We start from the raw sequence: 72,089 nt of genomic DNA, 5'->3' as shown, positions 1-72,089 counted from the left end.
ACCACACCTGGAGTATTGTGTCCAGTTCTGGGCTCCCCAGTACAAGAGAGATATGGACATACATACTGAAGACAGTCCAGAAAAGGGCCACAAAGATGATGAAGGGACTGGAGCACTGCTCCTATGAAGAAAGGCCAAGACAGCTGGCACAGTTCAGCTGGGAGAAAAGGCTCAGAGGAGGAGACTGACTTGCTCAGTACCACGCAGTCAGCCCAGTAAAGCCTAGCGTGACTAAGAGCATTTGACAGCTCAAATGCAGGTGATGCCTTACCAAGGCAGACAGTCATTCCCAGAGAATACAGAGAACTTCTACGAGCTGCTCATTCGATTTATGGACACATTAAAAGTATTTCAAAGTCTTTCTCCACAGCACCCAAGAGTTTCTATTCTGGCCACAAAGTCAGTTTCATATTTATAGAACTGCTCAATACTGTGCTTTTAATCTACTTCAAATACATTTTGGAGAGGTGTGTGGAGAACTCTGCTAGCTGTGGCAAGGGTCATCTGGAAGGACAATACACTGTAGAAAGAGTCATATGGGCTAATCCACAGGAGGCTGAGAGTCCCCTGCCCCTTCTACCCTGAAGAAAAAGGTAGAGATGTGAGATACCTCAGAGCCACTGTGTGAACTATTATCTGAGAACCTGCAAGACAGTAGGTGAAAGTGAGGATTGTATAATCCAGCCCACAGAGTATAAAAAGTCACAGCAGGGCTATTTTAGTGGGTTTTTTGTACTACTACTGTGTTTTAACTGACATAAAGAGTTTCAAGATGAATGTGGAGAGAATGTGGCTTTTAAATAATGACCTGTAATGGCATGTACTACATAAGTATATTATAACAATAATATTTTAATACCTATATAAGGGTTCCATTCCCATTAAACAACCAAATGAACCAGAAGAGAGGACTGTGGATAACTGATGGATCAGTTCATGTAAATTGTTTCTCCCAAACTTGGAATCCAGCCATTTTGACATAAAAACACAGCAGCTTTCTGTCAGCTCCCTGGAGCGCCACACAAAAATTCAGGGAAAAGAAAAAAAAAAAAAATTTAAAAAAAAAAAAATCCCATCACTCTCACCAGATGCACAGGTGATATAAAAGACAGGCTTTTGGCAACCACAGTAAGAATTTACCCTGGCACATGAGGTCAAATGATCTTACAAAATCAGAGCCAAAACTAGTTTTACATATCATCTAAAAGGTAATGATTTAAATTCATCCATTCCTGGAGAAGAGCCTGGCATTTTGACTGAGGATTGACTGTTGTAGGCTTTCTGGAGGGATAACACAGCCTCTAGCTCCTCTTACAGCTGCCTGATTATATTTTTGATCTAACGGTTACATTATTGTACACACTGCAGGAACCAAGCAGCAAGCAGAGGGGCAGAGAGGCCTTGTGTGGTCCATTACATTTCCTGAAATCCTTTCCGTCTCACCTACAGCTGCTTGAACTATACAGAAGATTTTGTGATTACATTACATTGATTCTGCTGACTAACTGGCTGCATTACACTTTGAATTCTTCTGAATACCCTCACAAATGAGTGGTATGTGAAGTCTAGAGGCTTGTAATTCCTGTTTTTTGATAGCCATCAAATAGCTTTACATTTAGAATACGCAAAATATTATCTCTGCTCTGTATGTCCCATGTGTCTGCCACATCATGAAATGTATAAATTATCTTTCTTTCACCAAGTGTTTTTATCATGGTAGCTTGGTGCTGACCATTTTTCTAGATTACCATAAATCAGAAAAGAAAGATGTGGTTGCTACCAACCCACATCATATCAGCAGCCCCATTTCAGCAAAGCACTGAGACATAGTATTACACTAGGTATAAAAGTAATGATTTATAATGAGAATGAAATTCAGCAAAAGAGATGTTTAAGAAGTGAAATTAAGCTGTCATAAAGAACACAAGTGTTCAGTGAAAAATGAAATGGTAGCATTATATCCTCATGACCTGTCTTTTGAGGGTGAAGAAAGAATTGGTGTTGAGATCAGCATGTCTTAGCTGAGATCCTGAGTCAAATGAAAAATATATGACAAATTCATTTGAAATTACAACAGAAATAAAAGTTAAATGCACTCTTGGCCTTGTGGAATCTGAACATTTTAGTTTGTAACCCATCTTGGCTTTGTCTCATTTAGGAAATAAGTTTTTGTACCAAGGATCCCTTTCTTGCTACCTACATGCCTTTCCCATTAATCAGATCTTAAAAATCAAAATTTTCTTAGATTAAATTTCTGCAAAAATCTCATCATAAACAGAGACATATGTGAAAAACACACACAGTGATAAAGAGACAGAGGAGCCTGAATTTGCTTTACTAGTCTAGATTTTCAATGAAAAATCAATAGAGTACCAGGAGAGAGGCGGTAGATAGGATCATTTAAATTATCAGAAGTTCATATCACCTTTTTTTGTTTTTTCTTTAAAGGTCTGAAAAGCAAAATAATAAGATCACTCACTGCAGCAAAACCAAGATCACAGTTCAGCCAGCACATACTGTTATCTAGTTTAACCCATGGTTAAACATGAGATTGCTCCTATCTTTAGCACTACGACGTAACAGCTCCTCATTTGACCCTGAAAATATACATCCGCAGTCTGAGTCAAAGTAGATCACAGTTCATAAAGGATTTTTGCAGCCATGTCACTCACTGAAATGGGAAGAATGACCACTCCTAACTCCTGTTCTTAACAACAGATCTTCATCAGGGAAAAAAATAAATAAAATCTGAACCCTTTAAAGTTGTGACAGGGAGGAGAGCAGGAGAGAGCATCCTCAGGCTGAACTAATGGCATGCAATGGTGTTCTGAACCCCTGAGAGACTGCAGCTGGGTTGCAATAGTCTTTGCTAGACTGCCCAGAGACAACTTTGAATCCCCAACTGAATCAGGACTATGCATGTGCTGACCCCTGGTACTCTCCTTTCTGCTTCTGGCAAGACTCCTGTGCGAGGCTGGTGCTGAAATGATAAGAGCTGGCAACTCTGTGAGTCCCTAGTCAGGGGAAGCAGTAATAAACAGTTATCCTTTGTCCTTTTCACACAAGGCAGATGCAGCAGATATAGACACATTGAGTGAATAACACCATCTCCCTTGTTGTTCTCTTGTTCCCTGTTTTTCCAGGGCTGACCTTTCCAACTCTATCAGCATGCAAGTTGTGTGAGTTCTACACAGAAATTGGTGGAAGTTGCCATGTTGTCCTGTTTACACCAGTTTATGACAGCTTACAACCTATGCAAACTTGCATCTAACAAAGGGAAAATATGGGTGATGAAGAAGAAATGTCGGGCCCTGCTAGAATGTATCTTTTTTGTTTTTCAAGATTTATTTATTTAGATAAACATATAAAGATACAAGATAAAAGAAGACATCTTAAAGCAAAGGGCAGACTTTCCTACTCATACTGATAGGACTACTTTCTAAACAAACAATTTCTCTCACATTTGAAAACACCTGAAAACATCTGCGCCTGAAGCTGATGAGACCTGGGGTCTTGAGAGTGGAGTGGGGGCATGAACTGCAAAGACAGGTAGAAGGTCACCGTCTTCTGAAAATGATCTGGTTACAGTGCTGCTTCCTGCTACAGTAGGATATGGACCCAGTGAACTACATCACTCAGGAACATCAGTGGGAAAATGGCTTAATGCATGCTTAGTGCACTCACATGTAGCTAAGTTATATGGGGTTCAATGATGTTTCAAAAAGTAGGAAGACTCCAGAACATTTGCGGTAGCTGATGTTGTTGCATACTGGCACTGTCCAGCTCCACATTTAACCCATTAGAATATTTAACCACTTAAGGAAAAGAATGCTCAGAAACCAGACATTTGCCTAGACGAAGAACAAAAAGAATTCAAAAGATAATATGGACACTCAGCTGAACAGAGGGAGGTTCCATTCAGCATTTGGAATATTTTTCTGGAGCTAGACAGACAAGCTTAAGCATGTGAACACATAATATAAGTAAAATCTGTAGGAAAACCAGAGTAAGTCACCAAAATTGTCAGGATACCAGTGCTTAAAGTGTTTCTCTCATGCCTGGGTTCCAATCGAAGCAACTCCAGAACCCTAAGAGAGTACACTGAAAACCAAGATTTGGGGGCATCAAGCTATTGGGTAAATCTCTAGTATTTAGGTATCCGTGCTCCCACAGTGTTAGACACACTGGCTACATGTAAAGCATCTGGGAACATTCCCAGGCACTGGAACTCAACCATCCATACTAGAAAACTATTAAAACATTGCCTGCTACAATTTTGGCAGGTCATAACTGACTCCCTCCAAAGGACAGCTCATTCCAGGGAAGTTTCCCAATAGGCAGTCTGCATGCAGCCTGCCTGTTGTGGAGTTTATGAGAGTTTGTTAGCTTGGTCAATGGGCCATTGTATGCCAGTTGGCCTAATTGTCTGGGAATGTTCCTGGGAATGTTTAATATAATAGTTTATTTGTGCCCATTATTTTTGAGCCAATGAAGCAGCTCACCACTGTCAAAAGAGGAGGACTTGTTCCTTCTCTTGACTATATGATCCTGTCTCCTCCTTTATACCAGCTCTGGTGCTTGTCAAGCCCTTTTCTGAGCCAATTCAACTCTGTAACCTGCAGAAATCCATTTACTTTCTTGTGCTAGTGCAGTTGACTGCTGGTTTAGGAATTTGAATCAGCCCACTGCTGAGTCTGGCAAGCACCAAAGCCAACTCAAGAAAGGCATGGCTGTGTCTGGAAAGAGGAGGAGGGTGAAATAGCAAGGTGGAGTAGGATCTCTCCCCAATAATGCTAATGATGCATTAGGCTGTGCCTTATAACTACACTTTGTTTGACTTGCTGAAATGAATTTAGACTGCAGTTCCAAGAGCAGCTTGAGCTGATATAAGCCATTACTGCTGCTGCAAGTGAAGGGTCTTCTTGGCTGCCTTTTTCCAACTGCTCGTTTCCCATATCTCCTCCCTTGTGCTAGCGCAGCAGTGTATACGGCAGTGAGCGAGCTGGACCAGGGAAATGGTCTCCAGAAAAAAAAAAAGCCTATCATAACCTGATCCAGTTCCCTACATGGCCACAAACGCTAATGCTTGAATGGGATCCCAAGTGAGTGGGGGGAATGGTGCAGAAGGCTAAGTATCAGATTCAAGTAAAATCAAGCAATACCAGGGTTTATCAGCTTAACCTGCTTATGGAACTGCAGTACTGGGTAGCTCAAAAAGCATGTGCGTACCTAAAAACCTCAAGAAGATATTTAGATTAAACAATAGCAAGCTTAGAGGGGAAAAGGTCTGGTAGGCATCCTAAACATAGATAAGGGTTCAAATACCATTGCAAAACCAAAGACAGATTGTACAGATTTTCTTTCTGGTTCTTTTTTTTCTGTTATAAAAATTTTGTTTTCCTAGCAGCATCAGCTGTCAGCTCCTATTTAGAAACAAAATATCCGTAATTGAGTTAAACTCAACAGGATATGGTGCTCAAAAAAAAAATCTTGAAAGTTTTGTTCATTATGACAATCCAGAAACATTGAATACAAACAGCTTTGTGGTGCAATAACCAAATTCATCCAAGAGTACTGTTATAACCTTATTGCACGTATGCCTTCTTTCAAAGTCTATTCTAAAAACACAAGTGGGAAGAGGCAGTGGAGGAGAAGCATTAACTTTCTGTTGCTGTCAGACTGATCTAATTTGTAGTATCCCTTACCACTAATTGCTTAAATAAATTGCATTTTGCAGCACAGACAGGAGCCATATTAGATTTTTGGAATTCTGATCCAACTCCAGAATATCTCATGGAACAGTTTTCATTACACTCTTGTGTAGGCTTTTTAATGGCTCTAAACAGTTAATTAAGTTATTCTAACAGGCATAACATCTTTTACAGAAAAAGCTTTCTAGTGCTTTTGTTTGGTCTTAAGTCTCCCATATAGCTTTTCCGCTGAGAGCTTTAAGACTTGGGAAAATGATGATGCTACTATTTCGTAACTTAACTTTTTAATTTTTTTCCCAATCCCTTTCCTCTCAAAGAACTTCACGGTTGTTAAGAGGCTTCTTAAAATAGTAGCCAGTGCAAATCAATACAGTTCTCCTGTACTGTGTAAACTTGTACTGTGCCAATTTACACCAGTTGGGAAACTATCAAGGACAATCTTCCAGTCCTTGTCACCCAATGTGCTATCCATCTTGTCATTCAGCATAACTGCAACTGCAATGGTGATGCAACTGCTTTGGAAATGGAGCAGAGCTTAGGGCTTTCACAGCACTGATCAACATGCACATTAATTACCTTGGCCAGTTATGAGTGATTAGAACAAGGCAAAATCTGTAGGCACAGCCAATACCTCTTGTTAAGCCATCCAATAAAACTGGGGAGAAGGTGGAAAAAGGGAGCAGGAAACTTTTCAGGAACAAAAGTCTTCTTCAAGCCAACCATTTACATGGTTTAGATATGTGATTGGAGTTGGATGAGATTCCTCCATACAAAGCCTTTCATATCAGGGTACCAACCATTTGAGATAATTTCCCATGGCACACCTAATAAAATTTTTGGGTTTGAAACTGCGTTCCCACATGAAGATTAATCCTACAATAAACAACCTGATTAAAAGAATCAGTATTAGCATTTCTATTTTTGAGATCAGAAACCAACACAATTCCTTTCCTATTTTTATTCTTATCTCTTCTTTTCTGTTTCTTTTCTTGTCCAGTTTCTGAAATTCCCTACTTCTGGTTTTTCCTCCATTTCTGAGATGATTTCTCAATATATATCTTCCTCTTTGGGCAGTCACATTCACTAGTCCAGCTAAGGGGTGCACCCAGAATTGAAAGTAAATCAACTTGCAGGATATTTTGTAAAAATGAGAGAGTGGTCCTAGAAACAGATCTTAAGATGGGCTCAGCAGCCATGCTTATTGTATTTGGTTTTGTGCATGCATTGTTTTCCTGCTGGGATAATTTCTCTTCATTATTTATGCATATAAAAATAATTTATGCAAGTAACTCTAACAGTTCCACCAGAAAGCACCACTTGGAAGCCTGTCTCAACTCAGCTTACCAGATGTTCTGTAGCAGCACCTGCTGAGCCCTTCAATCACAGCCTGTGTTCCCACTGCCGTGAAGGTTCAGACAAGGGTGAAGGATAACAGCACCTCATATTTATTTACTTGCTTCGGTCCAGGAGAATGCCAAGATAAGCACAATCAGATTTACAGACTTTAGCTGAGAGTTGCTTTGTCTGTTGCTGAACCATAGGCATATCTGAGCTGGAGAGGAGGTGAGTCTTTAACAACAGGCAACGTAATTATGGATTAAGACAGGCAGTTAAATAATAATATGGCCATCTTGAGTGAATGGAAGAATTTTACTGGGTACAGATTCCAAGTTGAAACTGTTCCAGGACATTATGATTTAACACTTCTGCTTTAAGAAAAAAGTCAACAGATCCTCGCTTGCGGTGACTATCCAGCATGTCACCTGTTGTCAGAACATACAAAGATATGCCAGGCATACATAGTTAGAGAGCATATGAAATTCAAATGTAGTGATGATCACACAATTTCTAGGCAATCAAAAATAAAAATAGAATGCAAAAGTATTCTACACTTCCCCATTATTCAGAATGTTGCAGTAAGGAGAAACCTAATTAAAATATCTGATCAAACAAGCGACACAGTTCCAGGTCGATTCAGCTGATCCCAAGGTTGGGGCATGCATTCATCTACACCTTGAAGCAAATTTGAATTTAGAGCCCTGCCGCTGTTCCTGAAGAGGGACAGGCTATACCTTTTTCCCTTCTGAGGCTGATACCTGCTGCCTTGTGAGTCAGCAGCAAAGCAAGATGCCCACAAAACACAAGAAAAAGATGTCTTCCAACTTCCACAGAACCCTGAGTAAACTCAGTTGAGCAGTTGAGAGTGGCAGAGAAAGTTTGCATCTTGTTACAGTTTGCATCTGTTACAGCTGCTGCATTTGGAGGTGTGAGTTACAAAGGAGATTTGCCAGACTTCTCGGCCTCTGAGCAAACCAGAAGGGAACAAGATGAACTGACGCCAAAGCATGAGCTGTTTCCAAATGCAGCAACCTGTGCAGAACCAGAAGGTCACAGACTGCAGCTGGCCCAACTGCAAGTGAGACAGAGGGAACAGGCTTAACAAGCACTAAAGTGCCAGACAGGAAAAAAAGGCTTGGGTGCTAATCTGTTCAAAATGAGGAGCTGGACTGGGATAAGCTGAGGGAGAGGGTGAGGAACATGTGGGAACTGTTTGTCCCTCTGCCTGATAGACACCCTTCTTTGGCATTCTGGTAGAATACTTAGACTGCTCTGTACATCTGGGATAGATTCACCTTGTACCTCCTTTGAACAGGGGCAGGATGTGAGATGATAGGTACTTGCATTGTTTTGTTTCCCAGAATCCTCTCTTCTGGTTTTCCAGCATGGCCCCCATCTGCTCCTTGTCTGAGCTTTTGGCCCAAGTTTGATTTTAGCATTGCGTTGACCGTCACTGACATCACTGGATAGCAAACTACGGTCTCCGTGTATTTCCCAAGACGCCGCTTCTATTTGTCTCTATCTCTTGTAAAATGCTTTGTAATGAAACTAAAAATTCAGGAAACTAGAAGGGATCCTCCAATTTCAGAGGTCAGAATAGGAGTCTCTCAACTAAATATTTGCCAGAAGTAGAAGCTATTATTCCTAGTCAATTGGATATTTTACAAATTTCCCTCTACTCATTCACCTTTAGAATTAGACTGTGATTGTTTTTCAAAGATAGCTGAAGTTCGGAAAATAGAATTTATTCTCTCAAAGCCCTTGCTGAAACTTTGGTAAAGAATAATTTAACTCACAGGAAAAAGGATTTAAATAAAGAGGGAGAAGAATCTTTTAACAAAAACTGCTTTCCTTCCTCTTTAGGGAAGTTCTATACTGAATCCCAAGCTGCTTTCACAAAAGACTAGTACCGGTGTTGGGTATTAAAAATCTATCTAATATAGGCCACTGTTGGAGAAGCCTTAGTTATTTCATGTGCCTGTCTTTCCAAAACAGTTCTGTGCCACACTTTTAGATTGATCAGATCTAGATTGTTTGGGTTGATGATCATTCTCTGTTGGTCTGAAAAGTTAAGCTATGTCTTCGGGGTACCATGCTACATCACTAAACTAATGAGAGCTTGGCCAATTACCTCAGTGGAAACAGAACCATATGTTCAAGGAACACCATGGGTCTTTCCACCTAATAGCTGCATAAGTAAATACCATGCAATCCCTGTGGCCATGAGAACATCAGGAATGTAAATTAATCAAGGGGTCAACTCTTTTAAGGAACAAGCAGTTTGGGTTGAGAAAAGATTAAATTACAGCAACAAGTAACGATTAAAGAAGTAAAGGCAGAGGCAGTGGATTTATAACTACAGGCATATTGACTAAATGAGCCATATAATAATGGCTCGATATTGCTCCAAGTAACAATTAGACCTTGCACTTTAATAGGAAAATGTAGTCAAAATTCACAGACACAGACAATCTAGGAGAGACAAAGCTGGATCCTACACAAAGCCTCAGTGAATGGAGTGCAGAGAGTCCTCTGCTGAAGCTCTCCCATGGGACCTTCACTGCAAGAGAAACCTCACATTGAGCAGGCCCTTGTTTTTCCATCTTATTTGGGAAGGTAGAAGTCTAACATCCAACTCTTGCTGACAGTCTTCCCATCTTCCGGACACAGTGTGTTTTCTTGGCCCTAGCAGTGGAAACTATGGAATCAATGAAAGCTATAGAATCAAAGGAGTAGGTTTCACCAATTTTCCCCACTGGGTATCCAATTTTCTGCACTAAGTCTATCTACTTTAAACAATTATTTGGCTAAAGAAACAGTATCCTCTCTCTGCACAAGACTTTCCACAAAAGCTGACAGAGAGACAGATGGCAGAGAGCAATATCATTGTGAGCCTGGAGTGAGATGGAGCTCTTTTGTCTACTGCAGAAAACTGATGTCTGCCAATGGGCACCTTTTCCCTGAGCAATGTATTGATATTCAGTGAAAATATCCAGGGCATTATAATTACATGCAGGGGTTTTAGCTGGTTTCCCTGGCTCAACAGCCAGGCTTTTGGCTATCTCCTTATTTGCTCTTTTAATCCTGCCTTAATTGCAACCAGTGGTTAGTGCATGGCTGCTCTAAATCATAGGCTCATCGCCTGTGTGAGCTGCCGCTGCATGGATATCTCAGTGCTTTTCCCTACAAGAGTGGTAAGGTTGCCCACAAGTCTCACAGACTTGTGAGAATTGCATAGTCTCCAAATAAGTATTATTTTGCAGAAAATACCTCACATCTACATGCTGAGAAAAGAAACTTGGCATTGCAGCACCATGCAAACAGCTCATATAACAAGACAGAGTGTATATAACCTTCATAGTTGCACACAGTCAAGCTCAGTTCTCCTTTTGTTTTACCAGATACGTGCCAGTGCACCTCTATTAACATAATAGAGTCATTTTTGTGATAAAGTGGGTAACTAAAGCCAAACTCCAAGTAAAATGCCTCAAGAATAATTTGAATGACCAGGATATAACCACCTTCCTCTCTCCGAACACTGCTAGAAGTTTAGGTATCATTTTAAAGTGTCTGAACTCAGCAGGATCAGAAGAAGGATGCAGATCTCTTATCTAAAGACTTCTCACCCTCCCATACCTGTCCCAGCAGCAATATGCTTTCACCACAATTCTTTAACACCACTTATGTGTGGGGCTTTTTGCTAAAAAACTTAAACAATTTGTGCATTCTCATTTTCTTACTGAGATCCAAGCTCTACATTTTAATATGTAACGTGTCCCAGGTAATGTCCTTCACTTGCTTGCTGCAGCTCCCTATGAATATGAATCATGGTATGAGATTTACCAAGCCTTTTGTTGGGCTACCTTGCTGGAGCTTCAGCTTCCTAATCAATTCTGTGTCTTTTCTCATTGCTTTTTTTTCCCTGGTCCTCTTTTTCATCCATTGGCCTGTTTGATACACCTACCACATTCTGCCTCATAGCCAGTTGTCTGGAATAGAGAATTTGTTACTTAACAGTACGATTCCCAACACGACAGAGTGCCAATGCTTGACTGATTTCTGAAGTATTACCATATTGTCAATAATACAGCCTATAAATGAATGGCGTCACCTGGAATATAAATAATAACTAGGTAGTGGTTTTTAATGTAATACAGTACTTTAAAAAACACAACATGAAAATATCCTAAATGGAATCTAATATTTTGTTTCCTTTCTGATTAAAAAGAAGTCAGATTGCTCAGTGTTGCTTCTGTTGCTAGCTGATTTGCAAGCATCACCACCTTCCCAAACCCTCACAGCTTCTCAGGGTGATGGACCTCATCAGGAAAGCGCAATCTGATATCGAGCTGCATAAATTGCTTTTTGCTTCCCCTCCCTTGAATGTGTACAAGTTACAGAAGGAAAAAAAATGGGGAGAAAATGCTGAAAACTGTGGCTTTTCCTGGGCACATTCCTTAGCAGATTTCTGCTGTGCACGCTTCTTTCACTCAAACAAACTCTTTTCATTTTCCCCATTTCCTTGGTTTATTATTATTTTTCTCCCTACCCATTTTAATTTCTTTTCTTCCTAAAGAGCTGTTTTTAACAGCTGCATCTCCAGCTGTCAAGTGAATAATTCAGGGGAAATTTCTCACCATTGCAAGAATTGTTCTACAAAGTACTTTAAACAGGCTTCAAGATTGTTAAAAAAAGCTTCACATGGCAGCTGCATGCATGGAGTGTTTTATTAGTGGACAATACAGCTCTTTATGATGTATGCTTAACCTTCGCCTTACTTTCAGCAAGCAGTTCATTGTGGACACATTTACCCCTGCTGAGAAAGGCCCTGTCCTTGAAGACTTTGGTTTTGAAAGCCTTCTTTCCAGAGGATTTTTGACACTTGTCTGACTGTGGGCAAGATTTTCAAAACATACCAGCCAGTGCTGCACACAGAGATGAAATGTAAATAAATCTGAGAGGCCCCTAAATAAGGTATTAGGACTGACCATGGCTGTCTAAGCACAGAGAGTCAGCTGTCAAGAGTTCAGTAGCTAGAAGGCTTCCAGTCCTCTCTGAGCTTGTTTAGAGCTTGCGTGGTTATGCATCAGTACTGGGCACAGTAGACATATATGATAAATGTCTCCTGCACACATCACATGGTTTAGAAAGGAACTTCTTTTAACAGTTGAAATATCTCAGACATATTCAAACCCAAGGCACTCAGCTAGATAGGAATGTATCAAAAAAAAAGAGGCTTTCCTGCCTTAGCAGAGAAGCGTGGTGCACACTATGTAAATGGAGACAGGTACCAGCAAGAACATTTTTCAATGCTTGGAACTTGGTGTGAGAGTCAAATGTGACATCTTTCACCTTTCTTTTTACCAACTGACCCAAAGATGATCCTCAGACTTGGCACTCACCAAGTTGTAGAGGTTTTACTGTGTTTGGGAATTTGGGAGAAACTTAGTATCTCCCTTTTAAGAGAAATTTTTTGTCTTTTACCTAGCCACAACAAATGCTAGCTGTGTATGAAATAGGCCAAAATTCAGGATCTGTAATGACTGGTGCCTTTTCCCTAAAATCAAATGCAAATGAAACTTAGTAAGAGCCCAAATCAAACTGTGCTCAGATCACCTCCCTTAGCCATTAAATATGATAGGTTTCCCAGGACATAAAAGGATCAATTTAGTGATCCAAAAGGTCCTTTCCAGTCTTCATTTTCTGAGACAGTCATGTCTTAGACATTGGCCTGAACTTCACATACATTGTTATTTTACTACATCTGTTTCTTCTATCCCCGTACTTAGCATGATAATTCTGGGCTTTATGTTTGAAGCTCAGGGTAGATGTTCCAGGAGGTCTGTGCTGTCATGGACAATGTAGACTCCAATTTCAGGAGTTACTGTAAAGCTATACTGGTATTCTGCAAAGGCTCCTGAAGAAACGGAGCCTTATAGTCCTTGTTTGTGCTTAAACATCTTCTGTACATATCACAAAACTCCCTCTCAAGGGTGATAGTGATATATCATCTTACTGCAGGTGATACAGTATGCCTTGGATGATGGACTTTCAGCTACATTTAAAAAATCAATGAATCATTGGTACTGTGAGTAAGATACTCCACAGCATCCAAAGCCAACATTAACAATTCTCAGTTATCACATGGATGGTGACCAAAAGGAAAAGTTATAAATATCTTCTTCTCTGCCCCTCTTCTCCAACCCCATACTGAGGCAAAAGCTGATCATTATCATATTGATTCTGGCCAGAGACGGTGTAGAGTAAATCACAAAATCAGATAACCTTGTTTCCCAGCCTTTGTAAACTAATTATGTCTATTAATCACAGAGACCTCAGAATCTGTCCCTCACACTAAAAGAATTTCTGCAGCAGGAACATCTTCCATTTTCTTTACACTGCACTATTCCCTTCCTAAAGCAAAGATACTTCATTATCTTTTCTCAGCAAGTTAATGAGATCAGCAAATCTGTTGCTAAGATTAATTAAGAAACTCATGAAAAAGTTTTGAAAGAATCAAAAATCAAAACTGAATCACCCTTTTTTAGCAACAACTCAGGAAAATCAACTGAAAAACAGCAGCACAGGTAACACATAGAAGGAAAAATTATTACAGTCTCAACTCTTTCAACTTCACACTAAATGGAGGATTGAGTCATAGGGATGCTTCATGTTTTTCTCAACTTTTATAAAAATAAACCCTGTTTCCTACACGACAAATTCCACTTCAGAAAAGATTTTGTTTCAAAGGAAGTCGAGGCACCTTTATTGTGTATACAGAGTTTGCCTGAATATCAAAGCATAAGATGCTAACCTGGAAGATCAGATGTTTTGGTGAGTAAAACACTCATCTTACACTCATCTTCACCGAACCGACTCAAACAGATTAAATATCAGACAGACAGCTGGTAAGGACACAGTATTCACCTGGTAAAGGATGCTACATATGGACCAGGTCTTGCAATGGAATGAGCATATGAAGTTCTTAATGGCTGTCTAAAGCAACGCTCAGTGATGTCAGACACCAGCCGGACGTGAAAGGCACAGAGCCATGACATGTGGACCCAGCCGTGGAATGAAGGTTTATGAGGAGACAGAAGAATAAAGGATACAGAACAAAGAGAAGAACGTGAGCAATGTGAACTCATTCTAAAAGACAAAATAGCAGAATTAACTGGGGATTTTCTGAGGAGAGGAGAGGAGAGGAGAGGAGAGGAGAGGAGAGGAGAGGAGAGGAGAGGAGAGGAGAGGAGAGGAGAGGAGAGGAGAGGAGAGGAGAGGAGAGGAGAGGAGAGGAGAGGAGAGGAGAGGAGAGGAGAGGAGAGGAGAGGAGAAGGGTACGAAGGCAAGGGAAAGATGTTTAGAGAAGGATTTCTCTGTACCTGTGTCCCAAAGTTTATCTGTTTTATGTGGGAATCTGTACTTTCCACCTCTTAGCTTTCTCAGGCTCCATCCTTTCTCCTGTACCAAAGTGCTGCCCAGAAGGCAATAAGCCAGCCTGACCATCTGTTCCAGTCAGGCTGCTGAGGTACAATTTGAGCCTGAAAGGTATAAGGGGGTATAAGGGGTTGATACAGGGAATGACTCTCTAGAAACTTTTCCAGCATTTCTTTCTATGGTTTCTAGATTTCAGGATTCTTAGTTTCATTTTAAAAGTTTCTTTATATAAGATGAAATGGCAAACACCTATTAATATAGCACAAACATTTCTGTCTTTCTCAATTTGGCCCCAAATGTAGATAAGATTATAGCACACTATCAGAAGTATTGGAGATTGCTCGTATTTAGACCGTGCTTGTCCTTATCATGTGCTTCAATCAGTCTATGATATCTATCGTCAGTGTGTCTAAGAAGAACAAAGCAGCCTTATTACTTGGCTTCCTTATACTAAAAGCCTTTTTTCCCTTTTAAATATCAATGAAGTATATCTCAGTTCTTGTGTTCTACATCCAGAAATATTTCGACTCAAGTGAAACATGATAATATTTTTCCAGAAGTCGTTAAAGCTATTACCAAAGTAAAACAGGGCATCCTGTGATATAAATCCAGTTATTTTACAACCATGAAGCCAGTGAAGGTTATTGTGGTTTTTCTAATATGTTCAGAACAATAATAATTCAAAAAACCCAAGCCAGGGCTTTTAAAACAGCAATGCAAGCTTTTGCCTAGCAGTATCATTTGCAGGAGCATAAACATAAGCTTGGAAATAAGTTAGTGCACCATATGTTGTACAAAAGCATACAATTAAAATTTGGGTTGTGTATTTCATATACACTTTTATTTTAACAAAAATTGCAGTAGAGTGATAAAAGAAACAGACTAGTAACATCTTTCTATCTAGTGATTAATTGCAAGTTCAAATAAACAAGAAAAATTGATAATATTTAGAATTTGTTAGGCCTTTCATGTTCTTGTATGTTAAAGATTTTCAGTAACTATGAGCCTCATATTAAACTGTTATCATTTCTTTAAATCACATATATATTATATTTCTGCAAAACTAGTATCAAGGAACTCCATAGTCTGTGCTTGTGCTGTGCTTAGTTCATTGAGGACCTGATCCACAATGCTGTCAGGCCTCATAGAATTATAAAGAAATAATATTAACACTTCAAGAATTATAAAGAAATAATACTTCACATCAGATCCCATACACAACATCTTTGAAGGACAATCACTCTTAGGCTACTAGAGGCTCTTGTAGTCTTCTGTTAACACAAACCTCAATTTAAAATAAAATAAAATAAAATAATAAAAAAAATAAAATAAAATAAAATAAGAAAGGAACAATGATATATATTTCTCTCCTGTTTTAGAACAAGACTGGGATCTTTCAAATATTTTTATGACAAGGAAAAAGAACAAGGATAGAAAGAGAAAAATTGCCACATGAAAGGTTGGAAAACACCAAATATAACCTGCCTTGCCTATCCTGGTGACAAAACTAAGCAACAAGTGACCAAAAAATTCAAATATGTTAAAAAAGAACTGGTTGTCAGAGAAGGAATGAGAAGCTGCCTGTGGCAGCTTGAGGAGCCTGTGATCAACAGGTTGTAATTAATTCCCAAGAGAAGAAAGCTACCTTAGAGAAATCATATCAAACTCAAGCCTTGAGGTGAACACCAGGTGTACCTGTAGGTCTCTCTGGTATTTCACTGCAGGGCTGTAGCGTATCAGTAGTCATACTACCTTTAAAGCAGCTTTAAAATCTGTTTTTTCCAAAGGAGAGGAACTCTTCAGATAAATTCTTTTAAAAACCATTTCCTCTCTCAAGGCCATTGAACAAAAACCGCCGAAAAGTACAAAGCTTACTGGGCTTGCCTGTTTGCTCGTATTAGCAGCCAATACCTACTACACCATTAATGTCTATAACCCAATTACAGGATTCCAAAATATCTATGTCTCCGCTCAGATCTAAGCATAAAGTTGTACTTTTAAGGGCCCTTATTATAGTAAAATAACGCATCAGGCTGGAGCTTTCTTGTACGCACGGATCTTGTACTGTGTGTGCAAAATTATGCTTCTGCATAAGACAAAAGGTTCAGTGAGTAACTAGTCATAGATGGGAGAGGAAAATCTATAGGAAAATATATTGCTTCTTATTCAAACAAATGCAGTTTTTCAAAAAGCCTGGAATCCTGAAATGAACTAATAATGTTATTTTTGAACAGTTGACTAATAGGGTTTGGGTTTGTTGGATAGTGGGGAGGTTGATTTACCGTGGAGCAGCAGGAATCACACCCTTCAACAGTTTGTTCTCTTAGATATAAGAAAAGGTCAGATTTACAAGATTCAGCAGCAGGAAAAATATGGTTAGCCTTTTCTAACCCTTTATTTCATAGCTCCATTAATACTTTGTCCTGGTTGACATCTCACAAACATGTCTGATGTTCTTCCTGGTTGCTAAAATATTTCACGTATGCGAAGGAAAGGCATTGAGGGACAGGTGGGCAAAGCAGAGCCATGTGTGCAAAGAACAATTTAGACATAATCTCTTCTGTAAATAGACAGTCCTCCCTCATTACACTGAAAATGTATGCCTTGGAAGAACTTGACTGCACTTGGAACTACTGTGCAGACCAGGCATAGAGCTATTTCCCCTCCTGCACCCACACATAATGTGCAAGAAATCTGTATCATTCCCAGCTCACGGTATGGTAAAAGGAAGGGGTTTGTGAGAAAAGGGACCAAGCTCGGGGTGGGGAGGGAGAGGGAGGGCAGAAAAGAAAGACAGAAAGACAGATAAGAAGCAGGAGTAACAGTCTGGCAGCAAAAGGCTGGGAACTGGCAGTAACGAAAAGGGCACAGCAGAGAACAGTCAAAAGGCACGGGATGCAAAATAAGGAGCTGGGCAGAACAGGACACACCAGCCAGAAGCATAGAGTAAGGCAAAGAATAGTATCTGGAATTTACTAAAGATGCTCATTACCTAAACCTGTAGTGGAAAATTTTCTTGCTGAGTATTAAAAGCCTAGTGCCAGTGTAACAAAAGTCTATAAAGAAGTATTGGTAGCAGAGCAATTGTCAGTTATGCTGGCTACAAAGCCCATGGGACTTACATTTACCCAGATTCCTGAATCTGAAATCTCATAAATTCACAAAGGTAATATAGGAAAAGAAAATATCAATTGTACCAAAAAAAAAAAAGACTGGTCATAGTGATGATGGCTGTTTCAAAGGAGTATTCTTCCCTCCAGCACAGTAGCACCTCCATATACTGTGCTCCTGGAAAGTATTATTCAAATAGGTTTTAGTGGCTCAAATAACTACTGGTCAACCAAATGTCGATAGCACTTTTGAGAACAAGGATATTAATTCAGCCCCTCGGTAAATGCGCAGCCAGGGTAGTTATAATGTCCTCTTGTCCCAGATTGCTCATATGGTTTAAATTGCTATTTTTCATTCTGCCATAAACTGTTGTGCAGTTATGCCGTTATAAATTGCTGTAGACGTAGCTAAGTTTCAATAATGTAAAAGAAGCATGCAAACTCTGTACAGCTACCACCAGAACACACACATGCTTCGGAACGGCCGGTCTACGTTGTCCCCTCAGAACCAGCTACGGCATGCTAGGCACATACCTGTAATAAGTGTACCAGACCCCATCTCTGCTCCTACTGCAAGCAAGTTGTATTAATTTCCCTTTGAAACATGCAAAATACCAATTTTTGATCAAGAGTCAGGATTACTAAATGTTAGATTAGAGAGGTTTGGAAGACACGGGTTTTTTTCAGCTGCTGATTCTTCCCATTTTATAAAACCACAGCACAAGATGTTCAAGGAAAGCTACTGAAATTACCTTGCATTTACTGTACACAGAAGCTTGTTATTCTTACTGCTGAAGTGCACCCTCTTATCTTGCTGTAATGCAAGGTGATTTATGGAGTCTTGCCCCTCAGTGAAAGGCCATTTCCCTGCTGATGACAGCACGCCTCTGCCCCACAGTAATTCTGAGATAATTTCAAGTTGTTTACTCCTGGGTGAGAACCTGAGATTCTAACTCTATTAAGGATGGGAGGGGGGATGGGAAATAATTATTTTAGATGACAGAAAATTTGATGTAGGTCAGCTAACAGTCTTGCAGTGAATTCTGCGAGTAACAGAAGTGAATAACAGAAGGTATAGGTTTGTTCATTTATGACTGACATAGCCACCTAGAGAAAACACAGAGCCCTGCAAAGAGAGGAAACCTTAAAGATTAAAATAATATCTGATAATTTAATTTTAGCCTAGCATCATATCACTTTGGTTACAGACTTAGACAGATTGGTATGTCAGCAGTGAATCCCAGACAGCCTAACCTCAGGGGAAACCTCTGGACTCATACTAGTTCTGGATACTCCACAGTCTCTGTGGCGGATCCCAGAAGGATTTCTAAAACATCCACAGCACAAGTGAAAAATGAAGCTATAGCAAACTATAATGACGCAAGAACTCAAATTCAGTAATTCATTTGTTGAATTCAGCTTCTTTTATATTGTGCAAATTCTCATATTTGTTCATTCTTTAGAAATTATGGTGAACAATTTCCCTTATGATCTACTTTTCATGTGTGTGAATATTAGCAAAGTTCAGTGTTTGCATTCTGCTGCATTTCAGTAGCCTTTGCTTTCGCTCCCAGAATATGAACAACACGCCTTCTTTCCTCTTGTATCAAAAGGCAGGCAGGATGTACTAGCATCAGGTACACAGCTGAACAGTGGTTTCACCAAAAGGATAACTTTCTTCTAAAATACTAATTTTTTTTTTCTTTTTATTTCATTTATTCATTTTGTTATCATTAACAGGTGAATTTATCTATTAGAAACTCCTCAGAACCCTTTGGGGTTTTATTCTTTCCTGGAAAATGACAGTTATCTTTTTAATTAAGTTACATTCACTATATCAAAATAAAGTTTGGTTGGTTGCTTGGTTGTTTTTTTTCTTTTGCCCTTACTCCACGCCCAGCCATGGCTAGTGGTTTAATATGTCCCAAAATGTCCAGAAAGAGACGTGTACCTGGAGGTCAGCTGGGCTGACAGTCACAACAGGAGACAAGGTACATTTGAGATTGACCATCAGCTGCAGTTACACCACAGTCATTGGTGTCCAGATCAGAGCCAGCTCCAGCACAGGAAGGTGAAACTGTATGGGCCTACATATGATTACTGGTAGATGTTTCCACGCCTTTCAGGTGGTATCTCAAGGAGCTTCAGTATAATTCACATAGTCACGCATTTCCTTATGTTCTCACTTGTCAGGTTTCAGATGGTATTTCTGACAAAGCGATGCCAGCAGTTTGACTACTGAGCACATGCTGAATTCTGCACACCATGTCTCCAGCTGGAATCAAGGGTCGTTGGCAGATGAAATGTGGTTCTCTATACCTAGTCTTGCAGCTGATGAGAGCTTTCATGTCAACACTAATCTCACTTCACTAAATGTGTTTATTTTGTAACGTCAGTTTCTTTTCACAAATTTCCTTAACTATTTATTGTGGCCCCTTTATGTCTGTGATGCACACTGTGATGAAGGATGGAATGTCACCGCTGCATGGAAAAGGGATCACTATCACTTTACTCTAAAATGAACATATCAGGGTCATGTGGATATTTCAGATTTAGAGATTAAAACCGTCTCATGCTGTGAAATTTAATGTAAAAATAGCTGTCTCTGTCTTCCAGAGCTCATTTCCAGGTGATCTCAAGACACTTGTCTACTACAGGCAAAGGCCATCTTTCCAATTCATAATCATAGTGAGAAGATACTCATGCATGCTGTTTGCACACTGCCAGTTACTGAAAAATGAGTACATAATAGGCCTGTCAAATATATAATCAAATATGTAAATAAATATAGATGTACTAAATATATAGTTGAGGTATATAAATATCTGTGAAAAGTAGCTGAGAATCTTTATTTGGCTTATAATACATGACCACTGAGGAAGTGAGAGAGAGAGAGATGGAAAAATCGACATTAAAAAAAAAAAAAAGAGGGAACTACGAGCTAAGAGAATAGTTAGATGTTTTAGCACTCTGAGATCATTAGAATAACCGCAAAGCAGGAACATCTCAAATAACTTATCATCAGCACCGCCAAAATTTAACTAAATGCAGTCTAAGCCTGAAATCAGTTAATTCATTTTAACAGGCTTTTGATACTTCCAGCCTTCATCTACAAGGAATAGCCAGTGGCTGGTCCTAGCTGCGGTTTAGAAGGAGAGAGCATTCAGCAGACTTTTCTTCTAGTTCTTCTCACCATCATGTCTGAAGGACAGTTACAGTCCCAGGCTTTAAACACTCTGGGCTATGGGAAGATTTTCAGCTGAAGTAAGTTGGTATTGTGCCAGTGACTTTAATGAAACTATTCTGATTTCTACCAGATGACAATTTGGCTCAGAAAAATCAAAGTCAGTGAAAGTCCCAGCACATTCCTGAAGGAGGTGAGAACTCATGACTGGCAGGTTCAAGCTGGCACAGTGAGGACTGCATGCTGTACTCCTTTGATGGATGATTTCAGTGTCACTCTGACTGACACATACCCAAATTATTTGGTGGACAGAGGCAGTTCTGCCTAATACTCAAATGAAAACTCTGACTAGGACTCTAGTCAAACGAAAACTCAGAGTAAGACTCGAGAGGTGATTGTCCCCCCGTACTCGGCACTGGTGAGGCTCCACCTGGAGTACTGTGTCCAGTTTTGGGACCCTTACCACAAAAAAGACATTATGGTGTTGGACCGTGTCCAGAGAAGGGTAAAAAAGCTGGTGAGGGGTCTGGAGCACAAGTCTTATGAGGAGAGGCTAAGAGAGCTGGGGTTGTTCAGCCTGGAGAAGAGGAGGCTGAGGGGGGACCTTATTGCTCTCTACAACTACCTGAAAGGAGGGTGTAGGGAGGCGGGGGTCAGTCTCTTCTCCCATGTCACAGGTGACAGGACAAGAGGAAACAGCCTCAAGTTGCACCAGGGGAGGTTCAGGTTGGATATAAGGAAGAATTTTTACACTGAAAGGGTTATCAAGCATTGGAATGGGCTGCCCAGGGAAGTAGTTGAGGCACCATCTCTGGAGGTGTTCAAAAGACGGGTTGACATAGTGCTTAGTGACATGGTTTAGTGATGGTTTTTTTGTCAGAGTTAGGTTGATGGTTGGACTAGATGATCTTGAAGGTCCCTTCCAACCTAGATGATTCTATGATTCTATGACTTACATCCAGTTCATTGAGAGGAGGTGGGGGATGTCTGTCTAAAAACTGCCTAAACTGCTTTTCTTTGCATCCCCATGCCCTCTGAAAAGCCATCATTGAGCCCCGAAGGAAAGTGTTCTTATCAGGCACTCAGATGTGCTCTTTGTAAGTACAAATTTCTTACACTGTTATTTACTGAGGAGAAGAAAGGTCATTTCCTCTGTCCTTTGCAGTGAATTAGCTGTAGGAAGGCAGTCAAGAAAGCCATTTGCAAAAGACCCTTCTGCCTTTCTCCATGCTTGAAGGACTTGGCTTTTCTTTTTCTAAGTGATGAAGCTCATTGCTACCTGTGGTGAATATAGCAGGGACTCTACTCATTCCAAGTGCATACTGCTTAAGCACATAATCTTCTTATGCACATTAGTTTCACATGTCTTGACTCTGTCCCATTAAATGCATGTGCTGTTACAAGAATAAGCTTTATATCAATTGGTTGCATAATTCAGTGATTAGACCAATCTGAGGTTCAAAGGCAGTTATATTGGATAATCAAAAACAGCAAATGAGGGAGTTTTGCCTGTCTACAAATTCCTTCAAGAACACTAATAAACCACTAATAAATGCAGTAAAACACGAGAACAAAAATCTTGCCTGAAAAAGAGGTTGAGGGTTGGAAACTGTTGTTGTTGGGTGCACTTTGAAAGCTCCCTGAGAAATACACATCCCATTGAAAAATCAAAGCACGTTCACATGAGAGGCTGTGTCCTACAGCCACGGTCAGACAGCCTAGCTCCAGTACCGAGTTACACCAGGAGAGCACAGAGGTGGCTAACTCTGGCACAGTAAAGCAACCCTTCTGTTGACAGGACTCAGCCTTTCTCTGCAGACATGTGCATGTGCCAGCTTACTCAGATCTGGCTCAGGTACTGCAACTAGGGAAATGTAATGGTCTGTAGAGACTTACCAATGAGACTCACATCTGTAGTCACTTAAGGTCAGGGTCTATTTTTCACGTCCCTGAAGTGCATAATCCCAGTTGAAATGAAAGCAAGTTATGTTTTGAATATTTAAAAATATCTATGATTCTTCTGCTATTGAAAAACTCTATTTGTATTTCAATGAATAAAATTTCAAATATTGTGATAGTGCAGCCTAAGAGACAGTATAAATACTAAAGAGGCAGACTCAGGAAAAGACAGAGAGTCACATTTATCAAGTCTTGAGGAAAGTGCTTACAAGTCTTAGAGTTTCAAATAGTGAAATTGAGCATTTCTGTTATACGAACAAGCATTTGGTGTTGAAGTCATCCACATATCAGACGTGTCTGGAGAACACAGTGGCCAGCTGAAGATCAGCAACCCTCTGAAATTAACCCCTCTCAAAGCCTGATGACTGTCAGGCAACTCTTCATTCACAAAAGAAATACAAATTGCCAGTCACTAGAGAATGTGATGAACAGCAAGTATTTTAAGTATGACAGATAGGATGAAACTATTGAAGCCAGCACCATAGCCTAAGAACACACTTCCACCCTTCTGTAACAAAATGTAGAATTATAGTTAAAGTTCAAAAGCTTCAATGCCACGAGGAGAAAATACAAAGATTGCCTGTATTTCTACATGACAACTGTCCTGAGTCAAATTTCCAGATGGCTTTAGGAAATCGACAACACTACAGAGAAAAAAAAAAAAAAAAAAAAAAATTACCTGAATCATGTCCATCAGCCTGACCTTGGAGAAAGTGGTGTGTTAACCCTGACCATGCAAATGAAACACACCACCAGGCAATCAGCAGATAATAATACTGGAAAGACTAACAGTGTTTCTCATTTTAGCTTATCACTAACTGTGTTCAGCTTCTAGTATCTTAAAACAAATCCAGAGCAGAGTTACATATCCTGGGTAGCAAAGGAGTTCCTTCCTTTCCTCTGGCAGGCAATATAAGCCCACAATACCATCTCAGCCTTTTTGCATTCCTTATTTATTCACACCAAAGCCATCACCAGCTGTGGTTCATTTTCCTACTGTAAAGTGGACTTCAGCTGTAATAACTTCAACTGCAGAAAAAGTAATTGAAGACTGCACTTTATGCTCTTTCCTCCAATATTTTTAACTGTAGTGATTTGTCCCAATTTAATTTGTGTTTACTGCAAATTGAACTCCACTCAGGTTAATTTTTATTCTCTGTGGTTTTTTATTACTATGTTTGGTCTAGACACAATATGGATCTTTGGCAATAAACCTTCTAAGCTCTACTTCTTTATGTAGTTGGGAAGTTTACGTCATTTGCAAAGTCTAAATACCACATTCATCACAATTAAGTCAAAGAAAACGTATAACCCTCATGCCACTCTAGCATCAACCTCATAAAAAGATTAACATTAAAGATCATAAAAAGAAAGTAATTTTTTCCTGACCAAAAATTGTCATTTGTTCCTGAGATTTGCTAAATATCAATATCAAGATGAAAGCATGCCTGTTTTTAAAAAGAGTGAATTTTGGAACCTAACCTGAAAAGAAATTGCTAGAAATTGAAGGGTATTATCTGTCTTGCTCTTTTGTTCCAAGTCTACTGTGTGGTTGCAACAAGTTTTTTCTGTGAGGTTGCACAAAGGAGTTTCTCCTGTCTTGGGCTGCTGTACATTCCATAAGGGTTCCCCTGGGATTGCTCCTCCTCTGGGGCCAAGTGACCAGGTGGGGGTGATGGGTGGTGTGGAGTGAAAGAGGCTCAGTGGGACTAGGAGCCTCCTAAGACCAGGAAGCAAATAAATTAACCCGGAAAAGAGTCTCCCTCAGGATCCAGCATCTATCACAACTGGGAAGTTACTGAAAGTACGTGAAGGAAGGTCAAGACCAAAAAAAAAGGTGTCCAAATGGCAATGACACAGACAGGGGGGGAATGACTGATTCTCGGATCCTTTATTTATATTTGTCTCAGCCCTCGGACCTGAGATTTTTTTCTTCTTCTTCTTCCACGTATCACTGTGTTCTAGCTCATTGGTTTCTGTTCTAACAAAGAGTATGTTTAGAGATTGACATTCTGTCTGTTGTTTCTGGTTTTCTCGTATTAAGGAAAACATTCACTTCAGAGCTCTTGCTGACTTGAGGTCCTGTCACACAACTCAAAATTTATTTTGTCAAGGAGGCTGGAAAAAATGAAGTAAAATTTTCAAAGAAGTGACCTCATTAAAGCACTGATCAGTGTGCAAACTCCAAAATAAACTGCTTTACATGCCTACGGTGCTCTTGCTCTAAAAATTTCCCAAAGTACATTGCAAATTTTAACTGTGACAGTCACTTCACCCACTAAATAAAAATGCCAGGTGCATGATGCTCAGAGAAGGAGGAACACAGAGCTAAATAACGTTCACTATAGACACAGTCAGCTGAACCTAGGTGTTACTTATCTTCATCAGTCCAGAAAGCGATAGATAGAAATAAATGGAACATCTTTGCCGCTTTCCTGCTCCCATCACTGTTTCTCCATGCAACCCTGGCTTATATCAACAAAAGGCTCCTACAGAGAGAGATTCCAAAGTTGTGAATTGCATTTTTCTTTCAGGCTTCATGTTTCTCTTCCACAAAAGACTCTATTATTTTAAATATCAATATTTGCATTTTAAAAGGTTTGTTTATTTGCCTGACTGAGAAAGTGGAGAACAAAGATGACAGGAAGAAATGAGATGTAAACATGGGGACTATAGTGTGCTGGAAAAGCTCAAGTAATAATATATTTTCACATGTATCTGGTTAAAAACCCTGGAAGGATGATATAAGGGAGATACTGATTCTAATAAGAATATCAACTTAAAAAAATAATGAAGTACACAATATACAAATAAGCTTCCAAGAAATGCTAAGAAATAATCTTTGAGCAGCTTTTCTCTAACAAACTTGATGAATGTCATACTTGGTATCATGATCTCCCAGGCAGGTTTAACTTATCGATGATCAGAAAGAATCAGTCATGAAAAAGGAAGGTAAAAGAAGCAGAGAAAAGTTATCATACTAATGTCAAGAAAGCTCAAGTGCCATAGGAGAAAGATTCTAAGAGCAGGATTTTTCTATGAGCAGAAAAGCCAAAATAATAAACAATTTGGGATGTCAAAATAAATATTTATGTATATGGAACTAATTAGCCTCTGAAAGGTGGTCTAGCCAACAAACCATAAAAAATCACAAACTCATCAAACTGTATCAAAATCAAAACTGGAGCATAAGCTGTATGTAGAATGAAACCGAACTGGATAAATCACCAGTGAGGTAGGAGCCATTGGTGATATATTTGGGGGCATGAATACGAGTTCTTGCAAAAATCATACAGTTATATCTTGCTTCTAAGAACATTGTTGAGATACAGCTAGATCTTGCAAAGGACAGATGAGTTCACATTATTATTGGTATTACATTCAGATTCTTTGCTAATAATTATTTCTGTAGAGGTGAAAAACAGTGACTTGTTTTGTTTACATAATGGCTCTTCCTCAGTCAGTCACAAAGTTGTTTAATAAGACAGGAAACTGAAGCATTTTCCCTTTTAGGAGGGAGAACTGAACTTTTTTGAATAGCACTGATCCATAAATTGTTAATGGCTTCCTCCTTCACTTGTTTTTGTTCAGTTAATTCAATACTATAACTACTAAATCACAAAAACTAGCCTTCTGAAATGTCCAGGATAGAGATCATCAATTAATTAGAATACATTACGGAGCTCATGAAAAATAAAACAGCTATTATATTTTAGATGGGAAGAATAGTTTAGGGGGTCATATAGACACTGTGCTGCCAGTATTCCTAGATTCTGCTCCAGCCTTAAAGACTGTTAAAGACTAACAGTGTATCTCACATCATCTCATTTTCACTACCAAAAGCACACCTCTCCTCTAAGCTACCTGTCAAACCTCTCGGTACTCAACAGAAAGAAGAAGGTACCCGTAGCAGCTGATTCATCCCTTCCTAAAATAGAACGAACTGCCCTCTGAAGATGACTACTGACTATAGAGGATGTGTAGGTGATTATTGCTAGGAGGTGTGAAGCCCATACTCACATCATAAGTTATTCACCTCCACTGTGCTTTAATTTTCTGTCATTAGAAGGGGTTAACAGCATTCCTTGCTTTACAATAATCTGTTGTCCAGGCAAAAGACAAAATGAAAAAGAACAAACAAACAAAAAGAACTGAAAACATGCAAGGAGATTAGAAGTACTTGTTTTATCATTTTGACACTGAATGCAACTTCAACTTAATTTGCAGGTGAATTCATGTATATAAAATACTATACATATAATAAAATACACTTTTCCACAACTTGTAGTACCCACTTGGAGGCTGGAAGGGAAAAGACTGCAATTGCTCTTCCTCTTTTGATGTCTGAAGGAGGATCTACTATCACTTCCTTTGACTATAGCTAAATTGCAGGTAAGCAGTACTGGGCCAACTGTCAGGAATTAATTACTAGTTTTGGCACTTGAAATAAACTTATCTGAAGTTCTAAAATAGACATTAAGCTAAAAAGGGTGCAAAAGTCAAAGCAGAGTCAGAGAAAAGTTTGTATGGATTTAAAAGATACTCCTACAGAGTTTTTAGAAAGAAAGTGAAAATTTATTTTAGTGTCTTCAGAGAATTATTTTCCCTAAGGATCAGGCCAGTAAAAGGACCCCAACTGCTCTCTCAGTTCTGAAGTCATTAGAGACTTTGAGACAATGATATTCAGATTTGTAGTCTCAAGTTCATCCTAAGTAAAAAAAATTCTTCTCCTGATTTATCAACAGTAATAGAAACCTATCCAAACTCTTTTTAGGTCCAGACTGATTTGGTAATTTAGCATGGAAAGTAAAGAAGTCCAAAAAGAATATTTTAATATCTCCAAAGGTAAATAAGGTGATGATGCCATCCTCACAAGTATTTTCCAGTTTACTAATAGCCTGTGGTCCACCTGAGCCTGTATTCCATAAGCTCTAGAGGATTTCTGGTATGATATTGAGTTCTTATTTACCTCAGCAGTAGAGCAAGATTTCACAATTAAAAAAAAAAAAAAAAAAACAGAGATATTCAGAGATAGAGCTTACTGGTGTGCTGGCCACATGCGATCTAAATCTGTGCCCTTTGATGCACAAAATGTATTTCTCATACCTATATTCCCATCATGTCCTACTGCTAAAGTCTAAGGATTTGTATCATCCCAGCTAACACGATTATACAGCTTTTTCCTTGTACATTCTACACACCGATGTTCTTGCTTCATACTGATTTAATATTACATCAAAAGCATAAGTTTAAACAAAAAAAAAAAAAAAAGAAGGTGGAAGGAATTAATCCAAAGTAACTTTTATTCCTTTTATTCCTACGTTGTACCCAAAAAAATTCTTAATCTGCAGCAGGTAAGTGATCTCATCTTTAGAACATCATAGAAATAAAAAAATGCACTTTCTGCTCTTAACATTCTGACAAATGGGGCTCGGGGTTGCAGATTGAGGGTATGTATTAAGATTCAATTGTGTAAAAGCGCTTAAAGAAAGTAGTACATTGATGCTGGTCAGACCATGAGACATAAAGGCCAGAGGTGAAGCTACAATTCACTCCTGACAACTGAAAACTCATCTCAGCTGCACAGGCTTTGGTTGTGATGATAGTATGACCTGGTTCTAATATGGAAGAACTGTCTGTGTAATGTTTAACAATCAAGTCACTTGCAAAAAGGCAGAGATCTCAAGATCGTGCTGATCGTGCTCTGCTTCTTTCCCAAGCAAACATGTGAATGGTTTCTTACTGCACACAAGGCCAAACTGACAATGAAAAACTAGTAAAGCTACTGTATGCCAAATAATTACATTTCAGTAAACTTTTTTTATTTAAAATGTACAGGCATATATGCACAGCCAAGTATATGGGTGTATATTTGCAGCCTTGCATGCTCAGATCCCTTTGCAACAAACAAACCGTATCAGAGATGACAATAGTGAAGTGCTTTGACAAAAACAGAAATGGGGAAAGGAGAGAATGTGAGACACCTGGGTAAAATAAAGGAAGCTTGGGCTTATGTCACTGAATTACAATGTTGTGCTATTCAGCTTTTTTCTGTGCTAAAAGGCCACCCTAGATGTATAGCATATGAGGGTGTTTATAGCACAGACTATAAACTGCTCTCTGAAACATTTGGCACCAATGCATTTCCAAAGACGAAAAATGGCTTACAACCAAAAAGAAATGTAGGGATTTGAGGTCATTGTTTTCACATACTTCAGAGTATCTTTGGCTTTATCTAAGCATGAGCTTGTGAGTAACATCTGAGAAAAAGCATATCAAATGTTAACTCTAAAAATTGATTTCTGCTAGCTTATTCTTCTCTCTTCTATTCTATTCCATTCTATTTCTATTTGTGTTTTCTAGAAAGTAAAATGGAAACCTTGTACCATTCTGTCTTCTATTTTTAGTTCCTGTAAATCAGAGTGTATAGAGACTCAAAGAACAGAGGAATTTTGCACACTTGTTCTGGGAACAATTAAGAATTGAATATTAGAATACCACTGTCCAATTTAAGCATAGAACTGTTCAACTGAGGAATTTTTCAAAGACTGCTAAATGATGGCTCTGTCAGGGCCATGGCAAACCCAGAGTGAGATGTATTCTGGGCGGGGGCAGAGTTGTGCAGCCTGAAATGAAAAATGTGAGTATATTTGTGCTGGTGTTACATTTGTGAAGAACTGTGCTTTTAGCACCAACTCGTTTTCATGCAGGTTCTGTACTTGGGAAGATTTTTGTAATCACAGAATTGCAAATAATACATGCTAAAATTGGAATAGTAATGAAAAACTTCTTAGACCTTTTCATCCCAGATTTCCTGAAAGTACTTGGTGAGTTTGAAGGCTGATCTAGATTATCAGATTGCTCTCCACAGGCCTCAGAGATATAATGCAGCAAGTACTTAACAGGCCCAGGAGCATACTGGAGTCCAAAACAGAAGATAAGCCACACAAGCTAGAGGGCCAGGCTAGGTAGCTGCTGTCCTGGGACTTTATTCAGAGAGTAGGATTTAACCTCTGGCTGCTGCAGAAATCCCATGGGCTGCCATCATAGGCCCTCAGTGCCTTTCTTCCCGTTGTTAAAAACAGCTTGGGATCAGCCCACTAAGAAGAGCAGATTCTTTCCTGTCTATGCATCAGCCATGTGTTTTATATTTCACTTTGCAGTACTGTGGTTAGGCTGTTTTTCCCATTAACGTAGTCATTAAAAAAAAAAAAAAAAAAGGATAGATAAAATACAAGAGCAAAGGCTTTGTGAGTTCTTTGTGTGAAGTTCAACAACTGCCGTTTTGTCAAGTTCCAGTGGATGCCTGAGTATCCCACAGTACCAATCTGGTGACTCCCTTCACCATTGTAGCACATCAAAGCACGCCCTTGTTAATCAGGCTAATCAAATTAATGCAGCTGTGTTATGAGTGGCCATATCTGGATTTTTTTTTCATATACTATTGTGTTTATTATGATTGAGTCTGCAGAATGCTTTTATTGTCCAAATACACAGAGTATTCATGAAATATGAAGAAAGAGGCTGTATGAATATTAAAGTTTATGACTTTAAGGAGGAGAGGAGAATTAACATAGTAAAATCACTGTAGTAAAAATTTTTATAGACCATTTTAAAATTGCATGTTCTTTCATATTTAGAGCTGCCCAGAAATGTATATGAAATACCAAACCCATAGATATTAATATTGTTTATAACACTCCTTAAGTAGATTATCATTTCTCAAGGCTGCTGTGTTGGTATAAAGAAATCCTTTAGCACTGTCAACATAGTTTGTAGGTAAAGCTATATCTAAATATTTTAAAACATCTGAAGGCTGATCTTGGGACAAACAGATATTGTTCCTGTAAGAATCTTGGGCAGTTTCTGTTCCCTTACATATGATTAATCAAAAGGATCCTCTCTGCAAATTTATCCGATATATTTATTGATCTTGAAGTCTGTGGGTCTGATAGAGGCTCAGATTGTATAACCTATACACCAGAGTGGATCCAATTAATGCCGCCTCTAACGGTGCCTGTTTGCCACTATTGACGGAATGTGATAAGTCTGTGAATGCACCGTAGGTAACCCTAAACACAGACGCCAATATTAGCTGGTGCAGGCCAGAGCTCACTCCATATTATGTGACAAGGTTATATTTCATAAAGAACTACAAGCCAGTTTGGAAAGATAAAATAATGCAATCCTGATTTCTCCAAAGACTTATTTTTCTTCTCTATCAGCATGATGACCTTCAGCTTCAGGATCAGAAGTGCATTGGAGAAGCTGGATTATACTTCTTGATAAATATATGTTGTTGTCACTGAGTTCTGAATACAGAAAATGTTAAATGAAAATGCTATCAAGGAATTTAGGCTCCCAAGCGTAAGGACAAAGATGTACAAAACTCATTCACATGAACATCAGCCGAATCAAAAGATTTTCCAGCACACTGTCTGTTTCAACCTGCATTCACTCACTCTAGGCTTTCTCTTGGCCCATGTTTGTCCATGCTACACATGGTGATACTTTCTCAGCCTATTTTATCCTGTCTCCTGCCTACAGGCACACAAAACTTTTCTAAGCAGTAGCCGGTGAAGAGCTGTCTGTCCCTATCCAGGTGCCACATTTTATTTTCAGCGGGGAGGGCTTTAGCTGAGAAAGATCACATATTTCTTATGAAGCTCTTAAGAGAAGAAGTCAGGTTTACGTTACCCAGTTTACCGACCATTCGGCTTGATTTAGTACAATCCATGCCAATAATAAAATAGTCATTTTCCCAAACACTGATATGATATCTCTTTAGCCGCCTGTCAACATCAATAAGAATGTCAAGGCAGTAGGACTTTTCACCCTGAAAAACATTATAGAAGAGGTATTAACCTCCTGGAAATGCAAATCTGAATTCCAGGATACATTACGCAATAGTGCAGGGGAAAGTATAGTGTCTAACCCCTGGAAAAATAAAAAAGTCATATGATAAAAGATCTACAGGAAAAATCCTTTTATTTTCTAAACATAACAGGGAATTCTCAGTTCATTAATATGTGACTAGACATATTTTGTCTCCATTTCTATTAACTATAGTCTATATGATTTCACAATAACTCCATCACAATTTCCCTGCTATGGATTAATATTTTATTCAATTTATTAAATAGAGTATTAATTTTTGCTCATGTGAAATCTTATGCATAGTCTCTGCTTTCATCTGGAACACTGATGCAAATTGGTGGTGTTGGAATCAACCTTTTGGTTTTCCATATGTCTGTAAAAGTTGAGACTTTAGCATAAACCGAAATGTTAAATGACTGGAACCAGAGGAAGGGAAGAGAAAAGAGGAATTCAAAATCTGAAATTAGATCTAGATGAAATACAAAAACGGCATTTTCATTTCTTTATTACATCCAATTAATAGTCTTGATACTGATCATGCCTGAACTCTGCAGTATGCAAAAAACACAGCCAGACCAGAATTTGATCTGGCACTAGTACAGCACTTAGAAGTAATTGATTAATCAGTGTCATGTAATACACTGTATTATTACCATTAGTTAAAGGTGGATTCCCATTTCAGCTTTTGATGTAGTTAATTCTAGTGTTAGAAAGCACTGCTACATTTTAAAAGCATTTCAGATGTAGTGATTTGTGTACTATTTTTTGTTTCCTTTGGCCTAATTGTATACACCAGAAATACCTTATCCATTTTGACATTTGACAAATGTGCGATTCCCTACAAAGTTTTACTCGGACATAACTAGTCAAAATGCATTTCGGTTTGCAGAAACAATCTGCCGGTGCCTAATTGTAGAGGTAAAATGCTCAAGTTATGGAAACCAGGAAAGGCCAATACGTGGCTTAATGCATTCACACAGGACCCTTTAGAGACTCGGTGTTTGGAAGATTAGCAGAGCAGATGTCAAATGACTATTTTTAAATTGTTCTTCCTAATTTGTAAATATAATTTTCCCCTTGGTCTTCAGTATAATAAACAAAACATTTATGAAGCTGGAATAAGAAAATTTTCTATGTTGCACACTTTCTGCTTTGCTGTTACTCAAGTACCCAGCCTCACCAAGCTTAAAATTGTATGGTTGCTGGATTTTAACCCAGATTATATAAAGATTTTAGATAGATGCATTTTAAGCTTTCAGAAAACTAAGAATACACAGTTTAAATATTATCTTCCAAAGCCCCTAAAGTGAACATGATGATTATCATTGGAAAAAAAGAAACAGGTACCTGATCTAAATCTACCCTTTGTCCCTGCCATCCCAAAAGAATCAGCTCCAGGCTCAGGGCTGCCAGGATACACCTCTGTGTCGTCCAGAATGAAAAATTTACTTTGTAATCAGGCAGCAAGCATTTTCAGATGAGAGGGGAGACTGAGTTGCACAGACCAGTCAATGAGGCCATAATTTCAGTCAGTTGCTGAAAAGCTTTTATTCAGACAAAAAGGCCTCATCATACAAGCCACCCTCCTCCTTGTGCAACATAAGTCAGCTCCTCGTGTGAGTGAAAGGGCACACCAGGTACAAGTGCTCCTAACAGAGGCTAAATCTTTCTGTGGAACTGTGTCACTAGTGGACTAAAATGGAGAAAGAAAAGGTATATGAAATGTTGTGACAGCCACAGAGATTTCCCAGGTCACTTGCTGTTTCTGAGTAATAGCAACAGTTTATGTTTTCAATCAGAGCTGCTCTAGTCAGATGTGGAAACTTATTTCTCTCTTTTCAATCACAAGGGGATTTTTTTTTAAATAATTGAACATATAAAAGCAAAAGATAAGAAGTTGAGATTTATTGTCTTCCAATTTGTTCTCCTGGTGAACTTATAACCCAGGCAATAAAACATCCTGACTTTGTGCAAAAGCAAGAATTTTGAGTAAGTCAAAATATTACCCAGTTATAAGAAAGAGAAACAGTTAAGCAGAATTCAGAAATGTATAGTAAGTTATCAGTTTATGTTTCTCCTGGGTACTCTGTTTTGTTCCTAATGCTTGATGCATACCAAATGGAAATGGGAGGGCTGGTTCAGACCAGATAAGAACAAGTTTCAATCTCCCCTTAGGATGAAGATGAATTAACCAAAGGTTTTTTAAGGTTTAGAAAATGTTGGCATGGTGCTGCAAAATTGGGGACTAAAACTCTATTCCAAATGTGCTCCATTTCGGAAAGTAAGACAATGTTTTTTTCATTACTACTACTGTTATTTTATATGGATGAGAAGGGTTCAAAAACACTGGAATGTGCTCAGCAATATTTTTAAAACAATCCAAAGATGATGTTTGAAGAGTGGGGTGGAACTGCAAATCAAGGGCATAAAATTAGATACAGCTGAAATTAGGCTAAAATGGGGATTGAAAGGATGGGCCATTCCAGCCATTTTTTTTTCTTTTTTTAAATTTTGGAAATTAGAAGAGAGAAGTGTTGGGAATTGAAACAGATTCCTGGAGGATCCTATGATGAAGACTACTCAGATATTCTCTTGCTTCTCTGTGTGAGTCTTTGGACTCACAAACTCTAAGAAATTCAATCCAATCCTTTGTGAGATAATAAGGCTGATTTGTCCTTCTTTCTGTGTCTTTCTTTGTTCCTCCTCATGTATCTTCTTCATGTCCTCTTTATTTTATCAAGTATGATTTTTCATTTTTTCTACTTTTTTTTAACACAATCTTGAGAACTACATGGAATAAGACAAGCCGACAGGAATGAGGAAGCCCACTTCAACCTAAAAATGGTGACTGAAGGACAAGCATCCCAACTAAGTGGGATGTCCTACAATGGGGAAGTTTTGGACCTACTGTGCTTACGCTACTTTGAAGATTTCTGCTTGTCCAGTAAATGTAATGTTTTTAGGACATACTAAAGGTGTTTTCCTTTGTACTCTTGCTTTACACCAATAAGTTAGTAGATGTATGATCTGTGCAGGCATCTGAGGTCTTCAAGTATGGCATCTGGGCTAGAACTACTGTGTGGTGTGTACAGCTATAAATCCTGGACAAACATTTAAAAAAAAAAAAATCCCCAAATTCTTTTAAACAGCATTTCATGTCAGGGAAAGAGAATATGCCCAGAGCTATTGTTCTTGTTTCTCTCCCTGGTTTGTCAGAAGCTGAAAAGCATTCTTACATTTAGATGTCTACAAAAGAAATAATCCTCTGGTGTCTACAGAGAAGAATTCCCAGTCAAAAAAGGGACTATATTTGAATGCCTGTCTCTAGGAAAAAGTCTCTAAGGAGTTTTGATCAAATTTCTCTTACAGAAAGGGTGCCTGTTTGTTTTAGACCCTTAAGACAGAGAATTTATGGCATTACAGTGGTTCCAGGGATAATTGCTTTTTTGTGATATAGATGCACCAATTACTACATAAAAATTGAATTTGCTCTAGCATGTTCCCAACTAATTTTTCTTTTCCTAAGACTCAGAATTAGCTTTGGGTTTGTGACTACAGAAAACAAACTTCAACATCATTTTAGACAGCTCAACAGAAATTTTTCCTTTATCCTTCCTATCTTTCTTCAAAGTTGTCTTTTTTAATGCTAAAATACATATCAGCCAGTGTTGTAAAAACAATATGGTTTCTCCTGCTCTTCATATTATTTTTCACTCTGTTCAGACAAACACGAGAAATTTTCTAACAAAGTTTGCAAATACACTGATTAGCTTTAAGTAACTGTAAATTTCATTCTCTGCATTTACAAAATTCTCTGCATAAAGCATACGAGTCTGTGTTGTGTTTTACTCTCAGTGGTCCCTCCGACTGGAGAAAGCAAGGGATGGAGCTCTGGTTTGGATCTTTCTCTAGTCAGGAAAACTATACTACAGAGAATCAAAAGGACAGTACCATTTTCCTACTTGATTTGAATGAGTTCAGCTTCTTCTTATAAACTTTTGCTTCCTATAAAGGGATTTTATTAATGGTCTCACTTACTAAAACCTGACCAATCCTGTTCCTTTTCAGTGTACTGTATCATTAAGAAACCGTAAAAACAAACAAACTGACAGACACATGAGAAAAAGCACTTTAAAAGAACAGATTCATAATGTTTGAGGTTTGGGGAGTTGTTCTGTTCTGCTTCCAAGACTTTAAATGACATTTTCAGGCCAGAGGGGTTATTAACAACTTAGTTTTAAAGCTCTTAAAAATCCAAACACTGACTGGATTAACTACAAGGGTGCAGAGGACACGTTTCTGTTTCTGACTCCAGCCACTCCCACGTCTGTCAGCATGTCTGAATTAGAGCTGAATCTGATTATTGTGTTAAAATGTAAAGTACCAGTAGAAGAAAATGAACTGCTGGCTCCAGGTAGTCTCTGGGGTTACATATAAGTCTGCACTCCTGCCATTGCTTCTCTGTTGTTACAAAGCTCTGCCAATGTGAAAGAAGTTCTGGACCTGCAACAACAACAGTATCGATATTTTGTTTGTGCTGATGCTCTGCTCTAAGAACTGGAAAAATCATAAACATCCACTACCATTTGTTCAGTGATGAAAAGCAAAAAAGAGAAACGGGACCGTTTCTACCACCAGCCCCTGGTATATCATGTGCAACGTGCCAGAGTTATTAAATTATTAGCCAATATTATGAGTACATTTTTTTTCCTCAGAATCTTTTGCAACTTTGTAAACTACTGTGTCTAAGCATATCAGAGGAGGGCTTTGGTTTTTTGTTTTTTGTTTCTCCAGAATCCCACTGAAAAGAAAAAGCTAGCATGATTTTGACATTTTAGACTCAGCACAGACTGTACTGTGATAAGTAACCCTGTACTTCATTCAGCAGTGGAGAAGTATGTTGTGATGAGAAATTAGCAAGACAGGACAGCTGATTAAAAAAAACCCAAAGCTTTCCGACAAATGTGATACAGCATATCCTAAACATTTTCCTTAAGTATTGGGCTATGCCTATATACATATAACCAAGATGAGGTTTTTTTTAAGGAGAGTTGATATTAAATTGGCACAATGAAGAAAAGACACATTTTCTGTACACAAAACCCCTTTTCAGGTCTGAAACAGTGAAGAGATAAATACAGTGAAGCAAAGTACAGTTGGAAACAACCTCTAATCTGGTTATCTTTCTTGACAAGGGAGGCTGACACAAAAAGTTGTCTGGTACCTAGTGATAAGAGGGATGTCATTTAGGGAAGAGAGGATAAGGCAGGAAGCTACCGTGTGCCTGGAAGAATTAGGCAATATGCAGTTATTAAAAACAAAACCCTAGATACAAAAAACTTCAATTTTAAGTGGTTAGAAATTCAGAATTTGATTCAGTAATTTGTCTGAACCTAGTAATCTAAAATGGACCATAATACAAATCCAAGCACCCTTTAGGATCATTCTAGGTCCCAGACATATATCTATATTTTGTGACTTCCAATGTCTGTATTGAAAATGAAAGAAGGAAGGTAAGTATCTAAATGACCATTAAAATGCATGTTGGTATCTAAATGTCAAGTATGGGATTAAGTGGAAACATTTTAGTTTAGATTTATTTAGACAAGATTAAATCTCTGGATTTGAAACATCACTGAGGTTTCCTCATTGCCATTTTTTTTTGTGTTGTAAGAGAGAGGAGCAAATCTGCATAGGAGACTTCAGGGATAAACCGTACCTGAACTAGACTTTGAAAAATATGCTTGTTTTCCCCCCTGACAATCTTTGACAAGATGATGTAAAGCGGCATTTACCAACAACTTGTAAGAGATTAGGCAGTTGTCAAAAGAGATGTCAATACAGGGTTTAGCGATTGCTTCCTGAAAGATTTCGGAGAGAACCACTAAGCTGCAGCTGGGTTTTGATAGCTCTCTACAGCTGTGCACAGCTGGGCAGATGCTATGTTTACCTGTATCTTTAGTTCTGGCTTGGTATGTGATGGCTGTGGTGACAGTGAGGAATAACAACCATTTTTTACATACATATATTATGAATTCAGTGTCATCCATTATGAACCACTCAATCCCTCTCTCTCATTTTTCTTCATAACTGTATGTCTTGATTCCCACAAATAAAACCATAATTACTGCTGCTTTTGTTTAACATGATTTATAATTGCTATAATGATAAGGTCTCCCTTGGTAACAGTAAGTGCTTACTGCTGACTTGCAGTACAGTTCTTCTGCAGCAAGCTTTTCCCTGCTTGAGACTTACTATCTCTAAAATAAACCTTTTTCTACTCTGTAACAACATCAAGAAAATAGATGACCAATGCAGTCTAATTTTTCCAGATTTTGACAATAGTCTTATAAACGCTTTGGTTTCAGCAGTTAGCCAGACCTTGGGATTGTTTACATTAGAGGAAATGAATGATACAATATACTCTTTGAGAGAAGGACGGTTATTTATGAAGGAAGCACACCAGCTTCTATTTCTACAAACACAGTAGGAAAAAAAAAAAAACAAAACCAAACACATTTTAGGACTTATTTTCTGATTTTCTTTGTCTTGATCATAACTTCCAATTCTGTCTCTCCTGTCATACCCGTGCCTAAGGAAGATACCTGTCCCCTCCATAGGATTACGTTCACATCTGCTTCTTCAACTTCTCTGCTGGCTTTCTTTTCAGTTTCCTAGTTCAGATCACACACACCTTGCCAAGCATTCCCGACTTCTGGTATTCTCACTCTCAAGAAAAAAAATGGTAAAGGTGCAGCTGGACAACACAGCTCAGCCAATGTAATCTACAATTAACTACAATCAAAAGGACGTTCTGTTCACCTCACCTGCTCCCAACTACCTATCCTTACCCCTCCTTTAGACCAACACCATCACTCACCCTGCCTCACAGTGAGATTGTTCATGGAGTCAAACCAGAAGAAAACTCTTTGTGGCAAAATTTTGACCCTGATTTTATTACATGCCCAACCAATATCCTTAAATATCACATTCTGCATGCAGCAGGGATTGAAAGCCAACCAGTGAGCAAAGACCCAGAGACTGTGTTCCAAGGCTTCCTCTTACCCTAAGGGCCACATTCACTAACATTGTAATTAAAGAATTTATGAGGTTGTCCTATACTACAATATAGCAGAAGGGTCTGTTAGTTCCTTTAGCTGATTGTATACTAAAATAATCCAACATTAGATAACAAGAAGTTAAATGTAATTCACTACAGTTTTATTATGAACTTTTTCCCTTTTTTAAGAAAAAGCATTTGCTGCAGTATGTGATATTTTTAGATTTAAAAGTGCACAGCAAAAAGTAACCAATTTTAAATGAAGATTTTTTTTTTTTAACGTAGAGCTGTTATGATTTCAGGACAAAACATGGCACGTGCTTGTCAGAAAGAACTCTGAAAAGGACCCTGCGCAGCTTCCCAATTTCCAGTTCACTCTATTTTTCCTTTCCTTCTCTTTTCCTTTTCCTATTCCTTGCCTAGTAGGTGAGAAACAAAACATCAATTTCCATAAACCTTTGCTGGTTAGCCTGCCCCGTCTGTGCACAACTGGACATCCCGTGAGAGGGAAGAGATCCACTTCCCTCTCTCCTCTGCAGACAAAGACTGAGAAGTGACTTCACAAAACCGCTCCACTTTGATCCGCGATCAGAGAAGTTTTTAAAAGGCAGGGTGGTGGTTGCATGCGTGGAAACAGCGGGGAGGGAACTTCTCCATATGGCCCTGTGTAATGGAAGCCAGCACATGCATTTCTTGCACGAGCAGCAAGACTCACCCCTGAGGAATAATAATTTGGAAGTTCAAAATGACACAGAAAGGAAACATCAATGATTTTTCAAATAAATAATAAAAAAAGGTGGGGGAGATGTTATGATTCTTTGTCACGGCATCATCATACAGTGCAATTCCATACATTTCTTTGAAGGTATGGCTCTGGAAAAGCTAAGTGGAAAAATGAGACATGCTGGGGCCTTTTCATTGCTGTGTACCTCAGGCGTTTATTTTCAGTAACTATTGACTTGGGCAAGATTTCAAAGAATGAATTAGACTCCAGCTTTGCAAAGGATGCACTGGCACTGTTTAAACTGTTGGTAATTAGTACTTTTTACTATACAGTCCTAGTTTTATTTCTTCACATTTTTTCTTTCCTCCTTAATGCAGTGGTATTTTACCACCCTTCTTGGAGGAGATAACAATGAAATTAATCCAGTTATTGAATTGCCACTCTCTGGAAAGATCATTTCACATATGGGAAGGAGTGGGAACAAATCAATCTGCTCATCGACTGATTGAAGGTGGGTTTTCGTATGCAGCATTTTTAGAGGGCAGAGAAGATCAGAAGGACCTTAGGGAAGTCAGCATCTTCATTGCTGTCAAAGCGACTGCTTTGTACCCTGACAGAACTGAATTGTTAAGGAGCCAGAGTTTCTGTTCATTTATACACTTTAAAAATAAAAAAAAAAATAAAAAAAAATAAAACAGCACTTCCTATCCTTTTATAAAAACTGTGAGTTAATACATTGAAATGAAATGCATCTCTTTTTTTTTTTTTTCGTAGAAAAGACATATTTGACTGAACAGACTTAGAAAGTGTTATTGTTCTTAATTTCAGCTGAAATTCATCATTTAAAGAGAAACTGAATTTAAGCACCTAGGCTCTGTCTATAGTCATAGAGTGAGTTAAGCAGTCCGGAAGTTAAGGGAGAACTTCAGTCAGTTTTATTAATCTTTGAAAGAGCAATATGAATGTCTTCTGCTAGAATGTGAAAGAAAGATAACTCAGATTAGCCTGGCTCTCATAAATGCCCCAGTAAAAAAAATATTTCTGACGAATTGGCACTTCATTATTTGGGCTCACCTCTTCCCTTCCACCTCATCAGTAATTTCTTATCTATTTCTAAGAAATGAATGCTACAACACGTCTGAGAATATATTTCATTTTGAAGGACTCCGTAACAGTCATTTTGATGCAATACTGTATCTGAATTGTATCTGAATCTGTTAGTGAACACAATGGTTTGTCTGTGTAGTTTTAATTAACTTCTTGGGAAACTGACCTGTATTTTTAATCTCAAAGAACCACCTTAAAAATATAAAAAAAACTAACCTGTATAACTAAGTTTAACAAATGAGAAAACTTTATTTTTTGAACTGTTCTATAATTATTCTTGACTGGTACCATGATGACACTGGCATTTTTGTTTCAGCCTGTCCTGGTCTGAGGTAAAACAGAACCAATTTTATTTTCAGTAATTTTACTTTTCAGTTGTCTCTTCTAACTAACTGCACTCTTTGTAATTAACAGCAAATTCTTCAGACAGTGTTGGCTTCCAGAGTGGTAAGGCCTGATGTTTATAGTTAATACCAAGGAATGGTACGCAGAGAGGCTCCTGCTTATACTTAATGCTATAACAACCATGGTCAGATATTTTTGTTATTTGCCCTGTTGGAGAGTCCAAAGTGGAAAAACTGACCAGTGGGGTATTCCATCCCATCTGCATCATGCTCAGTCTAAAAGCTGAGGGGTCAAAGGGGTCATCCTCTTTCTTCAATGGCTGGCGTCTGAGCAGGACTCTGCCTGTTCATCCACCTTTGATCCTGATCCATGCGCTCCTGAATCCAGACCATTAATTAAACTAATATTCTTAATATACTGTAAGGTAGTTCATGTTTAAAAAGAAGTTCCTTCTACTTTGTGATGTGAAACTGAGAAATGAAGACACAAAATTAAAATTCAGGTGTTCAGGTACCCAAGAATATATGTCAATGTAAAAATATATTATTAAGCAGCCTTTAAGTTAATACATTATCTTAGGTTTTGTTTGCCTTTTTTAAAATTTTGCTTTGGAAAACTTCTGCTTGCAAGAACTTTGTGATAATAGAAAATATATTCATTGACTTTTAAAAAAAAGAATATGTAATGAAATTGAAAATGGAGTCACCAACTAACGCTCAAAAGGCCTTTAAATAAATATTCATCATTTCCCAAAGAAGTGGCTTTCAATAACATTCCACAGATAATTGCCATTTATTTAACCATCTAAGGGCAATCTTCTGAAGAGGAAATTGTCTTCAGTAGACAGCCTATCCATGTTCTCAGCAGACCTTAAGCATGTGCTTCAAATTTAGTCATATTTACAAGCACTGTCTTGAGAGTGAATGTTTTCCTTAACTGTCAGCTGTAAGAAGAGAAGAGACTGAAGGGTTTTCCTATCATTTTTGTAGAATGCCTATAGAGGCAACTATTAGCTCGATTCAGACTTTAGACATTAATGCATTGCAGATTAAAATATAAGTAACAATAGCACTTAGGACAAGCAACAATAATAAACTTAAAAATCCATGTAAGTAACAGTACAGTCTAAAATAAAGTATCATAATCCTTAGAACTGTCTTTACCCCTAATTGATAGTTAAAATGCACAACAAATACCCTCTGTCAAGAAAAAAAAATTATACTGAAGAGATAAAGGGAATACGCAGAGTAAGAATTGACAAATACTGATCAAAGCAAAAGGCTTTACCTGGAACCAATGACTGGTTGGGAAATCTGAACGCTGGAAGCTTTGCCCCAGGCCAGTAACCTCCTCCAATCATTATTTCCCTCAGGAAATGTCTTGTTCCAGAGGATGCCAATCCTGGAGCCCGCTTGGGTTTGCTTTTTTGATCTAGGATAAAAATTTTATATGAATGTCTTTGCATTGGTAATGGCAGTGACAAAAGGTCACCCACTCAAGACATGAAGTTTCCGGGAAAAAATATTATCTGAGAACACGCCACTTTTCCTTATTTATCAAAAAATAAGCAAAATTGCTTGTTTCAAATAGAATCAAGTAAAGGAAAACTTGGCATTTATCAATGTTTAAGAAGTTCCAAAATCATTCTGGTGAGATGAGACAGGGGGATGTGTTGTTGATTTTACCTTGAAGGAAATGTGATCAGAATTTGAACCACTGACTCAAGAAGTATGGAATCCTGCTTCCACAAACGGAGCCTCTGAAAGCAAATATATTTGTGTATGTATCTACATATATATATGAAAGGCTCCATTTTGCAGAATAAAGGGCACAGTTCTGAACTAATTCCATTATTCACCTTGAGGTCAAACATTTCTTCATAATGTCAATAAATGATCAGTTGGGTACATCGGCTTATTCTCCTTTTACCTTTCAGTTCGTGGAAGTGTGCTGAAATATGACTGGTGACAGTAAACTTAGATTACTCCTGACAGAAATATTCTGCTTGGGAACAGAATTGAATTATGAATTTTGATTGTGATCCAAATTTGACAGCAGAAATAATTTCATCTAAAAGCACCACCTTCTGACACACTGTTTTCACATCTCTTTATTTAAAAATAAAACAAAACTGCATTTAAAGACATTACTTTGAAATTAATGGCCAAAAGTTTTTCCTTCGAAAATGCAAATACACTATCCAGTCTCTTTTGCAGCTATATTTCAGTAACTGATTCAATGATCTCCTTAAATCTGTAAGTTCCACACATTAACTAAAAAAATCACAAAACAAAAAGTCAAACAGTATTTTGAACCTGAATTTCAAACACGTTTATGGCATTTAAACAACTAAAACCTTCATATTCTATTAAGAAGGGGAAAAGGAGGGGAGGGGAGATGGACAAAGATCTTTTCACCTTTTTTTTCAGATTTCTCTCATTTTTTTAGTTATTTAGAATATGTTACTCTCCCTTTTCCCATTAGAATAAATAAAGTAGAATTCACCACCTAACTGAAGTGAACTGACAAGCCCACAAATTTTTGAAAACACTGAAAAAGTTCCTGAGGAAAAAAAAATCAAAACGGATATAAGAGCTGTTAGTACCTCATTTAAGTACTGATAGCAAGTATTATTAGCAAAGGAAATGTTAGCAAAAACAGTAAAATTGCTACAACTTTTTTAATAAGGATATATAATGTATGTTAAAATGACTGTATAAATTTGTAATGCATTATGAAGCATTATATAAATGTTAATTATTATGTCTGCTGTAGCAACACAGTCTCTTCTAAAGCTCACTCTTTCAAATATCTTCTCCTTTAAATAGAAAAATCATGCCAGAAGGTATTTATTGGTTAATATTAAGAAATGGAAAATCAGCCGTCCTCACTAGCTATTATGTATAATTAACTTTGGAGATTATTCTGTTTAAATAGCTTTGTCCTAGGATTTTATGTTTCTTTTGCCCTACTAAACCTGGATCATACACTGAATGTAATTAAAATATAATCTACTTCAAACTGAGACCTAACAACAGGAATTTAGTCACTGACAATGCGGTATGGTGTTATTCCTAACTGATGCGGCACTTTGTTTTAATTTCAAGCCACCAGTTTCCAGGTGAAGCATGCTTTATGGGCAGTCCTGGAGAGGGAAAGCTTCTCTCTTTTCCCAGAACAGACATAACGGACATAAATGCCGTATAAACATTTTCCAGATCATCGTGTTTCCCAACAGGAGCACTTCTGAGTTAGAAGTTTTGTCTTTTAGTCTTGTTCAATTTGTATGCTGAAATTTCCTGTAGAAGAGGGTTGCCTGCTCTATGCTGTGTAGAGGTGAGGTCTCTTTTTTACGGTTCAGATCAAGTGCACCAGTTCCTAGGTCTTTTCACATTATCATGCCTCAGGCGCCCTCTTCTTACAAATCCTTCTTGAAGAGAGTACTGTAAAGAAAAATAATTTTTCTCTTTCTAAGATATCAAGCCTGTTTTGGTCCTGCTTCATTTTGAAATTTTAATTTAAGTAAATTAATTTTATTTAAGTAAAAGTTTTTTCCTTAAATTAAATTAAATGGGATTATCTTGTGTAAGAGTAAACAAGACTTAGTGTCTTGTTTACTATTTAACATGTTAGCAGAGATTAACACCAGGTATTTGTCTCATAGTGATTACCTACCAGGTGATCACGAACATGGAAGATTGGATTTGATTAACTCTCCTGTCCAGAACAAAACACCAAGCTTTAACGATGCTGTGTTAGGACTCTGCTGTCCTCCTTTTCTGGAAGCCACTGAGGCATGTTCTGACATGTACAAGAAGATTTCAACAGCTCTCAGACAGATTGTCTGTATTTTTCTTCCTGTTTAAATCATTATTATCAGCAGCTACATAAGGCAAAAAGATCATTTACAGCATTAGGCACCATCGGAGAGATACCAATCTGAATTTTCTTCTGTCAGACACTGATGATCTAGAAGCCACACAAAGCACGTTGCCTAGCATCTAAGTGAAGATATCCCCCTACAAAGATACCAGAACTAGCTGGAGAAAGAAAATATTTTGAAAGGAAAATACATCTTTCCTGATTAGAATACCTAGGTAACTATCTAGGGATGGACCTCTGGACTAGTGAAAATATCTATGCAGCAATTGTGCAAGGAGAAATGCTAACTTAGAAGAAATGTTTCAAGTACAGCATTTAGATAAACTTTATTAGGGATGTGTTCTCAGCTCCTGCTCTTCTTGGCCTCCCTTTTTTTTTTTATATGTTCCTAAACATGCTTGTAAATTGAACAGTTACCAATTTATATTCATGCGAGATTACATTTGAGTCTCCTACCAGAGTTTCCTAGTACCAGCATATTAAAAATAAAAAACAAAAAACATTTAGACCTGACAAATCCAAAAGCTACCTTTTTATGTCCCCAGGTGAAAGCTGAGGTTAGAAAATTGAAACTCTCATGTAGAAACAAGGTGGAAACACCCGTCCTGCACAACAGGCAATAAACTGGCTCATGCACGAGACTTACGTTCCATTGCTGCAAGTCTCTTTACCTGAAAATGTAAAGATTTCCTCAGGTGTATACTGGAGACAGAATCCTTCACACAAATACTGCTGTTACATGTTGTCCATTCATATACTTATCATCACTTACAAATGTCAACTTACATTCAAGTATTCTTACCACAGTGGTTATTTCAGCATCTTCTTACATTTCGGGTATGAAATAGCTGTATACTCTTTCATAGCAGTCACTGACTTTTTAATAACAGTGACTGCTCATTTTTTCTATCACCCTCTTTCCACTTTCTGGTTTCAATTTTCCCGGAATAGTGATTTGCTACATCCTCCAGATTAACAGGAAAATACAGGAAATAAATCTGTAAAACTATAAATAATGAAATCTTTGTAAAAGTTAACCATATTCTGGAAGAATACGATTTGAAAAATACAAATACTACTGAAGAGTCTGAATGACATGGAATACTAAGGATTTTACCCACTCTCTGGTAAGTTCACTGAATGTTTTCCAGTAGACCCACAGGACCTACATTAAGCCTGAAGAGAAGAAATTATTAAGTTTATTCTCTCTCTTAGGATGATCAGTCAGATTTCTGAATTCTGGACTTTCCTACTGCACAAAACTAAAGGAAAGTGCACTGTTAGGGACATGGTGAATGCTTTCCACATTTTATGGGCAGGGCAGAGGACAGAGTGATGTTCTTTACCTTTCCCCACTGAAAAGGACTTCTTTTCCCCCTTTTGGTGGAATACATTATCCACTGCCAAAAAGCCCAGACTACTCTGATTTGGTGGTCCTTCCATCAGCATAAATGATGAGCCAGTCTTGACCTTCAAATGCCCCACACAGTCAAGAAAGTAGAAGACTAATGAACCTCTGGTGAACTGTGGATACCTCAGTTTCTCAGCAATCCAGCTTTCTTTGCAACCCAGTCAGCTGCCCACTTCTAGTGCAGTAGTTTTGTGCGCTCAGTAGTCAGGAGCTGATGTCCACTGTTCTGGACTGGGAGTCCTTGCTCCAAGGACTGTTCATGTACATATATACTACACAAATACTTTTGGAGTGGGGGTAAAGATGCAGAACTCCTCTACCATTAGTCTGCGCAGCAGTTCTCCTCTTGTTTCTTGACGGTCATTGAGCCTCAAGTCCCTCATAAAGAGCTTCCCCTGGTGACCTGAAGAGTAATCTCCTGCCAAAATATAGCCTGGGCATTAAGGCACTGCCATGCAGATGGACGTTTACTGTGGATGGGAGCCCTCTAAAAGAAAAAGCTGAGCCTGGATCTCTCACATCCTTAGCAAATAAAAATCCTGAGCACGAGTCACGCATCATAGTCTGAAAAGGACTAGATTTGCAAACTCAAAGCATGTCCGTTCATATCTGCTGAATGGTGACAACCTGTTCATACAATCAAGGACTTCACTTTTTTTCCTTCTTTGTGCCACTATAATCAATCGCACAGGAAGAACTCTCCGTGAAATCTTCCTGTGAACACAAACATCCTCTGAGTTACATTTCTCTGGATGGAGAACAGAGAGGGACCCCACTGACCCTCTGTTCCTTGGGAGCCTGGACACCCACACTGCAGTGGAAAGGGAGGCGACCTCCCACAGGAAAACTTCATCCGTGTTTTCAAGGAAACAGGAGCTGCACCGCATTTTGCCTGGAGCACCATCAATAAACATGCTTCGAGAATGCTTTCCAGAGTAAATCCAAAAGGATAAAAAGCTGCAAGCCAGAGTCCCAAGGAGACTACATTAAGAGAGGAGTCAGACTTTTAGCATAACCAATAGCGCAGCACTTCTGCTCATCTACAAAAGCAGAATTTAAGCACCTAGGAAAACATCATTTAAAAACTAAGGCACTCTTGGACTTTCAGCACCTCTAGAGTTAGATATAGTTAATCAGATTTTAAACTTTTTTCTCTAAATCTGATATGAGTTTCTTGTGAATCCTCTTGCAAATTCGGGTCCAAGTCTACAAGGTTATCCAGGAATTCTGTTGCAGAGCCAGAAACTAAATCCCAAGCTTCTAAAAAACAGCTATGTAAACACTGGGTGTTTTAGTTGGAAAACTGAATACATTTTTCAGTTTATCCTGATAGTAAAAATAGTTGTTAAAGGCTTTCAGGGATGCAGAGGGGTGTGCAGCATGTGTGTTGAGAGAGAGCATGTCTTTTGCTGCCCCAAACCTTTCTTTCAACTGAAAACCAATTTTTCATCCAAAGAAAAGGTTATTTGCCATGTTTTATGACTTTAGCTAACTTTAAAATTCAAAAGAAAAATATAATTTTAAAATGCCAAAACATTTTGTTTGACGATTGTAGGAATTAATTATTTTGACCTTTCCTTTTTTTTTTATTTTTTGCTTTTTTATTTTGTGAAACTGTTTTAGAGAAGGAAGCTATATTCACAAACACTCTCATTTCCTGAAAATTACTTTCATTAATTTGGTGTTCTATAAAGAAACGTCACTGTTCTGTGAGTCCAGAGATAGCTTCTTACCCATTGAACTATTCTTCTTCTCTAATAGGTTGCTGATATTACAGTTACTCTCCCCAAAAAATGTTCAGCTGTGCTGCCATCACTAATATTGGACTTAAAGGCTTTTTAACTTTTAAATTAAATAGAAGCTTTTTAAAATGAAAAGAAAATCACTCTTTACTGCATTTGAAATTTTCCTAAGGAAACCTTATATTAATTAAGACGAAAGAGTTCTTTTTTTTTTTTTTTTTGTAAATCAAACCTAATTATAGTATCTGAAAGTTCAGCTGCTTTGAACTCTTATTTCACAGAGGAAGGGAGGAGGAGATCCTCTGTATTTTTTCATGTGAAAACAAGTTTTAATCTAATGATGTTTGGTTAACTAATTTTAATGAAGTTTGTGCTTCTTATATGTTCCTAAGAAGTATAGGAGAAAAGCATTTGGGTAGCCGGGAACTGGAAAGAAATATCCATGAAGAAATGCTATCCTTACTGTATAATATATTAAGGTAAATTATGGGGTGTGGGAATTAAGATAGCATTTATGAACCTTAAAAGCATAAAATACTGCATTGAAATGAGGACTCTGAAGTTCCTGTTTTTCTAGGAAACCTCCTTGATTTGGATATCAAGGGGATAATCTAATCTCAAAGGATAAGTGTTTAGTCTTATCTGAAACTTCTGGACCTAGTCAGAATTCAAGGGTGATCAGAAGCTTCTTCTGCTGATACTTCAATGTACTTATAATCTACACTGTGTTATCATGGCTCACAGCTCTCCACACAGAGTGATTTTTCATTGTTGTTCCAATGAAAAAGAGAATTCAAAGGGCAACATGTACCAGGCTGGTTGCACTTTGGCAGAGCCTGTTGCTCATCTCTGTACAACAAGCCCCCTGCTCAGAGCTCTGCTGCCCCACCAGGCAGTAGTTGAAGATAAGGCATTTTATGATCATGTACCCAATTGGTTTCCTTATATTCAGCCCTGGAGTAATATCCCTTGTTGGCACTGATCTCTGCCTCTGACAAATATCCCACCTAACATCTTCCAAGACCCAGTGTAGTAATGCACTGCCTCTACCCAAGGCAGGAATGCTCTTAAGCAATGCCACCGGGGCAAAGAGCAACATACAGATCTATTTGGGAGCCATCACTTGTTTATAATAACGCCTATGTTTCTTATTTCTTAACACTGTGGGTAAAAGCTATTACTCGTGCCCTGCGCACGCCGAAGACTTCCAGAGGAAGGAGTTCTCTGTTAAAAGCTAAAAGGTGTTGAATGAAATGAACTGCCAAGTCTGAAACACGCCACTGAAGGAGAGGTGGTCTGGGGAAGAGGGAAGCCTGCACTGGTGAAAACTGGTGGAATCTTTTATCTCCTATTTTTGACTTGTTAAAACGTCACCTCAGCCAAAGACAGCAGTCTGTGGCCCCAGGGTGACACCAGTTACAGCCCAGACAAGAAGGAAAAAAGGCCTGCAGAGGTCTTCAGAGAGGCTGTGCCTGCCAGCAGAGGGGCTCCTTCTCTGAGCCACAGATACAAGTTCAACAGGAACCAGAGAGAGAGACCATCCGCTCATCTCACATTGGCAACTAAATAGCCTTCAAATTATAGACTTGAGTTACCAATGAACTTGAAAGTTAATTAACCTATTCCAAGCCTGGAAGAAAATGCTACATTATGAGTTATAAAGTCCCCAGATGAATTCTTTTGGTGACTTTTTCTGCTGTAAGGGAGCAGTTACTTCACCTTTGCCTGAGTTTACTCATCTGTGTAATGAGGTTGATGATACCTAGAAGTACATCCCCCAGCAGCTTGGCAATGGTCTTTTAAAATGGCACAACACTGCAAAATGCTAACTCTAATCATGTCCATCACTGTGCCCACCCCAAGTAATTATCACACTGCAGAAAAAAAGTACTTGTATTGGAATAACAGCACAATTTATTTACGAAGGGATTGTTTTCTACATGTCTCAGTCTTCTCCAAATATAAAAATATAGCGAGCTGAAGCTATTCCATATTTATCCAGTTTTGAATTTTAATGAACCAGAATGCCACAAGTTCATGAAATTTTTAAAACCGAAAGATGAATTAGATTAATCCAATTCACAGGCCTTCATGTTCTGGTAAAAGGTATTATGAAAACTTTTAGGCAAATAATGTTTAATTTAATTTAATTATTTAGCTGTATAGTGCATCCATTTCAACTCAAGGCAGACAGTGATTAAAATGCAGTGGCTGGGAATTCTAACACCACCGTGCAAATTTTCAACATATTCTTAAGCAATCATGTAAAAAACCACATAAACTACCTTAATTTTGCTGAAGAGCCTAAATTTATTCCAATTTATAGGTGCCAAGAGGGTCTTACAACACATACGTAGTTCCTTCTTTAGTGCTGTCATACTCCTGTCTGTCCTGAGAGGCATGAAACTAAACTAATATTGCAGCTTTTGTAAGTTCAGAGGAATTGTTAGCAGCTTCAGTTGTTGACGAGAAGAATAAAGCTGCAGATAAGGGGAGAATTACACTGCCTGGGCTGGGGGCAGACCCTGTGGCTGAAATAGCAGAAAATGCAGAAGGCGAGGAATGTTCTAGTCCATTAAACACATCAGAAGCGTGGGGGTTAAAACAACCCAATGTGCTTTAAGTTAGTACCAAACGTGGGTTTACTGGGGGAAGCGTGACAGGGGCTGGAGCAACCACTGGTACTGCCCATTGCAGTAGAGACGCCATATCTCATCCGAGGGGCGGCTGCCATGCTGGTCAGCCACTGGCCACTGCATGGCTACCTGCTGCAGCACCGAGCTAGTCACACCATGGGCACGGAGCAGCAGTGCAGGCTGCCACGCTCATCACCTCACACACAAACGGGAGAAGGAAATGGGAGCATTTAGCTGGACTGTAAAATGTCTGGGGCCTAGTACAGGCAGTCCAGGCTGCCAAGGAAGATGGAAAAACCTGGACAAGCTGAAGAAGTGGGCCCATGTGAACCTCATGAGGTTCAACAAGACCAAGTTCAGAGTCTCGCACCTGGGTTGGGGCAAGCCCCAGTATCAGTTCAAGCTGGGGGATGAAGGAATTGAGAGCAGCCCGGAGGAGCAGGACTTGGGGGCATTGGTGGATGAGAAGCTCAACGTGAGCCGGCAATGCACGCTTGCAGCCCAGAAGGCCAACTGCATCCTGGGCTACATCAAAAGAAGCGTGGCCAGCAGGTCGAGGGAGGTGATTCTGTCCCTCTACTCTGCTTGTGTGATTCCTCACCTGCAGTACTGCATCCAGCTCTGGAGCCCTCAGTACAGGAAAGACATGGAGCTGTTGGAGTGGGTCCAGAGGAGGGCCATGAAGATGATCAGAGGGCTGGAGCACCTCTCCTATGAGGACAGGCTGAGAGAGTTGGGGTTACCCAGCCTGGAGAAGAGAAGGCTTCAGGACTGCAGCCATTCAGTACTTAAAGGGGACTTAAAGACGGGGACAAACTTTTTAGTTACAACAGGATCTGTTACGATAGGACAAGGGGTAATGGCTTTAAATTAAAAGAGGATAGATTCAGACTAGTTATAAGACAGAAATTTTTACAATGAGGGTGGTGAAACACTGGAACAAGGTTGCCCAGGAAGGTGGTAGATTTGCCATCGCTGGAAATATTCAAGATCAGGTTGGACAGGGCTCTGAGCAACCTGATCTTGTTGAAGATGTCCCTGCTGATTGCAGCAGGGCTGGACTAGATGACTTTAAAGTCCCCTTCCAACCCAAACTACTCTATGACTATATGATAAACAAGGCTTCAGCTAAAGTTGAAAACTTCCGCTAAACTTCTGTCTTTTGCCTCAGTGCAGACCTTTGCTTTCATAAGCATAATATCCACTCATTAAATCCTAATTAAAATTAAACTCCTTAACTCCCTCCTCGCCATCCTGACTCTCCAGCTGCCCAGTTCTTACATTGCTTTCAGCCCTTCCTGATTCCTCCATGCATCCTCATCTTCTCCCCAACAAGATAAATGACCCTGAAGGCTTTGCTGCCACAAGTCCTGTGTCTTAGAACACTTCTAATAACTTTCTCATGTTCTAGTATTTTTAGATGCCAAGCCAGAAGTTTCACTGCACAAGAAAAGAGAGCAATTTACAGCTTCGTGAAGGAACATAGCCACTTCCAGTTCATTTGTTTTTCATCTTGATTATCAACACGTTTGTCATCTCTCTGTAATTTATTCATTATCTTTAGTCAAGGAATGTGAAAGGGAGGGGTAGGAGCGAAGGAGGAGATAAGTGCACTTGTCAAAATTTGAAACAGATGCTCTAACAATCATTGGAGACAATTAATGTTCTCAGTAAGTATCAACAGGCAAGGTCCGTGGATTGCTTCAAATTTTTGCAGCAAACAGCCTGTTGGAAAATGCAAATACAGAGGCTTTATTTTCCAGGCACGTGAGAGCATGTCTTGTTTGTAATGAGCTGTCCTAAGGAACTTCACATTGCTGCTCGAAAGTGTGGCTGTTCTCATCATTGCTGGCCTAAATAATAACACAGTGACGAAGGGGAAACTGTACGGCTGGTAACAGAACTAACGAACCTGTCACCGCTCCATCCTTCTAGTTCAGGCTCAGCATGCAAAGCAAAGCGTTTAGCGCGTGTTTAACCTTGAGTTACTCAAAGTCAATAGCACATAAGTATGCACTTAGAGCTGAGCACATACTTTGTGATTGCCAGGGTAGGCATGCGACTAGTAAAGTATCTTTGCTGCGCTGGGGTCTTGCGCTTCTTGCTGAGGAACGACCCTCATGAGACAGCCCTCAGGAAAGGCCACTCGTCTGGTCTCCCCTCCAGCACCAAAAAAAATCAGTACAGCCAAGGAGTTAGCATCAGGCATCAGCCTGTATCACTTTGGGGAATGCTGCTGCAAAAGCCAATTACAATAAATAAATATAATAAGAAAGGAAAAAATATCAATAATGAATAGATGTGATTTAATTACTAACATTTGTAATAATAGTTTATTGTTCTATGCCACATGTAGCTTTCATCTTCTCTCTCTGCACTGTGTCAATTTAATTTTCCCTTTTGCTGTTCTGTTATCTAAAATGATCAAACACCTACCAGGCCCTGGAAAGTACAACAATTAAGAGCTGCGTTTAAATCTGCTTGAATGTGCCTGTCACAAAGTTAATTGGAATAAACACATATTTGATATGATATTGTTTGAATTCTTCTCCAAGCCAGACTATTATCCATCACAAACTTTCTTTTTACTCGTTGATATTCTTCTCCCTCTCACTTTTCCTCCTTTTATTTCGTTATTCATCGAGTAAGGATAACAGACACCAACCTGAGAGGTTCTTTCTCTTCTCCCACCCCTTTCTCCTCAGCAGCCCCTCATTGCCAGCTGGGCAGGAAGGGCAGGGGTGTGCACAGGGCAGCTGCTGAATCATGGGTCCTCTCAAGCACCCACACAGCTGGGGGAAAAGGATTTCTTCACCAGGGAGCCACACTCAGGCCCTCAAATTATAAAACCACCAATGAGTCTATCCAATTATACAGAATATAGGGCAGTGAGTTCTATGTCAAACATAAAATAGCACATTTTTACATGCTATGAAAAATAACATATTTTTTTTCTGTTTGCCTTAATCCTGCTACCATCTTACCATGATTTAACCCCAGCCAGCAGCTAGGACTATGCAGCTGCTTGTTCAGTCCCCCCCCAGTTCAGACGGGGGAGAGAACGGAAAGACCTAAACTGAGAAAAAACTTGTGGGTTGAGGTAAAGACAGTTTAGTAGGTAGAACAAAAGCCATGCACACAAGCAAAGCAAAACAAGGAGTTCATTCACTGCTTCCATCGGCAGGTAGGTGTTTGGCCATCTCCAGGAAAGCAGGGCTCCATCACGTGTAGCGGTTACTTGGAAAGACAAACTCCGTAACTCCAAACATCCCCCCCCGCCCCGCTTCCTCCTTCTTCCCCCAGTTTATATACTGAGCATGACGTCACATGGTATGGAATATCCCTTTGGTGAGTTGGGGGTCAGTTGTCCCAGCTGTGTCCCCTCCAAAATTCTTGTGCAAGCCCTTGCTGGCAGGCCAGTGTGAGGAGCAGAGAAGGCCTCGACTGTTCAGCAACAACTGAAGACATGAGTGTTTTACCAACACCATTTTCATCCCAAATCCAAAACAGAGCACTACACCAGCTGCTAGTAAGAAAGTCAACCCTATCTCAGAAACCATGACAGACGTCTATTATAAGCAGGAGAACATGTACATCAGCCAAGTCAGATCATAACCAGAGTTTACTCAATGGCAGTCAGCAAATACTCTAATTTTCTTTTTGGTGCAATGACTTCAGCCCAGCTAGGCATCAGCACTACAGGAATTAAGACAGTGTGTACGTTAGACTATGGCCACTATTTCATTGACTCTGGAGAGATTCACAGGCAATTGGTAAGAAAAACTGATGTCTGCAGCAACAGGAGCACTAAAGTTGGATCAGCACGTAAATCGAGCGCTGCTTGAGAAAACCATGGCGAAACAGAAATCCTTGTCATTGCACTGTTTCTGGGTTTTGAGTCTTGGGGGTTTTCTAAGGTGACAAGATTCAACTAATCTAAAAAGAGCCAGAATGCTAATTTTCCTCTCTAGTGCCTTATCTTCTGGAATGAATCAGCTATCCAAATGCATGGCTGATTAAACTGCATTGCTATCACTGGACCTATATCAGGAACAAATTTGATTCAGGGGATGTATTATTCGTTTAAATCCTGGGGTATGACATTTTTAGCCATGCAGATGTGACTTAAAATATTTACAGGGGAGCCATCTGGGAAAGGAAAGAGTATAGTTTTTCCCAGTCATCATGCGTATGTGGCATCCATGCATGGCATGCAATATGAAATCAGTGTGAAAAAATCCACCTCATCATTCATAAAGGACATGGCAATTCCTCTGCATGCATGAAATGTGTATTTCTTCTCTAACAGTAGTTCAAGTACTGAGGTAATCTATTTTTCATTTTCAGCAGAGACACATTTATTAGCAGAGTTAATAAGACAGTCTTTGTCAGAACATATTGTCTGTTGTCAAAATCTAAGGATTAACATTGTATTGCATGTCTCAACAGAATTACTTTCCCATAAGATTTGCTCTACCAAGTTAGTTACATGGTCCAATAGGTCTGGTGCCCTGCCAGATGGCAATAAATAAATGGCAAATAAATAAAATTTCAGAGAAAATTTTAATTCCAGGACATCATCTCTCTCCAACACGCATTATGTACCTTGATAATTGTTGCGGTATAGAATGTGGAAGGCAACACTTCCGACCTCTGCAGGCAATTAGTTTATGCCCTGAAACCTGGCATTTGACTACCCTTATCTGCCAGGCGTAGCTGCAAACACCATTATTGGAGATTCTTTCAGGATTACAGTGCCCTTATCACATTTCCGATTATGATAAGGGAACAGTAAAACATTCAGAAACCTCAGTAGTAATCCAGATGAATTAGATTTCAGTAACACGAGCTTGATAAAGGAGCATGTTCTCCTACCCCCAATCACTCACAAATATGTAGACTCTAATAACTAATTATCTTAAATTTTCAGGAGATTATTTTTCTGGGAATCTGTCAACAATGATTTTCTTTTAGATGTGGTCCTAGTTTCTCAGATACAGTCAGTTCATGGTTTCCAGACGCTTGGTAAATGCCTGGAGGAAGGCCTTTTTTATGTGATGCATCTCCCTCCATCTGAACTAATTAACTGCTACAAACATGGAAAAGATCCATTTTGCCATGGTGTTGAACTTTTCGAATCTTTCCATTTGGAAGATCAGAAACAATCCAATCAAACCGCTTGCCACCTGGCTCCTCCACATCACTTTTTGCAGCGGAATGAAATAAAATGATCATTTCCAATTTGAAAATAAAAGTGGGAAATAATTATTCAACAGTGACCTGGCTGGCCCTGTAATTAGTGCTCTGTGATCGCCCAAAACACAACTGGATTGATTTTGTGCTGGATTTCTGCTCCTAGAAGTGGCAAGTGCTGGGGGCTCCCCTGGAGAGGCCTGGCGGGGGGGTGCGGGGAGGAAGGAGGATCGGGTTTTTTACCCCACAGCATCCCCTGCTGTTGCTTCTGGGAACGCTACCGAGTCACTGAAAGGCACTTTCCCGCAGTCCCCAGCCAGGAGGAGCGCAGGGCAGTTCCCAGGGCTTTTCAGCAGACATGGAGGGGCAGGAGTGGGAAAAAGGAAAGACTCGTGTTCCCAGGACACTCACAAGTGACTCTTTAAGGGAAAACTATTGCCCACATAATTCAAAATAGTGTGTATTTCAGTATCATAAAAATCTCAATGACTAACTGGAGTAGCAATTTGCTAAGGAGCCTTGGCCACTGCAAGAGACACATGCTAATTTCAAACAGACCCTCTCAAGCCATTGAGGTTTCTCCCAGTGATCCCTATTCTCTTGCAGAAGATAAGGCCATGTTTCTCTCAGCTACATGACAGCTGTCAACCCCAAATCAGCTTCCAGCTGTGCACAGAAAAAATGAGCCTTTGAGTGCACCCGGGATTTTTTGGTTTGGTTTGCAAATACCTGTATGCCTACTCAAAAATTCAGAACATTTCTGAATGCCTTGATACTGAAATGCACACTCACAAAATCCTTTCCTCCCAAAGGATCCTGTAAACACAACTTTCAATTTGCATTTCTAGGGGTATAGAATTTTTTCTTTTTGTGTGAACAAAAGTTTGCAAAATATATATGCAGGTGGAGGCAGGGGTCTGAATATGCATCCACTGATTTCTTTGCATCTTGCTTGCCTTATCTATTAAATTGGGTTAACAGTACTCCTGCACCTCCCAGGAGTGCTGTGAAGCCTTACACATTAAAGTTTGTAAAGTATTCTGAGATCCTCGATGGCGGATACTACACAAGTGCAGAAACACATCACTTGGTATATATGAATGGCAATTCACTCACAACCTCAATGGTGTTCGGTAAGGGAGTAACTGAAGAATATCAAATGCTGCAGGCTCAAATGAAAGCGAGCTCATCAAAATAAATGATTTACCAGAGGCTTCCAAGCACCCTGCTTCCTACAGATGAGATGAAGAGTTCATCCCCTTCTCTGCTTGACAACAGAGAATAAGCCATAGCACCGCACATCACAAACAGTGGTTGCAGCATTCTTCTCTGTTGGAGAGTTTCACTTTATTGTACAGCCCCATTAACTGATGAATTGAGGTCAGAATGGTTCATAACTATCTCTGTAAGTATAAAAAAGAACTTGGCCCAAACATGGAAACCAACCACACTTTCATCATGAAAAAGGGCTCAGGGATAGTGATACCTCTGAGGATTGCCTTGTAAGAGCGTCTTTTTTCCACCCATTTGCTATTCTAATCAAATGAAAAAGCTCGTGGAGAAAAAAAAAAATAAAGCCAACACTTTTTTAATTTGATGGAAGGATCCACTTGTATTTCTATCCGATCTGCAGAAGGAAATACTTCTGCATCCTCAGTTCTGGGAAAAGCAACCAATCTAAACTCTTCTCTAATTTTAGGGTTTTATACTGACAGTCACCTGAGCCCCTTCTGCAGACCACCTGGCTCCTCTCGCAGATTCATGAGTCCCCAGTACTCCTCAATTTCTGGAATAAAAAGTGTTCATGAAATAGGGCTTTGTGGTTTTGCTGAATCTATTCAGATTTTCTGTACCTACAAACCCGAAACCTAGACTGCACAAACTGATTCAATTTGTCTTTTGACCAAAAGAAGTCTGATAATGAAATTTCTAACACTTACTTCATCTGGACTAGAGCTAGTTCAATCACATCCTACCTTGTAACAGGCCAGCTATCTTACATCTGAACCCAAGGAAGCCTAAAAGAACAGCTGCAGCTGCATAATTAGAAAAGAAGTGGGGAAAAAAAAAATTAAATCAGAGCAGGACATAAAAATTTTGGAATTAAGTTTTCTCTTATGCATAAGCAGTTAGTCCAACTCCAGCACAGCCCTGTAACCCCAGCTGGGTTCTGCAGCTTGAATTGCTCTTCATCCTAAGCATCACTGTAGCTACCCGAGACAGAAAATACCGATATATGGCTTAAATAAGGGTACTGTTCTTAAAGCCCGATTCAAACTTCTTTTAAATCTGTGGCAACCCTTTAAATAGCTTTGATTCAGGAGTTCAGCTTTTAACTAATTTGTTAAGCATATGGAGCTTCAGAAGCCAAACTGACAGATGAGAGGTGCAACTTACTTCCTAAGCACCTTCTACTCCCATTGATTTACCAGATCAGGCTGAATGAATGCTTTTAGTTTGATTCTTACCCAAACTGCAAGCTGTCTGAATGATGTTTTTACCAGAAAGTTGGCATAAATGTCTTGTAAACAAAAGAAAGAAATCTTGAAAACAGAGGAGAAAGATAGCATTCCCCTTCCCTTCCAGCTTTACTTCAGAGTGTGTTATTTTTTTCTATCTGTTTTTCATTCAAAAAATTCATGAGCAAGCAACCTATTCCTTTCTAGTCCTTTCTTTAAAGGAGATTAATTATTTCCATTGTTAACTAATAGGCTTTCTTCTAATTAAAAGAAATTATAAGACATTCAACAGTGGCATTATTCTAGTCAATAAACTAATTATGGTTGTGGCAAATGAAGAAAAAGCCATCAACTGATCTTAGGACCATGATTTAGAAAACTTTAAGGATGCGATTTTAGCGTGCCTTGAAAAAGCAAAGAGCTTACATGCACTTTTAGTCATCGTTCAGAATGTACAGAAAAAATATTAGTCCTTTGAAATGAGCACAGTATCTCTGGAAATTTCTAGCTACATTACCTACATTCACTTGGTGTATCTTTGTAATGTCATTTTGGTTGGAGCAGGAGGAGAAGAGAGGCCTGAATCTCCTTTTTTTATTGCACTGTTGTCCTAAAAAATTCCATTCCAGTTGAATCAAAATCATTCCAAATAATGAAAGTGGTATTTTTTTTTTCCTTTGATAATAATAACAAAAAATACATTTCAAGTGCTATGAAGATTTCCATGATTTCTCCATTAAAAGTATTACTATCATCACCATCAGTACAGCAATGAAATGTGTTCTTCACAGCTTGGCAATGGGCTAAGAAAGTTGCATTAGCTCTACTTCGCAAATAAAAATTTTGAGAACTACATAGTGTGGTGTTTTGCTGGAAATCAAATATGAAGTCACTAGTCAAGTCAGGCTTGAATTCAAAGGCAAGGACTTTACCTGCTACTTATTTGTCTTCTTGCTTTTGTCCATCTTCAAGCTGAGAACAGGTAAACATTACATAAAACCTTGTGATTCCCCTCAGCAGATAGGCATCGGCTGCCCAGGCGTAGACTTGCAGTCTACACGATGTAGAACAGAACTGGCTAATTGCCGGGTTGTGCAAATGCTTTTTTTTTTTTTTTTCTATTGCAGTGCATATGCTGGCATAGTCCACAACTGCTTCTCATTTCTGGTGGTATTGAAGTCATTGTGGTAGGGTTACAAGTGCTGGCCTGATCATATCCTCAACCTTGGGGACTTAAGAAATGTTTTAAAATGGGAAGTGATGAAATAAGAGAAGGAAAACTATAGTTTGTATTTTGTATAGGAAAACTAGTTTGTATTTTGAAGACAGATAACACAAAATTATTCTTCATAATCCAAAGCATTCCAGCCATGCCACTAATACTTCTGCCTCCTTTTTTGAGAGCTTGTCTCCCTCGTGCCCTTATGAAAATCTTCCAAAGGCAAGCTGCATTGGAAGGTATTTTAAGGTCATTTATACAATCAAACTGTGTCAGATAACAGTAATAATACATGAAATCATCATTAACACTCAATATCTATTTGATGATTTATGCATCAAAGCATAAAATTCACATTTACGTTGGAGTTTTCTGCTAAAGTTTTAGCACTACTTTTTGAGACAACCAGATAGTAAGGAGAACGAGGTGCTAAGGTTGCTAGAAGTTCAGGAAATTTGCTGGGTAACAAGCATTTCTGAAAATCTTTTGGGGTACATAGCACATCTTTGACCCACTCACTGACTATTCGTACCTACATAAAATTTTGGAGCAGAGAAGGGACTATAAACATCGCTATCTGAAGGAGGAAGATGCTGCTATTACTCTATTAAAAATGCAAAAAAGAAGTCAATTTTTCACCGAACCAGGTGGGTCTTTCATTTTCTGGGTTGCATACGGGACTAGACTGGATGACAGACTGGAGGAAAACAAATTGAAACCTAATTTAATTTAACCATCATGAAGTAAAATTGCAGTGAGGATCAGACTCTGCGATTTTCACACAAGAAAAGAACAAGTTAAAGAGAAGTTGAAGTCTGTGGCTTCACTAGGTCTTCTTCACAGCCCCAGTAGCATGCCATCAGCAGATCCAATGAAGACCAGAGCTCTGTGCTTACAGCGGTCCTGCATCTGCTCCTCAGCTCTGAGAGAAGACATCACACGGCAGCATTCACGTGTCCCAGAAAATGGGGAGGAACAGAACTTGTCTCTTTTCCTCAGCCTGTTTTTCTCCATCCTCCTCAGTTTCCCATTGCATTTGTTTTTCCTGCTGTACGGATTAATCCTTTCAAACTTATCTCCTATGCCCATTGAACTTGCAGCAGTGTCCACAGTGACTTTACTGAAGCTGTTCATCACTGTTGCTCGCAAGGTTATTTTCCCTTAAATGGACCAGTGTCTTCAACCTCAGCCTGGATTACTGGCCTTATTTACAAGGCAATGGCAGACTTTGTGGCCTTTCATATTAAGCAATCCCCTTGGAACGCTGTCAGTGAATGTCTTTCTCCATATTTATTGGTTTTCCTCTTTTCCTCCTACCTGCACGTCACAGCTCAATTCTGACCCTTTCTGTACCTCATCTCTCATCTGACTGTGTTTTTCTATTCCTTCCTACTGTTTGCTCACTTATTGTTAATCCTTAGTCTCTTTTACTCACAATCTCTCATGTCTCACATTTTATACAGTCTCCCTGACCCTTTGACAAAAACCTGTCATCCCTGTCCTCAGGAGTTACAACCTTAAATCCTGTCTAATCTAGTTCCCACTGACACAGCGGATGTCATCTCTGTCCTGACACAGTCGCCAGTCCTCTCCCTGTTGTGTCTCCATTTTCTCTCTCTTGACTTCAGCGGGGAAGTGCAGGGACCTCACACACAGAGAGAGGAGATTAGCTGAGATTTACATGTCTAAGTTCAGACATGCTTCTCAAAATACACAGCCAACTGGGACTTAACTTTGGAAGAACACAAATTCCCTGGGTACCTCTGAATTAAGCTGCAGGGCTCCCCAAGAATTGCAAGGTTTATGCCACTCAGACAAGTGGATTTGTCACTAACTCCCAGGTAAACTTTGGGAGGATTCATATGGGATATTTCTTTTGCCTTTCCTGCTCAAGCAACCTTGATCTAGTTGACTTTCTGAGGGGCAGCTGACCAGATCACAAATTCCAGGTTAAAATGCTTTATTTTAAATAAAGAAATCATGTTCTCTCCCTTTTCTTTTTAATTAATACCAGCAGGTGGAAGAAATAGATTTAATTTTGTCCTCCACCTCAAAGAATAGAAAGCTACAACTCCCAGCCCTCAGAGACTGCCCTAAAGTAACAGAGTTTGTAGTGTAATCTGTGATGAAGAGACATGAAATCTTGCCATCACCAGTCAATCTGCTACATAAGTTAGGAAAGGATTCAAACCTTCTCTGAACAAAGCCTGAAAATGCAAAGATGGAGGTTGTTTTTAATACTGGTTTGCAGTGGAGCCCCACAAAGACTTGGAGCACCCAGCAGAGCAAAGCAGCCCCTTGTGCTGCAGGGATGAAATGGAAGTGGTGGAGAAGTCAGAAATACCCCAGAGCTATGGCTGAAGTTCCACTTGTACAATGCCAGACTGCCTTTATGATCTTTTACATATATATTGACCAGTTCTTTGCATATCAGATGTCCTGTAGGCATCACAGTGAACATGAAACTGAAAGAAGGCTGTAACAGCAAAGTCTCCGCTGGCTGCTTGAACAGTTCTGTGAAAGTGTCGGTGAGCAAATGAAAGCACAGATTTTTGTGAATAAAAAACAAACAATAAGCCAGCCTGATGGAGCAATGCAAGGTAGTAAGAGCTAAGACTGGGGTGAAAGGGCCAAAGCAAGATAGGGTTCACAGGTCAGGACAAGAAGCTTAAAAGCAGGCTGGAGTACAGACAGTCAGTGAAGGGTGTGAAGAAATTACACGATCTGCAAGACAGCACAGCCAAAGTGTCCAGGCTGCTCGCTTGGGTTATTATTTGTATCACACTCCCACCCAGAGGCTCCATGTAAATATCAGGGCCTCATTGTGCTACCTATTGCACAGACACAGCAAACGACAGCCCGAGCCAAAATCACAGGAATAAGCAGAGAAAAAGCATCAGCACTGCAGCGTGTAGGAGGCAGAGCTCTGGATGAGCAGGGAGCGAAGTGAAAAGGTTTCATGCCAGAATGACTCTGGGTTTTCTCCAAAGGATCATGAACCTCTCAACGAACTTGCAGCCCAGTGAGTTCTGTGTAGTTCCAGGTGCTGTAATGAATGTTTCACAGAGAGATAATTAACCCCCCTCACCCCAAAGCTCCACAGTGCTGATGCTTTCCAGCACAATCTGTCCGTGACACCATGGTAGAGTGCAGAGCCAGCTTTATTATTTCAGTTTGTTCTGTTCCTTTTTCACTGCTACTGCTCTCTAAGGTTAATTGTATTCCCTGTGCTGATGCACAGTGCTATCTATACATAGACCTCACTGTATGGATTCTTTTCTTTTTCTTTTTCTTTTTTTCCCCTTTTTAATCAATAGAGTTCAAACACTATGCAGCTTTCTCAATAAAATGCCAGGAGTCATTCAGGGAAGTGGGAGAGGGCAAGAGTAAAGGGTAAAAACCCTTGACCCTCTCTGACTCAGCCCACTCTTTGCTTGGTTTAGAAGAGGATTCAAAGCAGGTGATAGAAAAGACACAGAATCACCCAAATGCAAACCTTTTCCTCATGAAAGGTGAGAAGCAGTATATGGCAGCATGTGCCGTCGTCCTGGTTCCTATATCTCAGTCCAAAGTAGTTAGACCATTCCTTCTTTCTTCAGGCTCCTCAGTTCATTTTCACTTCAGATCCATTTGGGAGACCAGATCAGTGAGAAACTCATCAGCAATTCAGAGATACGTCCTTTCTGGGAAGGGCGTCAGCCACTGTGACCACATCCATACCAGCAGTAGCACACAGAACTGATCTTTTTCTGCACCACCTAATCCTGCAACCAGAAGTATCTGGAGAAGCAGAAAGGACAAGATGGGTCCCTTGTAAATGTGGTCCTGTTACACTGCCTTAGTGAAATCCCAGCTTTGTGTCAAAGTTGGAGGCTCAAGTTCATCAAATGCTAATGCAACTCTTCTGCAGGCTCAGCTATCTCCTCGCACTGAATGTATACAGGACCACAGTATGCGTGATGAAAGAGAACCAGAGGTGCCTCAAGATTAAGAGCCCGCAGAAGGAGGGAGTCACAAAGTCATTGTGTCCACAGCAGCCCACAACCAGCTACAGGGAGGACAGAAGTATGTCTTTTACCATCTTGAAGAACAAGACAAGAGCTCTGTCAATGAATGGCAGTCTGCCCGTGTGGTTGCTCACGGTGCTGGTGTTGCACAGTGCCACTATGCCTCAGACATGACATCCTGTACACCTGTGGCTCCAGTAGGTGGTTTGCAGTCAGTAACTTGCCTTCTTTCTTGGAGGTCCACAAACGGGCATAAAGAAATCAAGTTCACATGCCAGTGTGCAAGGCTATTACTAAGTCCAAAAATGTAAAGATTATGGCAGATTCACTTCAGCACAGTGACTACTCTAGCACTTGTACTTGGCCAGTTAGATCAGGAAAAACTATCTTTCTCCTATTTTTATGACACACCCAGGTGCATTGTGAGACATTTATTCCAGTCTCTAATAAAACTGTCATTAGGGTCTGATGGAGGCTAAATGGACCGTCAGACCATTCTACCCTGATGACTGCTACGGTATGTTTCCAAGATAACCAACTAACACTGCTCACCATTAGCGAGTATCTTTGATTTATATTTTAATTTCATTTTGTGGGGGGAAATATTGTTGTGATTTAACAGAGATCCATAACATATTCACGGTGGTAAGCAGAGAAAAGGTAAATCAGATGATTCATTTCATACAGAAATCAACCCATGCTGAAAGTAAACAACCACCTTTGGTCCCTTTTGGATGATCGAGCTCCCTTGTTTTGGAACGGTTAATACTGAACTTGAACAAATCTCTCCTTGTTTAAAAGTTTAGATTTGAGGAACAGACCAAGATAGATGGTTTCTTTCTCTGTAAGCTATTGATTAATGGATTGTACTAAATGGTGTGACATGCCCTTTAAATGGAATTTACAAGTAATATATTGTATGGCAACTGCATTATTAATGATTTTGATACCTGGTATTTGTGTCTTCCTACTCTGAGCTCTTCTTATTTATCCTGGTGAAGGTGGAGGGCAAAAGCTGGCTCCCCCCAGCTTGCTGGTCTTTGTTCTTGCAATCATATATATTCCTAGGCTTATTCTCATTATTCACTTTACATCTAGTCTGACACTTTTCCTGACTATATGCCAGCACAAGAAGGCCAAAAAAAGATAAAAAAATCTTTGCAAGAGAATCGCCAAAGCTTTTAGATAAATAAATCTATGTAAGAATTGCAGACGGCTGGAGAGCTCATTCTCCTCATTATTAGATGTTTACAGTCCCACATAAAAGCAAGCAGAGAGAATCAAATCTTGTTATTTATTTTTTCCATTTAAAACTTTCTCTGCTTATTTTTGCCTGCACTTTGAGAGGCAGCCTGCACTGCAAATGTACTGGTGTGTTTACCAAGAGGTAGACCTACGAATGGGAGACTGAAATGAAGGGCAAAGGGAAATTAAAAACCAATTAAACAAGGAGGCAAACTCAAACAACAATATTGTTCAGTTCATATTATTCAGTCTTTCAAGAAGGAGAGAATCGTGAACTCCCGGAAACAGAGAGATAATGCACAGAAAATAAAGACATTGCAGAAAAAATGTGTTTAGTCTTCACCAGCGGAAGCACCAGGGAGATGTTTATTTCAAACCCTTTCCTTTCATAACAGTCAAAGAAAGATGCTGTTAGCAACTGGGATGTTAGAAGAGAAAATATATTATCAAACCGATAAATTAAACAACAGTGAATCATCAGAATCTGGTGGAACTGCTGAAGAAACTTCTGCCTGAAGTAAGCGGCAAAAGCATGAGGGGTACAACCTGCTCATTATGACACTTTATTGTCACTCCACCAAAACCGAGGACATGGCTTGCAAGAGGTAATAACATCTAACAGTTTTACTGAAAACTGACTGATATCAGATATCAAACTCTGTCTTTGCTTAAAGAGCTCAGAATGATCCTAGGAACGACAGATTAGATCTGCCACCTCTTCAAAGCATCCTAATGTCAGCATATGTATCGAGACGAACAGGATATGATAAGGACTGGAGGTAACTGAAAGTCCCACTCTTAAGGAAGCTGTGAACTTTTAAAAATACTTTATCCAATTTCAGAATGAATGTTGTAGCTTCCAAAATGAGAGAATGGGAAGTAAAAGTGATGGTCTGAAATAATCAAAACATTCAGTGTCGCAATTTTCCAGGAGGTCTCGGTTCACCTCTGTTTCCCAATTCCAACCCTGCCAGACCTAGGGAACAGACTGGGAACCACGTGGGAACAAACTCTGGGAACTGCAGCCAGAGATGAACACCAGCATTGGGAAGTCAGAGACCTTCTGTGTTCAGCTCTGCAGCAGGGAGCCGCGAAGCCTCATCCCTCCAGCCATTCTCAGTGGTTATTTTGCCTCAGAATTGAGGATGCTTGAAGCTCAGGCTCCAGATGAGGAAGCCAGGGAAGCTAGAGTTTTTTATTGAAAACAAATTTCCCCTTCCACCCCACCAAAAAAAGTCAGCAATTTTTTTTTTTTTTTTAGATGAAAATAGCAAGTGTTATCGAACAGATTTTTTTTTTCACCCTTGCCAACCTCCTTGTAATGTTTCTCTTGTTTTTCCAATAGAGAAAGGGATAATGAGGAGAGAAGTAATTACTGTTCGTGACCAGCTACTGTGAAAGTGTGGGTGTGCTCTCCGCTGAGGTTGTCAGTATACAAACTTACATCCTATGTAATAATTATATTGTTCTACCTTTTGCCATGGTGTGACATACAAAATCTCAGTATGTCAGAAGACCGCTAGAAGAAGAATAAATATTGAACATGGCTGCAAAGGCTTTGAACAATGCAGTAAAAATAGATACAATTCAATATTCATCAAAGTAATTTCAGGAACAATTGCTGCATTCCAAGAATAAATATTACTTACAAGCATTTAATTTGACTAGGGAGATTTTTTAAACCTTTAATGTCTTAGCAAAACTCATGAGAACTACATCTTTTAAAAATTAAACCCGAGAAGCCTGATTTTTCTCAACCAGTTCTTCAGTCTCCAAGCAGTGCTTGAACAACAGTCCACTGAAGGCACTGGGGACAGTTCATGAACTTCAGTGGGACTCTTCACATGTCACGCACCACTGCGAGCAAAGAAGGCTTGACAGCTAAGAAGTTGGACTTTTAAGCCTAATTGGCTTCTCAGGTGCTTTCATGCAAAAGTTGAATTTTCTTGAATCCATTTATTGAGTGGAACATATTGAATTTTCTTAAAGTAGAGATTATTTTGGCCTTTGTTTTTGCACCATTAAGCAGGTTTGTTTTTCTGTTTAACATGGGTTTTATACCACTTTCAACAGCATTGTAAATGGCCTCCATGTTCTAGTTCAATGTCAAACTACCTGAGACACCGGCTGTGTTTAGATGCACAAAACTTCATCTATCAGAGATACATAAAACATTACAGTCAAAATGAAGTGTTACTCTCAAAGCGACAGTGTACATGGGAGTTCAGATAAAAGATTCCCATTAGGAAAGAAAGTTACTGGTTTTGTAGACTCCATAAGCAGAACTAGATAAAATAACAAGTCATCTGATATGTAAACCCAGACTATACACAAACTGACCCAAAATCCTCTTTGAGTTTTGAAAAATAGGTTAAAATCTGTCTGCAAGTTATTTTAATTGATCAATTTCTTACAATCTGTTTATTTATCCCTGAACAAAGAAAAAAAAATGTTGAGAGTCTTTCAGTCTATTTGGAGACAGTAAGTATCAGAAGGTGGGGTTTTTTTAAATAAACATGGTATTGTGGAATTTTCACATCACTAATGAAAATACAACACAAATCATGGTTCCTGATCTACCAATGAAAAGAAACAGAAAACAAAAATAGCCTTGTAAAAATATTATGAATGTAAGAGTATCTAAACATCTGAACGTCTTGCTAAGCATGAGAGTTTTGTAATGTTTTATCTACTTATCTGCAGGTTTTTTACAGTAACTCATTCTTTTGAATGGATTTCATTGATTTTTGAATTAAAGATAAACCCTCATTTCCCTCTTTAAACTGAAGTAATACTACTAATTGAGAAACATGATCACTTTTCCAAGAGCATGGTATTTCCTTATTATTCACAAGATTGGTATAATAGAAATTAAACTGAAAAGGAAAAATATTGTGAAGAAATAAAGTTTACAGATGGAATCACTTTCAGAAAGAAATATAAATAATGAGGTATATTTAATTACTTTTTCAAAGGCCAGATAGCAGAGTGAAGAAATGTATTTCTTTCATTAACCTGCTCAGTCCTACGCTCCAGATTACCATTAAACAGAGCCTAATATATTTGTGTGTTGAGTCCAAAACTTGCAAAGGCCCACAAAGAAAAATAAGAAATAGTCTCCTCTACTCAAGTTTTCTCATTTGCTTATTGAAACAATGAGAAAAGTCAAATGATTGTCTTCAAGAAGTTACCTGTTTATAAATATTTTTAATTCGCCTGATTTAGCAGTATTACAAGATGCACATACATGCAAATAAAACAAAATTAGGCTTACTATAGACCTCCCTATAATCACTTGTTTCCATTCACCTATAAACTACTCCTTTGACCCAAATGATCTCTTCCTAAACTGATTTTGTACACACTCTAAAGATTTCTTTTTTTAGGAACAATACTCATAAAGGAGTGAAGATTTTCCAAGGCTCAGCTTACGCAGGAGAAAATATAAATTCTACACAAATACTTACACAAAACCACACACACATACAGTAAATATACAATAAGCAGAAGTTTGTGGATGTTTTGTTGAAGAAATAATGGTGTTTAAAATTCAGATCCCTAGCTTTGGAGCAAACAGAGCCTTCTGTGGGCAAACTCAAATGTCCACGAAAGCAGAAACCCGACCACCACATCAGTGGTGAATGCAGCACATGGTAACCCGCGGTCTCATTGCCACATAATTCGGTGGTGAGACAGATGCAGTGTGTCATACATTCCCAGTACTATTCCCACTAAACCGGTAACTATATATTACAGTAAGGTATGGCTATAGTCAGTGACAATGTCTCCTACTCTGTGAAGTGGCCATGGCAACTGGACTTTCTTCCTTTTATCTTGTCATAAAGCACTAGCAGAAAATGCTTTTCTGTGATACTTTTTCCTTGATAAAAATGTTGATTTTGAAAAGATTTCATTTTCAAGAGAAAGGAGCCAGCACATTTTGATATCATGAGAATGCCTCATTTCTTTCAGAGTGAAAAGTTTCCTCTTTGGAGTAAATATATTTTTGTGTATCTTTGAAAGAAAAATACAAAGTCAGAACAAAACACTAAAATCAACCTGAGATAGTCACTTTCTCTTTCATGAGACATAGAAAAAAAAGTATATATATGTGAAAATAATAAAAACTATATACATATATATATATTATCCCCTTTGGGAATGGGAGAAAACTATGGGCTATGATCAATGCATAGTTAGCTGGGCTAATGCAGGAATGATATAACACTGACAAAGCAGTGAGAATTGAGAAAGATGCAAATCCATTAACCCCAAACACACCGTCTGTGGTGTGCAGAGGGGCAGCTCTGATCAGGGCAGGCAATTCCCCACAGCAGGGCAGTACACAGCCAGCCTTGCTGCTTACTGGCCTCCGCTGGCTCCTGCAGAGCTGACACACTCAACTGACCCATCAAATCCCTCACCATCCACCAACACCCATCCTTCACGCACAGGCTGGACCACGAGCCCAGCTGCAGGGAGCAGACGATGCTGTACATGCACCGTATCTCACAACGGGGAAAATCTACTGCTCCTCTAACATGTCTGTCACAAATGATTAGCTCCCACATAGGGTTTGAGAGAAGGTGTGGGTGGAGATGAGTCGAGTGCTGTACATTAGCGAACCGCGCTGTGCTGAGGTCTGTATGGAAGAAATACCCAGTTGTGTTTAACACTGAATCTCGGTCCCAGCTACTTCAAGGCTTGAGGCAAAAGATGCTCAGCCTTTACTCTGTGCCACCGCAATGACCCACTGCGTGCTGGCCTCTCAGCCACTGGCCTGAACTGGAAGATGGCCAGCAAATTACTGCAATATCATCACAATTAACACCACAGAAAGAGTGATGTGTCTGCATTGCTAATTAACTCTAGGAATACTAATTAACTCTAGGAATGGTTCTCTGCCCGGCTTGCCCAGAGCATTGTCCAGCCTTGTCAAAATCCCTGCTCTCCCCCAGGGGACCTGACACCCCTGGGTGGGGTGAAGATGGCCCCATGGTGCTCTGCCCACAAGGACAGGCTGTCCCCTTCCTTTGACTTTGAGAAGGAGGAGTTATCTCCCTTTCCCCAGGAAGCAGAAGGTCAGGGAACATCTGCATTTAAATGGAAATCAGTTAGCAGTGCTAACACCAAGAGCGGCTCATAATTAGGGATTATTAGCCCAGCAATATGGAATGATTGATACAGAGTAAAAGATAATGACTTTAAAGATGATTAGGCCATTTTGTCACCAGTTGTTTACTCTGTCTATTGACACAAAAATCTGTTCACTTTAACCACTGCAGAGCTCTGTATGCCTTATGGGGTAGGAAAGAGAGTGCAAGCTGTGATGCTGTAATATGCTCTGAGATATAAGGTGAGCACGTAGGAGATATATGTTGAAACTGAAGAGAAAGCCTGGCATTTATTTAGGTAAGCAAGCTGCAGCACAGCTGAGGATTGGTTTAACTGTCTATTTTGTGAGTTTCTGCAGCAGACTCGAGTGCCACATCTGAAACCTGTGAGGTTTGAGCTGAATTTACTCTTTTCAGAGGTTACAAGGACTTTTCTTTCTGTTCCATTTTTTCCACTTGAAGCGAAGTTCAGAAAATGTTTGAAGACAAAAATGTGCAAGCAAAAGGCAAAAAACCTTTCTAGGTGAAAACATCTGAATGTACATAAATGAGGTGGTACAGGACTATCACTTCTGAAGGAAATCTAGTCTTGTGACCTGATTCAATACATAACAAGAGCACCCACTTGTACTTTCAAAGGCAACAAGCCTTAATCACCTACTTGAGATAAACATGTTCTCACAAGCTTCCCTGAATGGAGGGGGAAAAAAAAAAAAAATCTTACTTCCCTATGTGCCTTACTGACCCAAATCTTCAATAATGACTTTTGAGCAATTGCAAATGGATCCTGAGTGAATGCTGAGTAAGCACAACTGCTGGGACTCCTGGGTCTGCTTCTAGAAATCAGGCAGAAAACAGCAATACCCAGCTCTTCTAAATATACCCTCTAAGGGGTGGGAGATATCTAACCAGTCTCACCTAAGACTTCTTCAGTGCTTAAGATGAACCACACACCCCAGTTGCTTTACACCCTAAGCTCAGGAAGAAGCCAGACATCAGTGTCGCACACGAAGGGTTCTCCACTCCAGCGACTGGGAAACAACCAGGGCAGATGGTGCACCAGAGGGCAGCCCCCGGAGGCAGAAGGGAAGAGGCAGGGTGGGAGCATGGGGCTGTGCCCCACACCATACGTCATCCCTGCAGCCGCCTCACAGGAGAGAACCCTGCAACAGAAGCTGGCTAATTTCTTTAGAAGTATCTCATTAGTCCCTCCCTTCCTGAGCTGCCTCTCTATTAAAATGTGATAAATGAATTCTGCCATTCCCAGTTCCAGCCTGTCCCCTTAGTGAAATGAAGATGAGAAATTCATGCTGGCCAGGACTCAAGATAGAGATAATTATACAGGGGCCAGGGGAAGTATTTCATTTGCCGACTGCAGAGCTGCTCTGTCAGTAGTAGAGATGGGATCTCCCATCCCTCCCATTGCTCTAGGAAACTCCGGACAGAGAATAAGGGCGTATGGAAAACGCATGTTACTTAGTGAAAATGTTCTATACACGCTCTCTGCACAGCACTTCATTGTAACCTACATATGACTGACTGGGAGCAACAAACATGAGCGGGCTGATAGTGGGACCAGATTTCAGTGTTGTGCAGGTCCTCCTTTTTCAGTTCCCAGCTGTGGTCTTGCAATAAGCCCTGTGTACAGGACAGTGTCTACTGGTGCTGCCCAAAGATGTACACACCAGCATGAGCATCACCTTTGCCTGTTCACGAGGGCACCTGGCTGCTCCGGCAATGCAGAGAGGACATGCCAGAGGGCTGCAGCCAAGGCTCTGACTTCCCTCTCTGCAGTGAGCAGCTGCTTCTGAGAGGAAAACTTATTCCCTCTCTGTGCACCGTGTGGATAGTTTTGATGAGCGAGTCGGCATATAAGGGGATGCCCTTTGCATCTCTGGAGGAATAAAGGAGGATCAATATTAAAACCTACAGATCAAGTTGTGCTGTTCTTACTATAACTCACCCTCAAGCACTGAAATATACTAAGAAAAACTCCATTCAAAATTAAAGAAGAAAACAGATTATACCCTGCATACAGGATTGTCCTTTCTACCTCTCACCGTGAACCTGGCAATAGAGGAGAATTTATGACTGAAATTTCAATTTCTACTTTCCTTCCTCCACTCGTACACACAGAAATACATTTCTGACTTCCATCACAAACACATTCACACACAAACCCACTCTGCTGACTTCCACCGGGCACTTCAGTTCCGGCAGGCAGCACACGGGTCATAATGAATCTGAGAATTTGACTGAATTTTCTTTTAGCACTTTGCCCTCTTAAACACTGACAGCACCTCAGAGCCTCTGCTACTTTTCACAGGCA

Source organism: Numenius arquata, chromosome 6 (assembly GCF_964106895.1).
Source record: "Numenius arquata chromosome 6, bNumArq3.hap1.1, whole genome shotgun sequence".
Taxonomy (NCBI): Eukaryota; Metazoa; Chordata; class Aves; order Charadriiformes; family Scolopacidae; genus Numenius; species Numenius arquata.
This window is presented reverse-complemented; position numbering follows the sequence as displayed.